This window comes from Crinia signifera, chromosome 9, assembly GCF_055691185.1.
Source record: "Crinia signifera chromosome 9, ASM5569118v1, whole genome shotgun sequence".
NCBI classification, from domain to species: domain Eukaryota; kingdom Metazoa; phylum Chordata; class Amphibia; order Anura; family Myobatrachidae; genus Crinia; species Crinia signifera.
The window spans coordinates 80437137-80509225 of record NC_139225.1 but is presented as its reverse complement, the minus strand read 5'-3'; positions in this window follow the sequence as shown (position 1 = coordinate 80509225).

Here is a 72089-nt window from a genome sequence, read left to right as displayed (position 1 = left end):
ACAAATCAGGGGGGGGGGGGGGGGGGGCGCGAAACATGGCCTTGCTCCGGGCACCATGGCACCTAGCTACACCACTGGTGCAGTGAGTCAGTCACTGCACAGTATAGTATGCTGGGCTGGCGGGGGAGGACGCCGCCGACGTGATCATCCTTCTCGCAGGTCTGCAGCAGCTGCTGCTGCTGGTATTAGCGAGCCCCAGGCCCGGCTGCTTGTCCGGCTTGTGGGAGAGAGAGTCCCTGCACGGCACGCTATGCTGCTGCTTGATCTGCTGTTAGCCCCGCCCCCGGCCGCTGATGTTTATGCGCTGATGTGCTGTGGTGTGCTGCGGAGACCCGGCAGGGTGAGTACTCTGTGGGTGCAGAGGACACACACCTTGTACACAGCGGCACATTTACTGGGTATCGGGGTGGGGGTGGGTATTAAAAGGTACACAGTGGCACCTGTAAGTAATGGGGGTAAAGTAGCAGTAATGGGGGTAAAGTAGCAGAGCCCAAACTCTCATTCCACCTGTCTTTCTGTCCCTAGTCTTAGTCTCCTCTCTCTCTCTCTCTCTCTCTCCCTCCCCTGGCACCCCCCCCCCCACCCCCCATGGGCATTGTAGTGACAATGGGGGGGGGGGGGGCCGTCCAAGATTTTGTTATGGGGCCCACATCGTTCTAGTTACGCCTCTGCACATGGAATTATACGGCACAGATGGCGGCACCCCTGGACTGTTACGGCACACATGGCGGCAGGCATGGAATTATACGGCAGACAAATTCCTGCAGTAAAAATAAAAATTTGTATTATTTTAATTATAAAAAAGAGCAGCACACCTTACTAAGCAACACCCCATGAATTATACAGCACTCTTTGCTCACCCCTGGACTACAGCGCATTTAACAGCCCTTGCAGTAAAAAAAAAAACACCTTAATTTTATTTTCATTTAAAAAAAAGGGCAGCTCCCCTGGTCTGATATGGGACACATGGGGCACCCCTGGAATTATACGGCACACATGCGGGCACCCCAGGACTAATACAGGACACATGGGGGCACCCATGGAATTATATGGCACACATGCGGGCACCCCTAGACTGATACAGCACACATGTGGGCACCCCTGGATAAATACAGCACACATGTGGGCACCCCTGGATGGATACAGCACACATGCGGGCACCCCAGGACTGATATGGGACACTGGGCAGAGCAGCTGGACTGATATGGCACACGCAACACCCCTTGCAGATTAAAAAAAAAACAAAAAACTTTTTTTATTTTAATTAAAAAATGGGGGCAGCTCCCCTGGACTGATACTGGGCAGCACAGCTGGACTAATTCGGGGCAGCCCTGTAGAAAAAAAAAAAATCAGAGATCCCTTTAGATGTCCCCCACAGTGGTCCAATATAACACAGCCCCCTTTAGTAGTAGCCTTAGTAATGCCCCTTAGTAGCTGTTACCTGAATATGTTTCCCCCTCAGTAGTTCCCCCTCAGTAGATGTACAACAGTTCCTGCACATGTAGTTCCCCCTTAGTAAATGTATCTTTTGTTGCTTCCCGATATATATTTGTCCCCCTTAAGCAGCCCCCATAAATTTATAGCTTCTATTAGTTGTCCTCCACAGTGGTATTATTGTTATGTTATTATATTATATGTCCCCCATAGCTTTTTTTGTGCGCACAGACAGCACGGACACATCCGTGCTGTCTGACTTCTACATGCCGAATGAAGATGGCGCTGGAGACGGATCTTATATAGAGATCCGAATCCGGCGCAGGGTGATGACATTTCACCCTCGTTTTGGACCCGGGAAGATGGCGGCGACCACCGAACTCCCTGGATCCGGCCTCGGATCAGGTAAGTCCGTGGGGGTTCGGATCTCTAGGATCCGAACCCGCTCATCTCTATTAGATAGTAATTATTGGTGGCCATAAAACTTATTCATGGATACAAGATTTGGTGTATATTCCACAACGTCTATTACAAAGAACCACGTGAGTGAAGGTATTGCTGTTGATATAAAATTTCCATGTTTTGCATATTTCACAAGATAAAAAGAAAGTTAATTATATAGCAGCAAGTATGCTACAAATCCCACACAATGAATCATTGTGTGTCTAAATGAAAGACCTGAAAAAAAAAAAAAAAAAGAGATGCTCCATCACAATTTTTAAATGGGGAAACAAATCTACTTTTTGACATTAATAAATATCATTTGTATTACCGAGCTGCATTATATCAACTTACACTAAACAAAATATGTCCATATTAGGGAGAGTGAGGTACACTCTTCCATTTACAATACAATGACTGACAGCTTGTCAGATTTTCCTGTAATGCAGTGTGTAGATTAGTTGAATCATACGCGGGGCACAGAATACTATATTACAGTAGTGCAGAGCCTTAAAAGATATATTTTTATGTATTTGTTAAGACCCCTTTGGTACTGTATAAGGTGTGCCCAAATGAAAAGGAGACTATTGCTGTAGCGGCGTTGTATGTAATCGCAGTGGGTTAATGTGTTTGTCGATAGATGACATTTATGCATGTGTAGTGAATGGCTTCCCCTATTTTTTCATTCCTGGAAAGTTGTTTTGCGTGGTCGGATGCATGATAGATTCCTCCAGATCAGTGCAGAGAGCTGTTATCCAATTTCGTTGTGCAGAAGGTGAGCATGCTTTAGAAATATATCGCAGGATGAAGGTGGTGTACAGAGAGCAGTCTCTTGCACGGTGCAACATATTCCGGTGGTGTCAGCGTTATGAGGCATTAAGGATTTGCCAGTAACCAACACTGCCATGATTTCGGCTTTGGAGGATCTCATTCGTCCACTACACGTGAAATTGATGCTGCACTGCTGATAAGCAAGGGAACTGTGCATCACATAATCCACAACAAGCTTGGTTATGGCAAAGCACAGTGGATGCTCAAGCATCTGTCAGAGAATCAGAAGTTGGCGAGAATGGGTGTTTGCTTGACCCATGTGTTTCTGTTTGTCGTCGCATGTGATGAGACATGGTGTCACTACTTCGACCTGGTCTCCAAATGGATGAACATTGAGTGGCGGCATTCCGGCTCACTTGTGAAAAGGAAGTGCAAGACACATTGGAAACCTGGATCCTTCAGCAACCCAGAAGTTTCTACATTGTAGCCAGCCACTCCCTTCCTATGCGCTGGGATCATTGCATCAATGTCAATTATGTGTAGTTGTATTGTAACACATGAACTCTAATGAAATATTCTTTAATTAAAATATTCTTTACATACAACCGTAGTCTCTTTCATTTGGGCACACCTTATATATAGCCAGATTAAGGGGGGGGGGGAGCACAGGTGACACTGTACCCCAGGCCCCCGTCTGAAAGACCCCCAGGCAGAGCATGACATCACTAAGTCTCCTGATTCCTGTCCCAGTGTGTAATGGTGTGTACACACGGTCGACATGCCGTGCGATGCGAGTCCCGATGCGATCTGATTGCATCGGGACTCGCATCGCACGGCATGAAGGAGAGAAGAGGAGAGGACAGTACCGATACCTGTCACTAGGTGCCGGGCAGGGGCACAGATGGCATAACTTGCTGGCTTTTTGAGTTGTTGACACCTTTTACTGTGCCAAAGAAAGATACTGTAGTGATGAATAAGCCCTTTTTAAAGTCATTTTACAGTAAATACAAAATGTTCTATACAGCAAAGACAACAATACACATTTGTATGTTTTAATTATAAAAACCATCATTTTGGGGTAATACCGTTACAAGACATTACAATTGTACAGTTGTCCCATTATTTCACCAGAAAATGCATTTCAGAATAACATGATGATCACTTAAGAGGAAAAAGTTTGTAACGAGAACATTTTGTGTGGAGGAGTAATGTTGGACAAAGAATTTAACACCTGGAGTGGCAGAGCTATCTTTTCAGGTCAGATATAGAGATGAGATTTAGAAGAAAAAGAATAAAGATATTGGATATCACTCATCAAGTCTTCATTAACAACCTGTCAAAACATTGAATCACCAGGAGCTGTGTGACCTTACTCACTGCTGCCTAACAAAAGAGATCTATTATCACCACATGAAGGATGCAGGGAAAGGAAACGGACAAATGTATTCCTAGCACCTACATTCCTGCTCTGTCATTTTTATATAAAGCAGAACAGGTATGAAAACCCAAAGGTCTGCAAGCCAGATCTGCAATAAAATGGAGTTACTAATTTTATTTCTTGGAACTGGGAAAATGAAATCTATGTGTTTGGGTAGATGGAACATACAATTATGAAATTGTGTTTCATAAGTTAGGTTGAGTAAGGTTAATATAACTTTTGGTTGATGTAACTTTAGCAGTAAGGTTTTCAATGCATCAAAGGAAGAAAAGGCAAAACTGTAGAAAATATGCTGTAATAAAAGACTTTTCATGGGGCAGATTGGAAAATTGGGAATACTGTGCTGATGCAGGATGTTTGCCCTAACCTTGACGTTTTTTAAAAAAAAAAGTGGCAATCATTTTCAAGGCATGGTTTTGCCTTGTAAATGATTGGCCAAGTTCGGCATCCCACATGGCTGCTGAATTTACGGTTTGCAATATGGTTTGCCTGTAATTACCTCTTACAATAGCCCCAGATTCTGTTTGTCTATTTGGTTTTAATTCATCATCGTGTGTTTGTTTTGTCAATTGTTTTGGTAGGGATTCAGTTTTCGGGTCGGTTTAGAACAAATGGAAATCAATAAAAATTTACAAAACAGCTTAAATGAATGTCCTTTTTACAATCTAAAAACTGAAATATGGAATTTAAAGCAGAATTCTAAACCTCAGAAAAGTTGGAACTGGGATTTGGTTTGGATCAGATCTCCTCAGGGAATCCGGGTTGATTTTCGGTTCAGCTCAGGTCCACAAAATTCAGGTGAATTTAGATTTCTGGAGACATGTAGAACAAACTATTGTGAATGGCCCTGGACTCCGTTTAAATATTTAAACTTAAATTCTCATGGATGATTTTGAAGTTGAATTCAAATCGCATAAAATTGAAAAAAACAACAATCAAAACATGAGAAAAATATTTCAGTTTCTGAGAACAGTGGCCCTTATTCTGATCTGTGCGGAAATTCCCGCATTCTTACGGAGCGGTCCGCACGCCACGGCGTTTTGCCGCATGCGGCCATCGTCCGTCGAAACGCCCACGTGTCCTCCGCATTCGGACGGACTCACTCTTTAAGAACAGGGCGTGTTTACGGACGACATACAAAGCATGCGTGTGCGGGAGAAACACTCCGATTCGGCACGGTATTACAGAGTATTACAGAGTATGCTCGGGAATACCGCATCCGAACGGGAGCCAAGCGGTGCTACCGCACGTAAGCGGAGTATTTACGCCAAACAACCCACTATGAAGTATCTTCTGCAATACATCACATGACCCACTTATTCAATTACCTATCCTCATAAAAAACTGCTTATTTGGAATTGGAATCAATTAGATTCCAATATATCCTTACAAGCATGCCTAACACATGCATTGCACACATTAACCCTTACAGCAATGTAAGTGCATGAATATAAATAAATGTGTTTACTTTACCCAAAATGTGTGGTTTCATGAGTACATGTCAAATACACATGTGTATTGCTAGTATTAATATTCTGTCATGTCCATTGTTAGCAGTTTGAAAGTGTCTGACAAGTACAGCATATGTGGGTGTTTAGTACGGGTTCCTTGAAGCAGCAATGGTTTCAATTAAAGCACTGACAAGCGTCCTATTAGTGAGTAATGAGTAAAGGAGTAGATTCTATTGGGTTCAGGTGTTAATGGTTGTAGTCATTAGGCGTACGTTCGCCTACCGCATGAACGAGTGGTGTCCGCAAAGCAATAGTACACTTGTGGACACCGCACATTTCTGCCCTTTTTGATCGCGTGCATTCGGAGTGGTTTCCGAATGTACGCCCCCCAACATAAGTGTACTCCCCCGTGTCCGCCCATGTTTCCGCCCCGTTTTGCCCACTTTGAAACTACGCCCATGTGTCATTCCGCATGACGCCCATAATACGCCCCTATTTCCCGACTGATAGCGGTGAACAGTTTTGGACGGGATTTGCCCGAACTGGTACCGAGTCAAGGCGTGGCACATGCGCGTAGCGTTCTCCACGCATGCGCAGACGCCATAAAGACGCGATCCGTAAGTACGCGGTAAAGTCCGCGTCAATCAGAATAAGGGCCAGTATGGGGTATTCAATGTGCCAGCCCTATTTCCGATGGGGCAAATAGCAGCTGCACCCTATTCAATGCTGTCTTTAGCTCGCAATCCCGGCTGCAGATCGACAATTCACGACCGGTTTTGCGGCCACGCCCCCTTTGCGACGAACAGCAGGTGGGACATTGAATCCCGCCTGTCGTTCAGCTGTCGGGCTGACCACAAATGGGCCAGGATGACGGCTGTTGGGAGGGATCAACAGCCGTGATCCTAGATTGAATACCCCCCTAAATGTAGGTTCAGGAATAAAAAGAGGGAAGGAGGAGACAAGTGCATAAAAAGGTATGGGTCACCCCGGAAGAAGGATACATGTAATTACCGAATTATACTCATCTCCATCATTGGCCCCAAGCCTCTAGTAGTACATTGATCTAGTCCTCACTATTTATATTAAAGATGTAATGTGTATTGAACTGTGGTGCTCTTTACCTGTACTCTATTTTTGTTATTTATTAAATGTAATTCTGTTGTGTCTCCCTGTACTGTTACATTGTACAGCGCTGCGAAAAACTTGTGTGGCACCCTATAAATAAAATAATAATAATAATTAAAAGGTTAGTGTACTGTACTCACACAGCAGCTCGCCGTGATCCACTCATAATAGGTATCTTTTGTTTGGTCTCTTTAACCTACTCGTGCCGATGGTAATCCTCCAACTCAGGTGGTTGGAATAAAAAATAAAAATGTATTATAGGTGTCAAGGCACTCAAAATTCAGTGATAATAAAATCAGGGTTTTGCTGGGTATAGATTGAGAGTACCCTGCTACATAGACAATAGTAGTGATAGGTCTATAAAGGGTTGCGCCTTCGGACGTTTCCAATTGTTTGTCTATTTAGACTTCAGGAGAACTCACAAGCACATCTCTAGCTGTTATGTTTCAAATATGCACATTAAAAAAAAAAGGCATACACAAGTGCGGGATGACCCCCGGAGCTCTAGCCTAGAGTAAAATAGGCCACAATTCCAGATTTGTTTAGAAGGAAGCTTAAAAAAGGTGTGCCTTCTGAATCCAGATATTGGAGATGCATATTGCACAATGAACACCATTACACAAAAGAGGTCTAAACTAAAGTAGACCTAGTGCACATATCTGTTTTTTTGTTTTGTTTTATGTAGTCGCTATGTTTTGGTAAAACCATTTTCAGTCATGTCCAGTGTGAAATTATATCATGAGGGAGTGACAGCCATGCAATTCAGAATACACGAGATTCAATTTTAGAACCTTGCAAAATTACCTGAACTGGAATTTCTTTCAATTCGGAACCCTAAAATGACCCATGCGGGGTCTTGGTTTGTCTCAGAACTCCAAAGTTGGTATGTGGTCAATTTTCAGTGAGACTAAACTGCTTATCTCTAAACAAAAGTATTGAGTCCCATCCGTTTTCTAACATTCTGGTCAATCAGAGGCAAGCCACACCGATTGGGTATTCTTTCCATGAATTTTACATGTGACTCCATGGGGTGCTGCTATGGACAACCTATCAGATTCTATTATCTTCAAGAAAGTGGTGAATAAATAAGTAGATTTTGATTGGTTGCCATTAGTACATCTGAAATAGAACTCCCATCTTAGTAAAAAAAAAAAAAAAAAAAAAAAAACAATTACGATTCTTTAACAGGTGTCAAACTTTATTTCTTTGCATATTGGTTACATCTTGGAATACTAGTAGTACAAGACAGAATATAAGGAGTTACCTATGGATTTAGGTGTAAACTTCATTTGGAAATTAGGGTTTTGGGAAGTATTACTTAAGTAATTTTTTTTGGTACTTGTGTATTATACTATATACTATATAGTATATATATATATATACTATATAGTACTATATATACTATATAGTACTATCGTCCTATATCTCAGCTCCCATGCCTCTCCAAGCTACTGGAGAGACTTGTCTACTCTCGCCTCACAAACTTTCTTAACTCTAACACCCTATTAGACCCACTTCAGTCAGGTTTTCGCTCTCAACACTCCACTGAGACAGCACTGACTAAAGTGGTGAATGATCTGGTAACGGCTAAGTCTAAAGGCCATTACTCACTACTTATTCTTCTTGATCTTTCTGCTGCATTTGACACCATCGATCACTCTCTTCTCTTACAAACACTACACTCCCTAGGTCTTAATGATACAGCCCTTTCCTGGTTCACATCTTACCTATCTGATTGCTCTTTCAGTGTTCGCTTCTCTAACTCTACTTCCTCTTCATTACCTCTGTCAGTCGGAATTCCGCAAGGTTCAGTCTTAGGTCCTCTGCTCTTCTCAATCTATACCTCCTCTCTTGGCAAACTAATCGGCTCTTTCGGATTTCAGTATCACTTTTATGCTGATGATACTCAAATCTATCTATCAACCCCAGAGTTGTCACCAGTGGTTTTGGGTCGAGTTTCTGATTGTCTCTCTGCCATCTCATCTTGGATGTCTTGTCGCCAACTCAAACTCAATATTTCCAAAACGAAATTACTTATATTCCCGCCAACTAAGAACAGTTACCATCCTGACATCTCCATCGCTGTTGACAACTTGATAATCTACCCTACCCCACAAGCTCGTTGCTCAGGGGTCATCCTCGACTCTGAACTGTCCTTTGTTCCCCACATTCAATCTGTCTCCAAATCATGTTACATGCATCTAAAAAACATATCCAAAATACGACCCTATCTCACACAAGACACTACCAAATCTCTTATCCATGCACTCATTATATCCCGCATTGATTATTGCAATAGTCTCCTAACTGGTCTTCCCAAGAACAGACTCTCACCACTACAATCAATTTTAAATGCTGCTGCTAGGCTGATCTTCCTTGCAAGACGCTCATCGTCTGCTGATCCGCTCTGCCAGTCCCTCCATTGGTTGCCTGTATATTACCGTATTCAATACAAAACACTTCTACTTGCTTATAAAGCTATTAACCATACTGCACCAGCATATATCTCTGCACTTATCACAAAATATCTCCCATCTCGACCACTACGCTCTACACAAGATCTGCGTCTCTCTTCTGCACGGATCACTAGCTCCCATTCATTATTACAGGACTTTCATCGGGCTGCTCCCATCCTATGGAATGCCCTTCCACACACATTAAGACTCTCCACAAGTCTCCAAACTTTCAAGCGTTCCCTGAAAACTCACCTCTTCAGGCAAGCCTATCATATTTAAGTTCTACATGCATAACCCTCCGAGGCACTTATGTATTATATAGCTTCCCTTCTGGATTTGTAACTGCTATGCTATTACTGGTGCCTGTCCTTATGTTTCCCCCCTATATCCCTATAGATTGTAAGCTTGCAGCAGGACCCTCCTACCTCCAAGTCTGTCTGTTGTTACCCAGTTTGTCTTATCACTGTCTACTATTGTAAAGCGCAACGGAATCTGCTGCGCTATAAAAGAAACTGTAAATAAATAAATAAATAAAATTATCTGGGCGCCCGATTTTTTAATCGCACGTTGCAGTGCATACAATCATATCACATTGGACCCGATTTTTAATCATACAGGCACCCAGATGCCTGATTCCTGTTAATTGCCCTCCTAGACCCGTTTTTTGATTGTACACCCACCCTGATGGGTGATTACTATGTTAAATGCCCCCCATTGTTAACGCCACTTGACAATCAACGCCAACCCGAAGCGTGGCGAGCGCAGCGAGGCCGCGAGGGGCGGCGGTACGCGTCCTCCGACCTTTTCATACCCCCACTATCCACGTCGGCGTGGAGTTGATTCTATATAGTGTGGCGAGCGCAGCGAGCCCGAAAGCCGGCGAGCGCAGCGAGCCACGCGGAATACATGTGAAATAATAGGCGTCCGCTTGCCACGCTGCACTCGCCACACTATGTAACAAACTCCACGCCGATGTGGATAGTGGGGGGTATGAAAAGGTCGGACAATGCGTACCGCTGTGCTCGCCACGCTTCGGGTTGGCGTTGATACTGGGGTGGCGTTAACAATGGAGGGGGGGGGGGGCATTTCACATAGTAATCACCCATCAGGGTGGGTGTACAATTAAAAATCGGGTCTGGGGGTGCATTTAACATTGTAATCAGGCATCAGGGTGCCTGTACAATGTAATATTGGGTATAATCGCATCGCATGCCACTAGTTAAAGGCATGAAATGCGATATTAAAATTGTACACGCCACCCGGGAACGGCTCAAAATAGGGTCCAATCGCATCGCATGCCTTAACTAGTGGCATGCGATATATCGGGCGCCCAGATAATACACAAGTACCTTTTTTTTTTTACAATACTTTGCTTTCCTGTCTTTTTTCTATTACATAGGGTTTTCTCGTGCATGCCTCGGCTACTTGGGCACACTGACAGTTACAGTTTTATAAGCACTAGCATGCTCTGGCAGGAACTTAACAGTACCATTACATATAGCGGATTAAAATTAAACTTTCTTCAGCACCTTATTCTGTCCCCCAAGACCTTTATGTGTGTCGCTGGGAAGGCCAGGTTCTCCTAAGTATTTCCAAGTAAATCAATACCCCCTTATGCAGATAGAAAAGTTAAAAGGGACCATATTGTATATTGAAAGTAGAGTTCTGTAGAAGCAAAATTTGTATTTCTAAGCGTGGTATTGGGTCGGCTCGGGAGAGCTCTTTAAAATACTATAATAATTGTTCCAATGAAAGAAATGGATTCTGCTAACGTATGTGGCTCTGCAGATAGGAGTTCTTTATTTGCTTTGCCAGAACCCAAGGATTTGCACATTCAAAAATTGGGTCACCTAATTTTAGCAACCATGTTTGAGGTTTATGTAATGTCTTTCTTTTCAAATAATACATATCTAAGAGATGGCAAGAACATATTGTTGTAACAAAATAATCCCACGTAACATCTATTCTACTTCACTTACATATTCTGCTAGTAGCACAAACAAATGAACTTTTCTAACAGTCACACTGACAATGGCAGGTATTCAATGCCAGTGCGAGTGGCCGGCGAGGGGGTTAAACTGTGAGGATCACATAAAACCAGTGATCCTCGCAGTTTAACCCCCGCGCCGGCCGCTCGCAATATGCAACGTTCCGGGGGAAACCTCGCCGTCACAGAACTGCGAGGATTCCCCTAAACTGCGAGAGCCGAGGCTAGTGCAGCAAACTCGCTGTAATTAGCCTCGATTCTCGCAGCTTTTGGAGGCACATTCGCAAATTCCCCCTCGCTCAAAAAACGGAGCGAGGGGGAATTTGCGTATGAGGGGGGTCAGTTGAAAACTGACAGGGTGAGCGGTGACTGCGAGCAAAAAATCCTGCTCGCAGTCACGGCTCGCCAACGGCATTGAATATATGCCAATGAGACAACAAACCCCGCTAATATGAAACAACCATGTGAATCGACAATTCTAAAATGTTTCTTTCAGATATATTGTACTTTGTATTAGTGTAGTAGTAACAAATTACCATCTCAAACAACCTAAATATCCAGAAATATTAGGGCAGATGCACGAAGCCTGGTGAAGAGATAAACTAGAAGTTTATAACGCACCAACCAATTAGCTTAATATATCTGCCCCAACTGTAAGTAATCATTATAGGATTGTACTTCCAAAGAATGTTAAAATGCTGATGTTAATCAAATTAACTGCAACTTATACAAGTAATATCTATGCTCACTGTTACAAACAATCTGTGAAGCTGAATTTGTAATAAACTCTTGGCACCGGTTACCCTTCTTCATGTCACTCATATTGCTGTACTCTAATTCAAAGTTAATGAAATACATAGACATAAATAGAATTATTCAAATAATTATGTTTCGGAGATTTGCATTGACAGCTTGTTGGGTCTCTTATTTTATATTCACATGAGCACTCTTACGGAAAGTTGTATCAAGCTTCCGAAAGTAATATAATGGAGAGTAATGAAAAATGACAGGTAGGAGTTGATTGGTTTTTGAAGCTCGATTTATCTGGCCCATACTCTGCGCCTACACTTATTCTGGGGTACTGGTGGTCAGTTCGACTTAATTAGGTCAGCAGTCAATAGGTTAATCTCATATAGTTGACATGAATTTTGTCGACCAGCACAAAAGGGTGACCTTGTATAAAAGGTAGAGAGTTCTTTAGGTCAAAGTAGAGTATTCTGATTTCTCATTCTTTAAATCTTTTTCAACACTTACCATTTCATACGGGCTATGATTGGGAATAGTAACTTGCTGAGTGAGGCACTTGAAAGTGGTTCCTAGTCCAAAAAATAGGGGACCTCATGCCATTTGTCTATATCAATGGCTAAACCCTTTGTTACTGAGCAGAGGCTCATTGGTTGACAAAGTAACAGCTGCATCAGCTCAGAAAACTACAGATTACGGTAAAAACTGCTTCCCCACCCACAATAGCCGGTCCTGCAATAATAGGTAACTTGTAATACCCACTCTAGTGAGAGCACAGTGAGCAGGTATTGTGAGAGTAACATCTATGTCAGGAACTTGCTGCACACATACAAACCCACTACATAAGGTGTCCATTACTTTATTGTGACAAACTTTTAGGATATAACTTAGTATAGCTTAACTTAAACAACAACACAGACACCACAGCAATGGATTAAAAGGTCATAGAATTTATTATGTTGATGACCCGATTTAGATTCTAGGGGATAGCAAGAAAAGACGCTACCAACACCAGCAAAACTTAGGAGGGGGCAGACAGTGTTTTGCAGGAATGACAAGCTCGGCATCTTACCCTCATTGCAACTCTGGAGGTAGCTGACCTTTAACATTACTTTTTTGGTTGTTCTTTGATAAAATCCTTTTGGCAGGAAATATGCAATAGTGCATCTGGTAAATTGTCTTTCATTTGGTAATTATTGGGCAATAAGTGGTGTGTGGACAGAAGCTGCAAAAAGGATTGATTTTAATAATTAGCGCTGTAGCACGGAAGGCAATACTATAGATATGGATTGACAAGATATATAACAGATCAACGCTTCCGAGATAAATTGCACCATCTCTTCCCCATGGATTGGTTGGAATGTCTGCTGGAGAAGGAGACACTGAATAACACTTTTCAGTGTATGGGAAAGCTATATTTCTACATTACCTGTATCATTGAGACAAAAAAAATACACAACTCTACAAAACAAACTCAATGGCATGCATTTCGCGTAATTTCAGGCGATCCTCCTGTGGACATTCATGCTTGAGTCCTTTATTAGTTAGGAATGGTCACAAAATTAATAAAGGTACTTATGTAGTAACTGGGCTGCCGATTTTGAAATCGGGTCCATCGCATCGCATCGCACCCGACCAAATCGCATGCGATGCGATGCGATGCGATGCGATGCGATGGACCCGATTTTTCCATAGGATTCAATGTTAAAATGGACTGAGTCCATTTTAACATGGAATTCAATGGGAAAAAGGGGTCCTTTTCATACCCCTACTATCCAAGTGGGCATGGAGTTGGATATAAACCTGTGGCGAGCGTAGCGAGCCACCGAGCCCGAAGCGTGGCGAGCGTAGCGAGCCCCGCGAGGGGACACAGAATACCGTCCCCTCGCGGGGCTCGCTTCGCTCGCCACGCTTCGGGCTCGGTGGCTCGCTACGCTCGCCACAGGTTTATATCCAACTCCATGCCCACTTGGATAGTAGGGGTATGAAAAGGACCCCTTTTTCCCATTGAATTCCATGTTAAAATGGACTCAGTCCATTTTAACATTGAATCCTATGGAAAAATCGGGTCATCGCATCGCATCGCATCTGATTGTATGCCTTAACTTAAGGCATACAATCAAAAAATCGGCAGCCCAGATACTACATAAGTACCTTAATAAAATATATTCCTCATTGTCTTTTCTTTTGTATGAGAGGTGTATGATATTTGAAACGGCTTTTATTTAATTATTTTTTAAATTCGATAACTTATTTATTGTGTTTTTTTTTAAATAAACAAACATACAAAACTCCCGACATAGACATAAAGCATAATAGACCAGACAGCAAATTCCACATATATCAAAATGAAGGCACAGGGTATTATATGCAGCAGATGGTACATAGGATGTCAATAATGATAGATTAGTGTTTAGAAATAGCAATAGATCCAGGGGAATATGTGAAGAGATATCAGGTAGGGCTCCAGTAATAAGGAGTATGTGATACACGTACAATCAAAATAAGCTACCACACCGGAATATAACCGAATAACACCATTGCAAATAAAGTATTCTAATTTGACAATATATTACCCAGTAGAAACAAAATAAAATTGATCACTGCACTAAATAGTAAAAATTTAACATCACATAATCAATTCTATCTGGTCAAACCAAGGAAGTAGGAAAAATAAAATTAACAATGCCCACCCCCCAAAAAAACCCCAAAGCAACCCAATCCCAACTAGGTGTACCTGGATCCCTTAATCCCTATATCTCCACCTAACATACACTAACAGAAAAGAAAGAATGACTTCCTCTATAATAGAGCATGGTGGAGTATTTACCATATATATCCATTCCAGAACCCAAAGAACCATTGTAAGTACATTGTAAGAAAATTTTGATGTACGTAAATTGCTAATCTGGCCAGTGTTCAGTCTCATTATAGAGCAGAAGGAGAGTCCCATAAGAAGAATCAGTTGCATGGTGACCGCCGGGGTAGTATCCAGAGTACATATAGTGCCATGTAAGGAAGGATCTGGAGGCATACTGTATCATCTTTAAAGCATACAGGTACAGTATACCAAACCATCTTGTGTAGGTCAGCAAAATAGTATGAGTCCATTGAGGTATTCAGACCCACGTCCGGACAGACCAAAGGAGCTGTAGATACATAAACATCCCATGCATTGGTCAGATCACGTCCACTGGAGTTAGAGAAAAAGGGTGAGTCTCGCTTCGGGACGTCACACCGGATTGTACAGTTCAGGATTACAGCAGGAGGCACCAGAGGCTCGATATTTATAGGGATATCTCCCACCGCAGCTATGTCCCGATTTTCAAGTGGACACAGGATGGGTGAATCACCTCCCCGCAAATCCTCCAGCTGCCTTCATAATCTAATTGAGGAGGCTTGAATCTCTCACAGGATATATTGTAAAGAGGAGTCCATATTTATCACACCAGTAGTTTACTAAGATGTGACACACGAACAGTGGTAAAAATAGACTGGTAATGTAGTTGCTAGACGTAGATCCCTACTCCCAGTGCCGCAGCAAATCTTCTAGACAGGAGAGATGGCGTCCGCACGCCAAAGAAAACCACCATCACCACTCAACACCACTTGAATCACTAAGTATACGTTGCTGTAGGACAGAGGGCGGATATTGGGTCACTCCTGTAGTGGCAGGGTTTACAGCAGTCCCCACACTGTTGCGCCGCCCAATGGATCCGTGAGCCAGGCAAGATGGCGCTGGCCCTCCCTGTGCGGACCGCAGCAGTGAGTCTCAGCAAAGACCGCTAGCCACTTCCCCCGCTAACGCACTCCGGGGACAGCACCAGCGCGTACCCGCCAGCCAACTTCACCAACTGGAAGCAGGATGTTACACTCCGTGTAGAGCAGCTGACAAGAGTGACCGGGAGCCAGGGCAGCAGTAGGCCGCAGCAGATGCCGTCTCTGGAGCGGCAGACAAAGACCGCACCAGCATTCCGGGAGGGGCACCAGGTGGTCAGGCAGATGTCCTGTCTTTAAATACCGGGTGCAGAGCCGTCTGGTAGTTTAAAAAGGATATTAAACAGGATGGGGTACAGGAGCTCCAGAAAACTGCTACCGGCACCTAGCTCGTCCAAGCCACGCCCCTGAAACGGCTTGTATTTAGGATGAGCCAAGTACTCAGTGCTGCCCGGCATTAACACTGCGCATGTGCCATCCAATTCTGAAATTACGCCGATTTGGTACTAAAATCCTGGGATCCCGCTGATCCAGATCCAGGGATTGACCACACTAGTCACATCTAAAATTAGATATATGCAGTTTCGGATTTACTCGGATTTATCCGGATCCCGTTATTGGCCATCAACTGTCACATGTTTTGGATAGCCAATAAGATGATCCGGATAAATCCGAGTAAATTCGAACCTGCACATCTCTATCTAAAATACAGTCAGATGTGAATCGGACCTAACACCATTAAGGCAGATATACTGTAAAAAAAATCATTTGTAATATACTTATGGGTATCAGAAACAAAGTAACAACAAAGAGTAAAGAAAGGAGCCACAATTGTTCATAAGAAGGAAAAAACAGACCGTTTAAAAGACATTGCAAATTACACCTCAAGACCTACAAGAATCTCTATGAAAACTGGGTTAAGACAAACTTTAGACTTTTAAAACCACTTTGCACTTAAGAAGTCTAACTAAAGTTGTGAACTAAAAATACAGATGCTACGATTGTGAAAGTAAATTCTCTCCATCCCCATATACTTTAGGAAACATTACAGCAACTGCATAGTATTACCAAGCAATTCAGAAAACAAGGCAAAAGTGCACCAACTGTTCGTCCTTAAATTAGAACTAATCAGCGGACCTGTGCTACCATCTTTTACAGGGCCCTGAGGTTTATGCAACTGTATTGTCTCATATGAAGCTGTTAAAGCCAAGTAGGGTCATACAGTAGTCTGACCAACTGGATTAATTGTATAACACATCTTTGTTGACTTGTGTTGCATTATACAACAGACTAAACTGTATAACTGACTGTGCCAACTAACGAGTTATTTCAGCTGAAGGTGAGCCAACAACCAAGTTCCAGTTACGTAAACTATATGATACTTTCACATAAGCCCTTATTCAGATGTGATCGAAGTACAAATTTCTCAAAATGGACAAAACCATGTGCACTGCAGGTCGGGCAGATGTAACATGTGCAGAGAGTGTTAGATTTGGGTGAGTTATTTTGTTTCTGTGCAGGGTAAATACTGCCTGCATTATTTTTACACTGCAATTTAGATGTCATTTTCAACACACCCCACCAAAATGTAACTCTCTCTGCAAATATCCCAGATTTTCTGGTTAAATCCGGTTTACTGTATCACCTGAAACTGTGGAACTGAATGGTGTCTTCTGGGTAGATCATTTCGTGCCTCTGGGTGGCTTCACCTTCCCACCCATCAGTCTGACTTACCTTCAATAGAAGCATTTGAGTCTTTGAAAAAGGTTTACTTATTGGGAGTAGGGGTTTGGCCACTTTCATGCCTTGTGTTGTTCTAAAAGACTAATTTAAACAAACCACCTCTCATACCTTTATAATGATACTTGGGTATTACTGTCAAGCCCCCTCCACAATAAGTGATATTACAAACAAGATCACTAATTTTGGCCCTCCTGAGCTACAGTATATTGTTTGTATTATCGACCAGTGTGTGCGCTCAGTATAGCGAATGATGCACATTCCCACAGGTCGCTAACGATGTCCTCGGTTATATGTACATGCCACTCAATTTGACTAAATCATCAATGGCTGCATGTACATAGTGGGGTCCTGATGGAGTCACTTAATGATATTGTTAAGGATATAATTCAGTATGTATGCAATATATAATTTGCCTGGGAGTTCAATGGAAATAGTTACTATCGTTCGTAAGCTATATGGTCTAGTGTGTATGGGGCATCAGAGCTTCAGTACTGCAGTTTTTCTGTTGCATGGTAAAATGATCTGAATTTTATGCTCAGAGAAACAGTGGGGCTTATTTGCTAATGCTGCTAAAACAGACAAATGGCAGTGTTGCCGATAGAAGCCAATCAGATTGTAGTTAAAAATTTTCTATTCAGTTTAGAAAACTATAGACTAAATCTGATTGTTGACAGGTGGTGTGATTTCTCCTCAGGTATGCCATCCCATATTTGGTGGATTTGCCAGTAATATGGTTGTACAAGGCAATATCGCTGGAAGTCTTGATTTTTCAATGCCATGAAAATTTAAATTCTTGTTAAACATTTTAGAAATACAGAAGTGATAGCCTGTGAACCACACTGAACAAAAGGACACTTGGACACACTTGAAATAATTATAATAAAGTTTTATGTATAAAAAACACAATCATAAAATTACATATAGATATAAGAGACATCTTGAAAAAGAACCACTAGAGTTCGAAACGCGTCAGTGGAGTTCCCTTTGTTTACACTAGAGACGGAAAACAGCTGGTGGAGCGCAAAAGGACGTGGACTGGAGGTGGACAAGGAACAGGGGGCCCCGGTAAGACTTGTTCCACTTACTCATAACAATATTCCGTCCAGCCCTAACCGGCTCCACACAGCCCAGTAGCCTTACTCTATAGAGTTCTGTTTTTAATTGTACATATTACAATAAAGGATACTTGTTTGATTACACAAGAATCCAGAATCCTTATTCCTTAAAGTTCCGGAGAAAGAACCTGTTTCATGCGATTTGACATCAACCATACTGTGAGTATATGGCTTAGGGGGGACCCCCCGATACATATCAGCTGATGACCCTGGAAATACTGTTTTTGACATGCGATATTGATCTACTCTTTCTGTGAGTGTGATTGTGAGGGGGAGATACCCCGGTATAATAATAAATTGCATAACGCATAAAATATATTGTCCATAACATAGCACGAAGTGATTGTGATTTGGAAACAGGATTACACGAGGGGTGCGGCCCTCTTTTTCTCTTCTTGTCATTTCATATATCTCTATAAGAAAAACATAACGGAGGACCAGATCTGAATCGACTGGGACTTACAGGGGAGTACTAGCCTCTCTTTTTTCTAATAATTCATTGTCATCAATAGCGCCCATACTCCTATTTCAAAACACCTTTCCATTTCCACAGATATAAGAGTATGTTTAAAAAGCAGATGCAATCCATATATGATTTTCTATGTATTTGGTTTAAATATGACAGAATATATTAGAAATAGAGTAAGTATCAATAGCCCACTCCAATGGGGTCACGGACTGAAGGTTTAGAAAAAGTATTTCCAAGAGCGAAATAAGCTCAATAATACAACAGCCAGTCTGTTAGTAGCAGGGGTCAGGTGGTTAGATGGTTAGGGGTATGGGGGAGACACAGGCCAGAGCAATCAGATATAGGTAATGGATAAGCTGCATGAAGCCTGTTAGCGCATGCAACGCCAGAAAGAGACAGTCAGGTAACGCACTCAATCCTTTGTATTATGCTCACCCTCCTTGTTGGTAGATGTTGGAGGGGTCGGGGAGCCCGATGGCAGGGAGGCTTAACCCGATGCACGTGGTGATATAGCGTCCGCAGACGGGTGCTCTGGTCCAGTGAGGGTGTCAGGGAGCCCGATGGTGCTGCGGCTCGACACGTGAAAGTGTGACGTCCGTGGATAGGGGCTCAGGTAGGCTGCGGCAGATGGATTAGCCGTAAGATAGAGTCCGGGTGACGCTGGCTGAAAAGGCTGTAGATAGCTGCTGGTGGCTCAGCTGAGTTTGGACCATGAGCCAGTTCTAAGTATGGAAGTCGTGACTTTAGGAGTGGGAGGGCTCCAAAGCGGAAGTGATGTCAACGCGTTTCTTTCCCTAGGAAACCCGGAACTTTCTCAAGACCATTTTAGAAATGCAACAAAATTCATAATATTAGCAGTGATCGCGCCAAGCTAAAAAAATAAATAAAAAAAGTGGGGCCCTTGGACCCCTGACTTACAAAAATGAGTGTCCTTCCGGACCATTGCTGGGTCCCAAAGAATTGAGTTTTCTTATTAATCTAACAATTTAAGGTGCCCACACACAGACACACACACAGACACACAGACACAGTAAGATTTTTTACTTTGTTAAACAATATGGTCGATGTTTCCAACCGATCGAAATAACCAATCGTTTAAATAATTACTGTTTGGGGGCTTGATAACTATACGCGGGTAGTTCATTGAGTCTGTTGATCCCTTACTGCTTTACAGCGCTGAGGTCATAGGTTCGATTCCCACCATGGCCCTAACTGTGCGGAGTTTGTATAATCTCCCCATGCTTGTGTGGGTTTACACCGGGTACTCCAGTTACCTCCCACAATTCAAAAATATACTGGTAGGTTACTTTGCTCCCAACAAAAATGAACCCTAGAATGTCTGTGTGTGCGTGTACATGTGGTAGGGAATATAGATTGTAAGCTCCACTGGGGCAGGGACTTATGCGAGTGTTCAAATATTCTCTGTAAATGCTGTAGAATATGTGTGCACTATATAAATAACTTAATAATCTGCTTTCAATTCTAGGCATGTGAAGATTTTTTGAAGCATACAAGGTTAACATAACATATAGATGTTCTTTCCTTGTCTTTTTTTTGTGCTTATTGTCATTTTTTTTTCTGCCTTGGTCTATTAAAAAGATCTATGGGAGCCAGTGTTCAATTGGTCCACTGAGTGGTTTCTAAACCGTGGTCAAAATGACAGACCGTAATCACCAGACAGCACCACAGAGTGTCCAGACCACAACATGTAAAACATAGATTAGCGTTTTTTCCAGATGTAGCAAGTAGAAGGATTCTAAACACATTTTTGCAGCAGTAGAATTAGTATAAAGTAATAGATTATTATTACTGCTGCTGCCTTTGAGCAGCATGATCAAGATGGCGCCGCTAATGGCTGCCTAGGAGCTGTGCAGCTCAGCCAAATACTGTATGTTCCCTGTGCAATAAATGTACAGTCTCTGCTTGTATTGTTACCTACCTGGCTGTTTCGGTGACCAGTGGCGCCGCTGATGGCTGCCTAGGCACTGTTCAGCTAGGTGGGTATGTGTTCCCTGTGTGATAACTGTACTGTCTCTGCTTAATGTTACCTACCTGGCTGTAGCAGTGACCAGTGGCGCCGCTGATGGCTGCCTAGGCGCTGTGCAACTCGGTGGGCATGTGTTCCCCACATGTAATGTCTTAATGTAATGTATGTAATGCCCCCCCCCTCATCCCTGCTTGATGCTGCACTGTAAATCCACAAAAAATTCCTAGTGTGCGCAAGCATACATGGCCAATAAAGTTGATTCTATTCTATATTAGAGAAGCTAATTTTTAGAAGACTCCAAGGTGTTCCAAATTGTGCCATACCGTACATGGCACAATAAAACCAAGATGTATGTGGACACATCTGTATGTGTGAAATAAGTACAGTAAGACTCACCACTTGTCCTTGCATATGATCAGTGTTGGTAGTTGCATGAAGTATTGCAACAGTCATATGTTTGTTTGAATCTGCATCAGCCCCACAGCGGATAAAACTACAAATGTGTGGTACCTACAGGTACAGCTCTCCCTAACAGCAACTGACTGCTTGGGCATGCCACACTTCTACATCTATAAGCACCACATTGCCATGGTAGACTCGGCCAGTGGGTAATGCTGTACCACAAACATGTCCAATAGCAATAACAGCAGATCCAGAACATTGGAAGATTTATTATTGTAATACTCACTGAAATCCCTTGTTTTTCACTTTACTAATCAGCTGAATCCATAAGGAATCTTCTTTTCTTCTATCGCGAAGCAACTTATTTGGAAAAAGATATAAAAAAAAAAATCTTAGTGGGTGACATGAACTTGCAAGAGTGAGTTATGTTTAACTTAGAATTCATTCTACTTTATTTCACAGTGAGTGCATTCACTTTATATTCCAGTTCATTCATTAGAGAACAACAGATGAGTCCATTTGGTTTCCACTGTTGCCGATAATGCAGTGACTCTCCTGGATGTCCGCTTGCCTGTGAAATCTTGTGTTCAATTTTGGAAATTCCCGGATAACCTTTATTAATATATGCTGTAACCATCGCCCATCCCAATTCATAATTAAATCTAAACTGCCAGCATCAGAAGTTCACTCTCCCTCAGGCATTGTCCTTTGCTGTGAAAATGAATATGAAAGACACCTTAATTGATTTAATCTCTATGATTGTCAAGCCCGGCTTGTGTCACATTAGGAACAGACCTGACATTTGTCAGCTGTCACCGTAAACACGAATGAGCCAATAAGATCATGAAGCTGAAGGTGACCTTATTATACATTTGGGTTTTGTAAAGTCCATTAAATGAAGTGTGAATGAGGACCTCGCTGTCTTTCATGCATATATATTAGGTGAATTATTTCATTAAATTTGTATTAAATCATAAAAGATCAAATATTTATTTATTTCAAAGGATGCAAGATTCTGGTCTATGTGGGTCCAAAAGTTTTAAGTCATTGAAACGTAAGGTCTGTTCCATGACACTTCAGTTTGTATTAATATCTAACTAGTGCTGCTTTCACACCACAAAAACGGCATTGACCCGGTAATTTAAAACGTTTTTAAAAATGGGTCAGACAGCCTTAACCCCTTTCACACTCCGTTTAACTGTGGTCTGAAAGGGGTATTACCATTTCAATGCCGTTTTGTCCCATCACATTACACAGGGACACTGAAACGGGTAGGACCCTGCTTTTTAACCGTTTTGAATTACCGGTTTTCTTGAACCGGTAAATTCACACCGCACATATTACCGCTTTGAAACCCAGTAATAAGTGCGGTCTGAAAGGGGTATTATTAAGATGCAGGTAGTTGTTGAAAAGAGTGACATGTTACTGCTGATCTGGGGTTCATGCAAACTGTGCTGATCCGCAAAACCTTAGCAATTGAGAGTAACATAATATAGCTTGGTACTAGATTAATCTAGCCTAAACTCATTACTAGGCTGACAGTTGATAAGAATCTATTATATAATTATATAGTAAATTGGGATATTCAGCAAAAACAAAAAAATTAGCCAAAATTATTGTTTTATTACAATGCAAAACCATACACGCTCACTTTTCTCATTGTGAGTACCGTGAAGAAAGACTGGGTGATGCTGAGAGAGAATGGCCACATCCTCTTGGATAAACTAACAGGCCCTACACAAGGAGCAATATTCAGGCATTTTCTGAGCGATTTTAAATAATTTCACTTAATTGCTCAGAAAAAGCCTGAATATCGCTGCGTGTGTAGTGTACACAGCATTGTAAATGCATGGCCCCGCAGGTTTGTATCTGGGGCCGATTAACAATCCGCATGCAGGTTATTAAATCAGTCGGGCCAGTAATCTTATCGGAGAACACTGTGTACTGAATGACCTGAGCATTCCGAGCGATGTAGCATCGCTCAGAACGCGCATACCCTCCAGTTGCCCTGTGTAGGGCCCACTAGTGGAAAATACTATGTGCACTACAAGGTGCATTGAGCACGGTGGCCAGGGACGGACTGATCCACCGAATTGGCCCTGGCATTTGTGAAGTCGCTCGAATGCACACGCCAGGATGCATGTGCTGCTGATCCTGGAGTGCAGCAGTGAGGGGAATAGCTGTAGGTGATGCGCCTGGCCCCTCTCCCCCCTGGAACCGATCGGCGCACAGAGAGCCGCCGGACCAGCCGCTCTCTCTCTGATCAGCGATTGGAAGGCAGTGTTTCCTCCCTGGATTATCAAATCGTCTCACCTGGCCATCAGCCTCTCTGGCATTTACATTGGTTTCCTCCGGGTACTCCGGTTTCCTCCCACAATCCAAAAGTATACTGGTAGGCTATGTGGCTCCCAGCAAATTAACCCTAAAATGTGTGTGTGCGTGTACATGTGGTAGGGAATATAGACTGTAAGCTCCACTGGGGCAGGGACTGATGTGAATGGTCAAATATTCTCTGTAAAGCGCTGCGTAATGTGTGTGCACTATATAAGAAACTGTTAATAAATAAATAACTGAAATGAATTAGCTTTGATTATTATTGGTAGGAACTACAGGCGGCTACATACCTTTCTCTGCAACAGAACATCTTGTGAAGCTCAGTCCCTACAATCTTCTCTTCTGTTTCCAGTCACAAAAGTTGGGGGCAAATGGAAATGTATCTCCAGAAGTCTCTGTCACAATATAAATAACCCATCCTCTTTCTTCTCCGAACACTGTAGGAATACACAACCAGTCTTGTTCCAATAAAATAGGTGTCTGTGAATGTAAGCAAACTCCCACCCTGAAACTGTCCATCTCTCCTTTGATGGCTAGGGAACTAGGTCAGTTGGATAGGATTGATGTCCCCATGAATACAACCAGAATGAGTAAGGAAGTGCTGAGAATTTTCTCTGCATGGAGTAGGCCCTGTAAAGGCAGCATATTGTCAGAACCAGCCTAGGCTTAACCAGATTTATATTAAATAACTAATGATTAATAAAGATTATTTTCATCTTGCACAAGTACCTTTATCACTGGCTTGCCTTGAATAACAGGAGATGTAGTTAACACCTTCTCATTAGTACAACTCATTCGTGGGCTTAACTGTATCATTGCCCTTCCCAGGCTGAGGCAATTGGGAGCAGAAGCTCTGTACTGTTCAGTGACTGGGCAGATCCTTTCCTTTTATGCAGAGATTAGCTGAATGTGGCTGTAGATATAAGCAAATTAGCTGCGACCCTCCTGCCTTCATCGCTATTTCCATTGGTAAAATGGTTCTGAAGCCAATGAGGACAGTTCTTAGCAGCCAGAAATTGCAAGTGCCATCTCTAAATAGCATAAGCAAGCTTCAGTCTATTTTGCCATTTGCTCTGTGATTGCTGGAAATCACCTTCCACATTAAATATTCCATGTTGACACCAATAAGAGTTTACTATGTGAAAAAAAAAACCACAGCCTGGCACGCCACAGAACAGTGGGGTAGTCAATCCCCGCCTCTAATTCCGACAGGGAAATAAGCGGTGGGCGCCTATACAATGCAGTTGTTCCAGAGATCGACTTTTAAAGCAGCCGGGACCATTTTGCCAAAGTCGCCATGGATTGTCAAGATCACGGCCGGATCTCGACAATCCACGTCTGTTTTTGCAGATACAGTCCCTAAGGCTGCCTGCATTAGCCGCGAACCTCACTGTACTTTAGAGGAATCCTTGCCGTTATCTGACAGGGAGGGTTTCCCCGGAACATTGAATATGGTGAACGTCTGGCGTAGGGGTTAAACAGTGAGGGACCCTAGTTTTCGTTGATCCCCACCATTTAACCCCCTTGCCGGCCACATTGAATACTTCCCAGAATTTAATTTAGGAACCCAGCTGCCAAATTCTAAAGCTGGGTACACACCATAAGATATATTCTGCTATATATTGGGTACTTGTGAGTTATCCGGGCGTCCGATTTTTAAATCGGGTCGGATCGGGACATCGCATCGCATCGCATGCGACCATCGGATGCGATGCGATGCGATGCGATGACCCGATTTTTCCATAGGAATCAATGTTAAAATGGACTGAGTCCATTTTAACATGGAATTCAATGGGAAAAAGGGTCCTTTTCATACCCCTACTATCCAAGTGGGCATGGAGTTGGATATAAACCTGTGGCGAGCGTAGCGAGCCACCGAGCCCGAAGCGTGGCGAGCGTAGCGAGCCCCGCGAGGGGACACAGAATACCGTCCCCTCGCGGGGCTCGCTTCGCTCGCCACGCTTCGCTCGCCACGCTTCGCTCGCCACGCTTCGGGCTCGGTGGCTCGCTACGCTCGCCACAGGTTTATATCCAACTCCATGCCCACTTGGATAGTAGGGGTATGAAAAGGACCCCTTTTTCCATAGGAATCATTTTAACATTGATTCCTATGGAAAAATCGGGTCATCGCATCCGATGGTCGCATGCGATGCGATGCGATGCGATGCGATATCGCATCGCATCGCATCTGATTGTATGCCTTAACTTAAGGCATACAATCAAAAAATCGGACGCCCGGATAACTCACAAGTACCATATATTGTTTTGACACGGAATGTAATGGTACACATGCTGTAGTGTCCATAAAACTTTGCCAAATATAAAAAAAAAAAAGAAAAAAAAAAACCACACATTTCGGTCATATTGATTCTTTATACTTGATCACCTCTGACCAATACATTCTGCCATTCTTATATTTACACACAAAAGGGGATTACTATTCGCACAGGACCCTCATAATTATCGAGGATTATGGGTGGACCCCCAATGCATCATGTACACTGAAAAATTGTAACGTGTACTGTGGGGGGTGTGCTACCCCTGGACATCAAAATTAACACATTTAGCAAGAGAGAGAAAAGTATGTCCTGATGTGGTGCACCTACTGGGACTCGCACGAATAAAAATTAACTTTTATTAGACAATCTTTAAGATAGCGAAGTATAAAAACACACAAACAAAAAACATGTACGTGTTTAAAAAACGGCGGCTCCCTAATCCCACACTACGTTTTGGCTGTTAAATGGTATTGATACAGGTATTTAGTAGCCGACACCTCTTGTAGTATTTTACAATTTTATTTAAATATCTTGGTGTCTATCGGCTGTGATCCCCTGTGTAAAGGCGCATAGCTATAGTATAGGTGTGATTATAATGTGACCGTAAGGTGACACAGTATTATGGTGCAAGCCACAATTATAGAAGTAGTATCCCTGTGTGTCTGCCTGGGCTGCTGCTTGTACTGTGGATGCAAGTATGACTCTATATTCTCTATTAAATGAGTTGACACTGGTGTCGACCAATATGCCGGTCCACAATAATGTGTTAGTCTGGGTTATGGCTGGTCGTGGTCAGTGATAAAGTCAGATATATAAAGCTCCTCAGTTCTCCACAAACACATGCGGAAGAGAAGTCCTCTATTGAAATATGTTGACACTGGTGTCGACCAAATAACAGCCAGCAATTCGTGTCAATTTATTTGGCTATAATAAATATTGAGCCAGAGTCAATTTAATGCATCAGTTAAATATGTCAGTCCCTTTGGGTAAAGCCCCAGGGATAGGAAAAAACTTCTAAAGATGTTCACCGTGTTATGTGTCCATTATAAGGACTACTAATAACATACAGTGTTATAGGGGGGTTGAGATAAGCGTTATAAACACTGAGCAGTAGGTAACTGCTAGGTATGCCAGTCTCTGTGTAATCTACACATGCAGTGCATAGACTGTGTTAATTACGCTTCTCTGAGCTGTTTGTATAGGCATGAGAAGTTGCAACAGTAATGAGTAGAAGCTGCAACAGTGTAGCCAGGTTAGAGTGATAACACTTAGTGTCCCCCCTGAGACTGTGGCTTGAGAATATCACCAATAGCGCCCAATCACACCAGTGAGGTTCTCCTCACTCAATCAGCTTCTGCGTCTAATACACATTAGCGGGGCTTCCTGTAAATAAAAGGTTACAGATCAAAATGCATCCTATCAATTAGTGTGGGAGAGAGAGCGTCACCGCTAGCCGGCGCGCGCTTCGCTGTAGCTTTTTCAAGGCCAACCCGACTGGCCGGACCTAAGCTGTTTAAATACCCTTCCTGCGGTGGGCGCGGTAATAGGAAGCGTGATTGACAGTTGCCGCGTCCAACCGCCTTTCTGTTCCGTGAGCCGTGCATTGCTGGTCAGTCAGTAGGCGTGGCTAGCTCTCACTGTTGATTGACGGCTACCGCATCCCATGGTGTAGTCGCCCTAGGTGTGCCGTGATGCTCATTGGTTCTCTTCATTTATCAATGGAATATTTCCATTATTGACATCTTGAGCGGCTGCTCCCGTTCTATGGTATTTGCTCTGATGGTGAGAACTGTAAACACTAAGGGCAGCTAGTTCTGTGTTCCCCATACATCCTGTTGTGTCAGTTGCTGTATATGGACGGGGAAGTCTTACACAGGTAAGTGCAGTGGTGCGGCTGTACCCCTGTCATTTTTATCGGAGGAGAGTTAGAAATGTAACTCCTTCCTGATTGGTTCTAATAGTTTCAATATGCAGCCTGAATTTTAACAGGATGGTGCTGGGAATCATCAATGTCGATAACGTATGAGAAAGGGGAAAAAAAAAGGGATAAGTAATAGAGGTATTATATTATTTTCAATTATTAGTTTTAAAAGATGAAGAGAAAGCTCTGGATTATTGTAATATAATAATCAACATTAAATCCAAAACATGTCAATATAATAATGTATCATATAAAAAGATATCGTTTGTAAAGTGATACCCAAGTGTTATATTGTGCCCTAAGTGACAAAATGCTAATGTATTTTCCGTGGAAAATATTAAGACAAGGTTGTGACTGGCTGATGTGAATCTCTGAGAGTGTCAGATATCACATTTAGTAAATAAATGAATGAATAAATAAATAAGTGATACGAATATGAGGTGGACAATTGCTGATGCTCCACACTAACATGATGGTGAATGTGTTCAAAACAGGCAAACAAAATTACGTGAAAAAACTAGTGATGTAAAAGAAATTTAGTGTGACCACATGAAGTGAAGTGTATATGTTGTTGTTTATAAAGAAGAAAGACATAATATATGTGAATATTAACGATAAGCAGTAAAAATATATGAATAAAGGATAAGGTATGACATGAATCAAGGTTATTGATATATAGTATATATAACTCAGAGATACGCTGTGTACTTATTCTCTTCGTTCAATCCCTTTGGAAACATGGCATCAAGTAGGAATATTAGCCTAGTTTCCTGTCTTAATAGTTCACTATCTAAATCACCTCTTCTGATACCAAGATTGACTTTGAGCAGGCCATACGCTTTAAGCCCTGAGGGGTCTTGTTGGTGGTATCGGTAGAAGTGGCGAGCTACTGGAGTCAGGGTTTTCATGGCTTTCTTGTCTTTAGAGGCATTTTTTATACTGTTGACATGTTCCATTATCCGTTTCTTGAGAGGCCTGATGGTCTTACCTATATATATTTTATCACAAGGACACTGAAGACTATACACCACCCCTGCCGTGTCGCAGGTGATGTGGTCCTTAATTTTCCAAGTAGAGTTGAATTTATCTTGGTAGGAATTTTTAGTGATCATATAGGTACAGGCCTTGCAGGTGCCGCATTTGTGGAGCCAGCTTTCGTTTTGTCTGGACCCTTGATCTTGTCCAGGTGACTATGGACTAGTATGTCACGTAAATTCTTACTCCTGCGCCAGCTGACTTCAATTCTATTGCCTAGAATTGGGGACAGGTCAGGATCTGTCTTGAGAATATCTCTTCTCCGATAGTGTCACACACTCCAAACCTCCTTCAGCTATCTTTATACTTTCCAACACTCGTTTATGAACTCGCTACTATGAGGATTGGTGGTACTAACCCCAGCACCTCTTACATAGTCTTATATCATGGTTTTTTTCAAACGTATTTTTTGTCTAATTAAGCAGTGTTAACGAGGGGGGCGGCACCTCAGACCCTATCCCTGTTATAAATACAGCCTCAGTCATTCTGTCCCTTACCCCTGACGAAGTCCTGTTGGACGAAACATGTTGGGATACTTCTGACTCCTGCTCCTCACTACACTGCTAACAAGTTAAGCTAACCTATATTTCTAACTACAAATATTTCGTGGTAGCAGCTTCTAACAGCAGTTCATTATATATATATAATTTTTTTCTTTTCTTTCCTCCTTTTTTTTTTTTTTTATTATTATTATTATATTTTTTTTTTTTGTGTATTTTGTTTTACTTGGCTTTACATACTTACCAGGTGGCACATTGACACTTTTTTTAATACAGTTTTTTAATACACTTGCTGTGTTCTCATAGTACAGTCAGTTTATTAAATTGACACCATCGCCATCCCATTCTTTTATTAATACATATTGTCATTTTAGTATCCATTTTTTATCCTCCCCCCTTTTTTTATTCGGTCTCTTTGGTTTAAATCTGATACATTTTATATTGCGGTTTTACAACATTGTGTGAATATATATATGTATTTTTATACTTTTCTCTTCTGTGTTTAAATAAATTACTTTTCTTCATACATTGTCCCATGTGAAATACGTGCACAGTAGTCACTATCCAAAGTCCAAAACAAAAACTTTTTCTACTAATCACCCCCGGAGTGGCACACCACCGCTCCTGGACTTAGCTGACGCCCCAACCATAATATTAGGGGAGTGCACTATATGGGATCACGCTCCTGGACAACTACCTGTTTATATCCTCCTGGCGCACATCTCACCAAATTCTAACCTTTCCACATATATATATATATATATATATATATATATATATATATATATATATAGCCAATATGCCCAGCACTCTCCCAAACTCTGTCCAACTTGTATGGTGCCCGCAATCTCAAGCAGGGAAGCACATATAACACAACGGTTTGCGGCACTCATCAATGTAGCAACTGGGTAAATCAAATAAAACAGCTGAAGGCAATGCAGTGAGTCAACGTTTCGGGTACTGAGGCATGTCTTGATAAAGGGTCTCAGTACCCGAAACGTTGACTCTCTGCATTGCCTTCGGCTGTTTTATTTGATTTACCCAGTTGCTACATTGATGAGTGCTGCAAACCATTGTGTTATATATATATATATATATATATATATATATATATATATATATATATATATATATACAGGGCTATTTTTCAGCAGGCTCCAGCAGGAACTGAGGCCAAAATATTTCTTAGATGGACAAAGCCATGTGCACTGCAGGTGAGGGAGGTGTAAAACTCCACCCAAATCTAATTATCTCTGCACAAGTAACACCTGCCTCACCTGCAGTGCACATGGTTTTGTCCATCTAAAGGAGCCCATACACGGTCCGTTGTGTAGGGCTCCGTTCTGTACTATGCGATGCGCGCTCCCGCGCATCACATAGTACGGTACAAAAAGTATGTGCTGCACATACTTTTTGTACTAGGTACACATTGGAACGGATCGCAGTGCATGCACACTGCATGCACTAGGGATGCGATCTGATCTGATGTGTACTGAAAAAACGGACCGTGTATGGGGGGCATAAGAAATATTTTGTCAGAAGAGTGAACTAGAATAAGGGCCTCAGTTCCTGCTGGAGCCTGCTGAAAAATAGCCCTGTATATATATATATATATATATATATATATATATATATATATATATATATATATATATATGAAACAGGCGTGAACCTCTGCGCCAAATGTGTGTCAACCAAATAACCAGTAAGAATCCCCCAATAGTTCAACTGAGGGAAGGTTAGCACCAAAGTCAGTTTTTCAACCTGCTGCCGCTTCTCTCTAAGGTGTAGTCTCTGGAATCCACAGAGAGATGGAGATCTAGGAAGAGGCAGAGAGAAGGCGCTTCATGGTGCAATATTAGGAGTATTTAATGGATAATAAAAAATCCTGGTACAGGCGAATAAAGACTCGTACCATAGGTAAAAACACTGTGGACTGGGTACCACAAGGTATAAAAGTAGCCAGAGGCTAGACTGCTCACGCTTAGGTGCTGGAACAAGGATCCACTGGAAACACCGCTATGCTGGCTTGCAGGGAGGCGTGTAAGGGTCACCAAGGTCCAGACATCAGCTGTGAGGAGGGTAGGAGCGTCGTAGGCCACGCCCTGACGCGTTTCGTCGTGTAGACTTCGTCAGAGGGCGTGGCTACTACGTACGCTCTATGGGTTTAAATGGGCCAAGAAGTGTCAATCAATTCTAAGCTGTTTAACGGCAATTGGCTGCCGAATATAAGTGGGCGTGATAAGAGAGAGCCTAAAGGACAACACTCCCCTAGGTGACGGAGGTAACCTGGCCGTAGACCAATGATAAGCCCCCAGCGTCAAATGACGCGGCCGACATGATAGCAATAGGCGGACAAGATTGGACATAGTGTATAAAGCGTCATATGACGCAGCGCGCCTAGATGTAGCGTCGGGTAACGTAACTGGCGTGTCCGCAATAAGCGGACACGATTGGGTGAAAGGTGTTAAGCGTCAGATGACGCGGCATACCTGTATGTGGCGTACAGCCACGTGAAGTTAGTGCGGCGTCGCATATACGCCGTCATATGACGCGGCAAACGTCACGCCCAACCAGGAGTGAGCACCGCGTCAGATGACAGAGCTGGCATCACATGACACAATACTTGTCGATGACAGCAATAAGGGGCGTATGTACAGCGTCAAATGACGCGATTGGTGTCATATGACACAATATTCGTACGGGGCAGCACTAAGATGGAAAAAGGAGGAGCGTGGGTCTGATGTAAACAGAGCGCCTGTGGGATAAACCACCCAGAGGTGCAATCAGCCAATATATGCTGACACAAATGGCCTCATAAAAAACCACTATGGGGGATATATAACTATATAAGACTAATGTGGGCCACTATTTAGACCATGGGTCTTCAACCTGTGGCCCTCCAGATGTTGTGAAACTACATGTCCCAGCATGCATTGCCACATTTGTTCCTATAAGAGCATGCCAAAACTGTCACGGCATGCTGGGACATGTAGTTCCACAACATCTGGAGGGCCACAGGTTGAAGACCTGTGATTTAGACAATGTGGAAAATATATAGAGAGCACTATAAGGGGTGGTTTTTGACTAAACAACCCCAGATTTTAGTGGTCTAATGTTAATGTCGACTAATAGTGTCGACTACAACTATAAGGGCATATTTTATATATAAAAAGAATATATAAAAAAAAAAGTGTCTATGCCTACCAGCCACATAAAACAATTAATTTAAATTTAAAAAAACGCACCATATATGAGCAATTTAGCCCCGGCTTTACAATATGTGCAAAAAAGACAAAAAGACATAAATACACAAGTATATCAGATGTACATCATATATGAAAAAAGGTATATAGGTATGTGTCTCAATAACCCTTATATACACAAAATATATATTATCAGAAGTGGATTGTATTCCACAATTATACTATATGTATATAAGCAGCCCATAAGGGCAGTACAATATTGAAACAATAAAAATAAGAAAAAATAAATAAGAAAAAACGTACAAAAAGATTATATATATACATATACATATAGAACAAAATGTATATACACACATATACACAGGCAGAAGAATTACAGCACAATATAAGGTCCCCTCATTGGTTGATGAATGGGGTTATCTCGTAACCCTCATTCAAACCTCCTGGGGCCAGTGTATTCAGTCGAAGGATCCATGTGGTTTCGCGTTTGAGTAAAAACTTATCATGGTCACCACCCCTTTTACTGTTGTGGACCAATTCAATGCCCTTAAAGGTAAAAGATTTTGGATCACAGTTGTGGACTTCTTTAAAGTGCCTAGGCACGCTGTGGTTTAGCACCCCATGTTTAATGTTACGGAGGTGCTCAAGAATTCTAATCTTGAGACACCTCTTGGTCTTGCCCACATATTTTAACCCACAACCACAGGTTAAAAGGTATATCACAGAGCTGGAATTACAATTGATAAACTCATTCACTTTTAGGTCAGTTCCATCAATATGTGGTCCCTTTTTCACATACTGACATACCTTACAATGTGTACAAGGGAAACAACCCTTAATAGCGAGAAAGGTTTCAGACGGGCCCCTTATGTCAATATTCTCTAATTGGCTTTTAGAGACTTGTTGTTTAATGGTTCTGGCCCTACGGAAGACCATCTTGGGTACCTCCGAAATATGCCCCTTCAATATGGGATCAAGTTGGAGTACTCCCCAATGTTTTTTAAAAATACCCCTAAGTTCTTTTTCATGGGTATTAAATTGGGTGATGAACAACGCCTCATTGCTAGAAGTCTGATGGAGGGATTGTTCAGCCCTTTTCGATTGAAAAAGCTGGCTTCTATCAAGAGCACGTGCCCATTGAAGTGCACGATGGATGATACCCAAGGGATACCCCTTCTCAGTAAACCTTCTGACGTACACCAAGGCTTGTTCCTCAAAGACCGCGGAGCACGAACAGTTCCTTCGGAGCCGTAAGAATTGTGAATAAGGAATATTATCCTTCCACGCCCCTAGATGGCAGCTGGAATATTCTAGGTAACTGTTCGCGTCCACGGCCTTGAAGAAGGTAGAGGTCTGTATCTTTCTCTCGGATGGAAAATTCTTCACATCCAAGACAATGTCCAGAAATTCAATTTTACTCTGGTTGAAAGATGAGGTGATGTCACAATATGTAGTATTCAGTGTTACCTGCGTGCAAAATCCTGCTGGCTCTGTCTATTGCTGCTGACAGCTCTGTGTGGTTAAAGTCTGCATGCTGATTTCAGCTTCTGATCCACTCCATGCTGCAGGAAAGTCTGTGTGATCTGAGCTCTGCTGATTAGTTGCAACACCTGGTAACTCTCTCCTGCAGGAGAGTTCAGTGTGAACTGACCATGCTCAGCCTTCATTGATTAGGGCACCTGTGAGTAATTAGCTCCCTGTGCTTCCTATAAAAAGGCAGTCTCTGGCAGACAGAAGCTGCCAGAGTATAGGCTCACAACCTGCTCCAGCGTCCCTTGTACGTCACTGTATTCCTGATCACCAGATACTGACTTCGGCTTGCTTCCTGACTATCCTTCGGCTTAATCCCTGTGTACCGTGAATCGTGGGTTACCTGTGTATGACCTCAGCCTGCCTCCTGACCACTCTCCTGCCTGATCCTCGTGTACTATACCCAGTGATTACCAGTGGACGACCTCGGCTTGCCTTCTGACTATTCTCCTGTCTGACCCTTGTGTACTGTGCTCCGTGACATACCAGTGTACGACCCGGCTAAGATGACTACGCATAATCCTGAATCCACGCTACCTGTTTCCAAGGGGTTACCAGTGCCACATGGGGAACCTGCTCAGGGGACCGCGACCGGCATGTCCATAGCAGCAAAGCCCAAATCCCAACTGGAGGGGTCACTGGTGAACACCTATGGCGTGGTAAGACTCCGCACCCCTGTGTCAGGTCTAGCCAATCCCCGGCCTGGTGACCAGCGTGATGTACCTGAGACCGTGACAGAATACTCTGGCCCAAAAAAGGAGCTATGGGAGCAACTGTCTGCTAGGGTCTGTAAGCAAGAGCAGAACCAAGCTCTGATCTTACAAAGCATACAGACTCTGTTACAGCGGATGGACTTCGCTTCATCTCCTCCAATATCCGTGAAACCAGTGTCAGAGGCAGAACCAGTGTCAGAGGCATTAAAGATTCTTCACCTTTTAATGCAGCAGTTGCAGGAGCTACTGACTAAGGTGTTTTCAGTTATTACCGTCTTACTAGGCAGTCCTTCTAGTGGCACGGTACCTTCCACTCTAGGTTCAGTGCCTGTGAAACCCTCTGATGACATTCCGGGCACTCCAGTGGCATCTACATCTGTGCCCTGCAAGGACAGGTACCTGAGTCATCCTCGTCCCCAGTTGTCTGATGAGGAGCGCCAGCGGCGTAGATCCCTCAGCCTATGCTTTTATTGTGGAGCCCAGGATCATTTCATCGGGGATTGTTCCCTACGTGGGACCCGAAATAGAGCAGTAGATTCTGTTCTAACCCAGAGGGAATCCTATGGTTACAACTGGGGTCCTAGGACCAAAATTTCTTTGAAGAACTGTATAGCCCAGATCCAGTCCCAGGAGGGGGTTCATGGTTACAAGCCCCAGGAGGGGAGTATCAAACCCAAAGATGGGGTCCTGTCAGTCCAGCCCAAGAAGGGGCTTCCTAGTGTTAAGTCCCAGGAAGGGCACCAAAGTGCTATACTCCAAAAGGAATTCCCCAGTGTTGAGTTCCGAGAGGGGTCTCAGAGTGACAAGCCCCAAGAAGGGTTTCAGAGTACTTCACCTCAGAAGAGGTCTCAGAGGGTAATTTCCCAGGAGGGTTCTCAAAGCTTCAAGCCACAGAAAGGGGTTCAGAGTGTCGTGCACCAGGAGGGGTCTCACACTGTCAGGCTCCAAGCAGGGTCTCAGAGTACCACACCCCAAACAGGGTCTCTGAGCATTGCGCCCCAGGTGGGTTTCCTGAGCACTGCATCCCAAGAGGTGTCTCTGAAGGTGGTACCCCGAAAAGGGCTTCTGAATTCATTACCCAAAGAGGAATCTCCGAGTGTTGCACCCCAAAAGGACCCTCTGGACGTCACACCCAAAGAGGAGTCTCTAAGTGTGGCTTCCCAAGTAGGGCCACCGAGCACTTTGCCTCAAGAAGGGGCTCTGTATGTCACCCCAAGTGGGGGTTCCGAGTTTATCACCCCAAGTGGGGGTTCCGAGTTTATCACCCCAGGTGGGGGTTCCGAGTTTATCACCCCAGGTGGGGGTTCCGAGTTTATCACCCCAGGTGGGGGTTCCGAGTCTGTCACCCCAGGAGGGGGTTCCGAGTTAAGCACCCAAGAAGGGTGTCCCCAGTTAATCACCCCAGATGGGGATTCCGAGTTAATCACCCCAGATGGGGGTTCCAAGCCAATCACCCCAGATGGGGGTTCCGAGTCCTTCACTCCAGACGGGAGTTCCGAGTGTGTCACTCCCAGTAGAGATCCATCTGCCCTTGCCTCCGGGCATGAGGACCTATCTGCCCTTGCCTCCGGGCATGAGGACCTATCTGCCCTTGCCTCCGGGCATGAGGACCTATCTGCCCTTGCCTCCGGGCATGAGGATTTATTGGCCCTTGCCTCTGGGCATGAGGATTTGTGTGCCTCCGGGCCAGTCTCCGTGGCCTCTGGGCCAGTCTCCGTGGCCTCTGGGCCAGTCTCCGTGGCCTCCGGGCCAGTCTCCGTGGCCTCCGGGCCTGTATCCAGTGCCTCCATGGTCTCTAAAGTTCCAATGCCTGCCATTCAAGAAGATTTGCCTGTGTTGCTGGGAGTCCCTGCTCTACCCAAACTGTCCTCCAAGTCCATTTTCCAGGAGGATCCAGTTCAATTGGATTCATTTAAAGAGCCTCAGTTTGTCCAATTTGATGGAGATCTCACCCATTTCCAAGCCCTAGCAGACTATTATTTAGATGCTATGAACTCTGATCCATTCTCCGGGGTTAATTTGGCAAACATTGTCAAATACTTAGTGTTGTCATTCAGGGGAGAAGCCATGGAGTGGGTTAGTACACTCATTGAGACTCATGACCCCCGACTAAAAGACCTAATTTCTTTTTCCAGGGCTGTGGTTGAAAGATTTGGACCCAAGACTCCTGGTGAGAGGTCTATCCTTGCCGCACCTGAGGTCAGTCAGAGTGGTGAGTCAGCTAGACTACATTCTAAAATTCCCAGAGCATCTCCAAAAAATGTTTTGAGACCCGATTCCTTGAATTTAAGAGGTGGAGTTATATGTGTAGGTTCTTCCAGGTTGATGGTGGATCCTCATGAACTCCCTACACGGACCATGGACCAGGATTCAAGTTCAGAGTGCGGCTCGGATCATGATGTCACTCCTTTTCTGGGACGTCCAATATTATCTACTGCCCGTTTTGTAGAGCCAGAGGTCACACATCAGTCAACAAAATCCAAACAGTCTTCCAAAAAGAAGAAGCACCGCAGACGACCTTGAAAATTTCCTTGTGGGGTGTTCGGAGCCCACCCCTAGAGGGGGGGGTAATGTCACAATATGTAGTATTCAGTGTTACCTGCGTGCAAAATCCTGCTGGCTCTGTCTATTGCTGCTGACAGCTCTGTGTGGTTAAAGTCTGCATGCTGATTTCAGCTTCTGATCCACTCCATGCTGCAGGAAAGTCTGTGTGATCTGAGCTCTGCTGATTAGTTGCAACACCTGGTAACTCTCTCCTGCAGGAGAGTTCAGTGTGAACTGACCATGCTCAGCCTTCATTGATTAGGGCACCTGTGAGTAATTAGCTCCCTGTGCTTCCTATAAAAAGGCAGTCTCTGGCAGACAGAAGCTGCCAGAGTATAGGCTCACAACCTGCTCCAGCGTCCCTTGTACGTCACTGTATTCCTGATCACCAGATACTGACTTCGGCTTGCTTCCTGACTATCCTTCGGCTTAATCCCTGTGTACCGTGAATCGTGGGTTACCTGTGTATGACCTCAGCCTGCCTCCTGACCACTCTCCTGCCTGATCCTCGTGTACTATACCCAGTGATAACCAGTGGACGACCTCGGCTTGCCTTCTGACTATTCTCCTGTCTGACCCTTGTGTACTGTGCTCCGTGACATACCAGTGTACGACCCGGCTAAGATGACTACGCATAATCCTGAATCCACGCTACCTGTTTCCAAGGGGTTACCAGTGCCACATGGGGAACCTGCTCAGGGGACCGCGACCGGCATGTCCATAGCAGCAAAGCCCAAATCCCAACTGGAGGGGTCACTGGTGAACACCTATGGCGTGGTAAGACTCCGCACCCCTGTGTCAGGTCTAGCCAATCCCCGGCCTGGTGACCAGCGTGATGTACCTGAGACCGTGACAGGTGAACTTTAGATTATAACAATTGTCGTTCAACCTTTCAACAAACCTCTCAAACAAGGTTTGGTCACCATTCCAAACAATGATAATGTCATCAATATATCTCTTTATTAGGACGACATTATCAATAAGGGCACCTGTAAGGGTATTAGTTTCCCATTCCGCCATGTACAAATTGGCCAGGCTGGGTGCACAAATAGTGCCCATAGCGGTGCCACATATCTGTAGGAACCAATCCCCCAAGAACTCAAAGTAATTAAATTGCAAAACAAACCTAAGGCAATCGCAGATAAAGACCCTTCTAGCATTAGAAATATTTGGATCCAGATTAAGACGCTTTTCAACTGCTGCGATGCCCTTATCATGTGGTATGCTTGTATATAGGGCTTGCACGTCAATGGTAGCCAAACCAAAGCCCTCCTTCCATTCTATATTATCAAGCATTTGCAGTAAGTGAGATGAGTCACGAACATAGGTTTCGATATCTGGCACATACCTTTTAATAAATGTGTCCACATATTCCGAGATACGGCATGTGAGTGAGCCTACCCCCGCGACAATCGGTCGCCCAGGGGGAGGCAACACCCCCTTGTGTATCTTGGGCAGGTGGTAAAAAGTTGCAAGATTAGGGGTGGTATTGAATAGGTATTTATACTCATTATTACAGATGATTTTTTCATTTAGCCCCCTCCTCAGGATAACATCTAGTTGGACCAGGTACTCTTTAGTTGGATCACCATTTAGTTTCGTGTAAGATTTGTCGTCCAATAATAATTTGTATGCCTCTGTTACATAAGCATCCCTATCCAACAGCACCACCCCTCCACCCTTATCCGCGCTTTTAATTACGATGGATTTATCAAGCTGTAGATTTTTAAGCGCCACGATCTCATTATGGCTCAAGTTAGATTTCTTGATGTCTTTTTCATTTAGCCTAGAAAAATCTTTCTTTACTAGTTCCGTGAATAAATCAATATACGGGCCACTACCTTTTACCCACTTGAATCCCGTGGCCCGTATATTGATTTATTCACGGAACTAGTAAAGAAAGATTTTTCTAGTGCTCTCTATATATTTTCCACATTGTCTAAATAGTGGCCCACATTAGTCTTATATAGTTATATATCCCCCATAGTGGTTTTTTATGAGGCCATTTGTGTCAGCATATATTGGCTGATTGCACCTCTGGGTGGTTTATCCCACAGGCGCTCTGTTTACATCAGACCCACGCTCCTCCTTTTTCCATCTTAGTGCTGCCCCGTACGAATATTGTGTCATATGACACCAATCGCGTCATTTGACGCTGTACATACGCCCCTTATTGCTGTCCTCGACAAGTATTGTGTCATGTGACGCCAGCTCTGTCATCTGACGCGGTGCTCACTCCTGGTTGGGCGTGACGTTTGCCGCGTCATATGACGGCGTATATGCGACGCCGCACTAACTTCACGTGGCTGTACGCCACATACAGGTATGCCGCGTCATCTGACGCTTAACACCTTTCACCCAATCGTGTCCGCTTATTGCGGACACGCCAGTTACGTTACCCGACGCTACATCTAGGCGCGCTGCGTCATATGACGCTTTATACACTATGTCCAATCTTGTCCGCCTATTGCTATCATGTCGGCCGCGTCATTTGACGCTGGGGGCTTATCATTGGTCTACGGCCAGGTTACCTCCGTCACCTAGGGGAGTGTTGTCCTTTAGGCTCTCTCTTATCACGCCCACTTATATTCGGCAGCCAATTGCCGTTAAACAGCTTAGAATTGATTGACACTTCTTGGCCCATTTAAACCCATAGAGCGTACGTAGTAGCCACGCCCTCTGACGAAGTCTACACGACGAAACGCGTCAGGGCGTGGCCTACGACGCTCCTACCCTCCTCACAGCTGATGTCTGGACCTTGGTGACCCTTACACGCCTCCCTGCAAGCCAGCATAGCGGTGTTTCCAGTGGATCCTTGTTCCAGCACCTAAGCGTGAGCAGTCTAGCCTCTGGCTACTTTTATACCTTGTGGTACCCAGTCCACAGTGTTTTTACCTATGGTACGAGTCTTTATTTGCCTGTACCAGGATTTTTTATTATCCATTAAATACTCCTAATATTGCACCATGAAGCGCCTTCTCTCTGCCTCTTCCTAGATATATATATATATATATATATATTTCAGTCTGAGATTTGTACACCTCTTTGTGTGTTTTAAACAACAAAACTTCAATTTGATTTTCTACAAGAAGATCTATGTTATGTCTATAACAGTTAGTTACCTTTATGTTTTTATAGAAGAATCCATTACTACTACCGCTTTGTAAAATCTGCCATTCTGGTAGCGAAGGTGTTAATAACAGCTTTCTGTAGACACTTGCAAGGCTTTCACAGAGCTGTCTTTCTGCGGTACATTCATTTCACCCCCTGATTGCCTGAAAATAATTGGCTATAGAGGGAATCAGATGCAGACATTTCTCAGACAGAGCAGGTCTTATAGACTTATGTCTTGTCAACCGAAGCAAGGTGTTGCTCAAATCCTAGTTACATGAATCTTTATGTGGAGCTATGGGGGTTGTTCTGATAACTTTGGTCCGTCGTGCGTTTGCACGGGAGACCAATGTTTTGCGTCTGTGCAGGCGCAGGCTCATTTCTATGCAGGGTGCAGGTAGGCACAGCAAACTACATGTTCGCCATCCCACTCGCACCTAGCAATGTGGCAGGTGGGGGGCATAGCTCATGTCAATGCCCAGCGTTTCCCGGCATTCCCATGAAAGTGCTGGGCATTCCCATGGTGATTGCCCGGTGATTGCCCGGTGATGCGGGTGTGAGGGGGCAGGCAGCTGACATCACTGGATGTCAGCTGCCCCCCTGCTTCCTGCACAGGGTGCTTGGAGATCAGAGACACCATAGACGTGTCTCAGGTCTGCGAGCGCTGGAGAAACCATTCGATGGTCGCCGAGCATCAAATGATTACTCCCTGGCTGCAAATGGATGAATATGCAAATCATCCATTCGCAGCTGTACGGGGGATCATGGCGTGCAAAGTGGGCGGGTGGCTGCCACGGGTGGCTGCCACGGGTGGCATTTGGTCCACATGTGTGGACCGGAATAAGGCCCTACAGTATGTCATCATCCCTACTGAATAAATATTTTATACTTTTAGCTCACCATGATACTAAGTTGAGACCATGAAGGTTGACCTGTCGACCTAACAAAATTTCTCGACCTAAAACCATGTCAACCTTGTCCCATGTCCACCTAGACACCTGTTGACCTTCACCCATGTTGACCTAGAACCCTGTCGACCTTGCTGCCTGTTGACCCAATGGTGTCGACCTAGAACCCTGTCGACCTAAGTCAGGTCGACAATACGATCCACACCCACCTGTTGACTGGATTGGGAACGGTGTATATCAAAAGGTATCTTTAGAACATGTTAATTTACTGCTGTGGAAGTGTAACCAGAGTAGTATCATAAAATCTTACAGGAAAAAGGATTTTTATTCACAATGACAAGTAAAACAGATTTAAAAAAAGGGTATACATAGAACTCTTCACATGGATGGATCAAAGGCGACTTGTCTCTTTTTCATCCTGAATGAGTCAAAAGCAGCCCCAACCAGATGAAATTGGTAGGTACACATTCACAGAGCATTGCTTTTCATCACCAACACCTTTCAGACTCCACATCCTTCTTCAGAATGTGAAGGGAATCACTCCAAACAGGAAATATATACAGTATATACCCATTCTCAAAATCACATGTCCTGAAGTGGGCAGTAAATTCAGAAGTGGAACACAGTAAAAACATAAAAGGTGCAACATCAAAACAGCGTAATCAAAGCCATATATCCATTACAATAAAAGTTTCCTATGATTAATGTCCCCCCTTATTTACATAAGATCACAAATACATTAAATATTTTCCTTTTATGCGTTAAACTATTTGGGGCAAGCTAAATTCAGTCCGTATTATATCAATGTCCTTCAGTGTTGTAAAAGTTAGGTGAAATTTGCATAGGTGGCTTTTGTATAATTGTTTGGTACTTGTGAGTTATCCGGGCTGCCGATTTCTAAATCGGGTCGGATCGGGCACATCGCATCGCATCGCATGCGACCATCGGATGCGATGCGATGCGATGACCCGATTTTTCCATAGGAATCAATGTTAAAATGGACTGAGTCCATTTTAACATGGAATTCAATGGGAAAAAGGGGTCCTTTTCATACCCCTACAATCCAAGTGGGCATGGAGTTGGATATAAACCTGTGGCGAGCGTAGCGAGCCACCGAGCCCGAAGCGTGGCGAGCGTAGCGAGCCCCGCGAGGGGACACAGAATACCGTCCCCTCGCGGGGCTCGCTTCGCTCGCCACGCTTCGGGCTCGGTGGCTCGCTACGCTCGCCACAGGTTTATATCCAACTCCATGCCCACTTGGATAGTAGGGGTATGAAAAGGACCCCTTTTTCCCATTGAATTCCATGTTAAATGGACTCAGTCCATTTTAACATTGATTCCTATGGAAAAATCGGGTCATCGCATCCGATGGTCGCATGCGATGCGATGCGATGCGATGCGATATCGCATCGCATCTGATTGTATGCCTTAACTTAAGGCATACAATCAAAAAATCGGCAGCCCGGATAACTCACAAGTACCAATTGTTTTATATTGTTGTATACACCTTTTTTTGTTGCCACCTTCTCACTTTCACCTGGAAAGTGGGTATTGGTGGCAGTGTGGGATTTGGAAGTTGCAGTAGATTAAAGAGTTTGTCTAGGGCGCTAAAGGCCCATACACACTTGATGATTTTCAGCTGAAAATCAGTCAAAACAGCCGCTCAGTGTGTATGCCCCAGAGATTGCTGACTAGCGATGATGCGCGCTCCCACATCATCGCTAGGAAAGTGGTTCATCTGCTGGTTTTACTAGCAGATGTGGCGATGATGGATGGTTTTTTCATCCATCATCGCCATGTGTGTACGCCTGCCGGGCTGAAAGATTAACCACTTTCAGCTCGACGGACCGCCGTCTAAGCCACGCTCAACGCGTTTCGTAACGCTAAAGGACTTTGTGAGGGGGTGTGTCCAGTCTTATATTCCTCGAACTTGTATAGGGCATTTCATTCCCTTTTAGCTGATACCATTGATTACCATCAATGTGATTTAAAACATGCTAATATATTTGCTACAACACATTACAAAAGTTTCCAATAGTACAAATTGTATACAACATATATTTAACATTGAATAAATACATATAAAAATACATTTTAATATCTCATAAATAAAACACAGTTGGCACTCAAAGGGTTAAAAATTAGAGAACATCTGCAAGGGGGATATATTGAGATTCTGGGCCAGATGCACTAAGCTTCAAAAGTGATAAAATGGAGAGTGATAAGATTAAGCGAGGGCTGCCTAAGCCAGAGCGTACTTAAGAGGCTTACATTTTTTGGGTTGGCAGGAAAGAGTTAATGACTGCTAGTTGGGCTAAAGTTAGTTTCAGTTTTGTGGTTAGCCTATGGGAGAGCTTAGGGGCGTGAGCTTAGGAGAGGGGTATATAGGCAGGTCCTTACAGGAAGTACTTCCTCTTGCAGAAGTATTTCAGTCCCACCCACCCTCCCTTGCCTTCGGCATCTCAATTTATAGTCCATTCTTTGGTACATTTACCATTTTCAGAACTGGGGCGGTAGGGCGTTACGGTCCAGCGGTCACTTGTGGCATGAGAGGGCGCTGGGAGGCACTACCCCCTGGAAAGAAGGCGGGGGGGGGCGGCGCTGTGGGCACTTCGTCAGCGGAGTGTCCACACCGGCCAGAGAGGGGGCGGTGAGACTTCCCAGCGTTAGGTTGTGCCTTGGTTTTGATGGGGCGTCTCAGTCGTCCCCATGTTAATATCAGTCAGTTGGGCCGTTTAAGTCGCCGCCATTTTTGATGTGACTAGAGCTGGTCATCCGTGGCGCCTTATTGCCAGCCCTTTACGAAGAAAGGTCATACCACTTAATAAATACCATATGACCTTTAAATCTAATTGTTATGGTGTCCGTATCTTTATTGTGTCAGCATGAGTTATTTTTTAGTTAAGCTAGCTTAACCCCTTCCTGACACAGCCAGTTTTTGCCTTCCTGACAGAGCCCTTTTTTTCAAATCTGACATGTATCACTTAAGTGGGGATAACTTTTTTTTGCTTTTACTTATCCCAGTGATTTTGAGATTGTTTTCTCATGACACATTGTACTTCAAATTAGTGGTAAATTTGGGTCGATACAGTCTCTGTTTTTTTGTGAAAAATACCAAAATGTCGTAAAAAAATGGAAAATTTAGCAATTTGCAAAATGTTAAATTTTCTGCTTGTGAGACAAATAATCATACCACTCAAAATAGTTAATAACTAACATAGACTATATGTCTACTTTATGTTTCCATCATTATTTCAACTTCCTTTTAATTTTTTTGGACACTAGGAGGCTTACAATATGAATAGCAAATTCTCAGATTTTCAAGAAAATTTCAAACACTGATTTTTTTAGGGACCAGTTCAGTTCTGATGTGACTTTGAGGGACTTGTATGTGAGACACCCCCATAAATGATGCCATTTCAAAAACTGCACCCCTCACAGTATTCAAAACAGCATTTTGGAAGTTTGTTAACCCTTTAGGTGTTTCACAGGAATTAAAGCAATGTGTAGGTGAAATTTCAAAATTTCATTTTTTTTTGCAGATTTGCAATTTTAATACATTTTTCTAAGGAACACAGTAGATTTTACTAGAGAAATGTGACTAAAAATTGATTCCCCCAATTCTTTTGTTTTCATAAATATCCTATATGTGGCCCTAGTGTGCAGGTTGACCAAACCACAGGCTTCATAATAGAAGGAGCACCTACTTGATTTTGGAGCCTCCTTTTTATGAGATTATTTTTTAGGCACCATGTAGGTTTCTAGGCACCATAAGATGCTAAAATTTAGGAACCCCCCCACAAGTGACCCCATTTTGCAAACTACACCCCTCAGGGAATTCATCTAGGGGTATAGTGTACATTTCAAACCCCCAGGGGTTTCACCAATTTTGATACAACTGGGCTGTGCAAATGAAAAATTACATTTTTTACACAAAAATGCAGTTCTGGCTCAAAATTTTTCCTTTTCACAAGGAATGAAGGAGAAAAAGCACCCCAAAATCTGTGCCCCAATTTCTCCCGAGTACGGCAATGTCTCACATGTGACCAAAAAATACCATTTGGGTGCATGGCAGGACTCAGAAGGGAAGGAGTGATTTTTGGATTTTGCAGCACAGATTCTGGTGGAATGTTGGTGGGTGCTATGTCGCATTAGCAAGACCCCCCAAGCACCAATACAGTGGAACCCCCCCACAAGTGACCCCATTTTGCAAACTACACCCCTCAGGGAATTCATCTAGGGGTATAGTGTACATTTCAAACCCCCAGGGGTTTCACCAATTTTGATACACCTGGGCTGTGCAAATGAAAAATTACATTTTTTACACAAAAATGCAGTTCTGGCTCAAAAATTTTAATTTTCACAAGGAATGAAGGAGAAAAAGCACCCCAAAATCTGTGCCCCAATTTCTCCCGAGTACGGCAATGTCTCACATGTGACCAAAAAATACCATTTGGGTGCATGGCAGGACTCAGAAGGGAAGGAGTGATTTTTGGATTTTGCAGCTCAGATTCTGGTGGAATGTTGGTGGGTGCTATGTCGCATTAGCAAGACCCCCGAAGCACCAATACAGTGGAACACCCCCACAAGTGACCCCATTTAGCAAACTACACCCCTCAGGAAATTCATCTAGGGGTATAGTGTACATTTCAAACCCCCAGGGGTTTCACCAATTTTGATACAACTGGGCAGTGAAAATGAAAAATTACATTTTTTTTACACAAAAATGCAGTTCTGGCTCAAAATTTTTCATTTTCAGAAGGTATGAAGGAGAAAAAGCACCCCAAAATCTGTGCCCCAATTTCTCCCGAGTACGGCAATGCCTCATGTGTGACCAAAAAGTGGCAGGACTCAGAAGGGAAGGAGTGATATTTGGATTTTGCAGCACAGATTCTGGTGGAATGTTGGTGGGTGCAATGTCGCATTAGCAAGACCCCCAAAGCACCAATACAGTGGAACCCCCCCACAAGTGACCCCATTTTGCAAACTACACCCCTCAGGGAATTCATCTAGGGGTATAGTGTACATTTCAAACCCCCAGGGGTTTCACCAATTTTGATACAACTGGGCAGTGAAAATGAAAAATTAAATTTTTTTACACAAAAATGCAGTTCTGGCTCAAAATTTTTCATTTTCAGAAGGTATGAATTAGAAAAAGCACCCCAAAATCTGTGCCCCAATTTCTCCCGAGTATGGCAATGCCTCATATGTGACCAAAAAATACCAGTTGGGTGCATGGCAGGACTCAGAAGGGAAGGAGTGATTTTTGGATTTTGCAGCTCAGATTCTGGTGGAATGAATGGTGGGTGCTATGTGGCATTAGCAAGACCCCCGAAGCACGGTGAAATGATGAACCTAATAATCCATAGATGTGTGGTATATTTTAAAACACTCCTTTATACATAGGCCGGGTTTGTCGGGGCAAGTTTCACAGTGGAAAATAGTTTCCTTTCTTATTCCCTTTTTATAGCAAACTTTGCACCTTTTTTGTGTCCTGCCCTTTCTTGCAGTGGAGGGGATTTCGTTAGGAAAATGCTGCCCTGGTACAATACGGGGGCCAGTACTAGAAGTACTGGGGCCCTCTGCCTGCTGGTTCCCAAATATTAGGCCCTTTATGACTTCCTCTTGAAAGTGCATAAATGTCCCCCTCTGGCTGGTAGAACGGAATAGCACGTAAGCGTTATACAGTGCCATCTGGATGATATACACGGCCATCTTCTTGTACCAGATTTTTGTTTTCCGCAGGGCACTGTACGGCTTCAGTACCTGATCTGAAAGATCCACTCCGCCCATGTACCTATTGTAATCTAGGATACAATTAGGTTTTGAGGTGTGGGTACTGGTACCTCGTACAGGGATGGAGGTGGTACTGTCTCCATGAATTGTTGTCAGTATAAGGACATCCCTCTTGTCCTTATATTTGACCAACAACATATTTTCGGTGCATATTCCCCTGCTTTCACCCCTTCTCATTACTTGGGCAATGTGCGTTTTTGGGAGGCCTCTTTGGTTCTTACGCACAGTACCGCAAGCTGCTGTACCTCTTGAACCAAGGGCCTTAAACAGGGGGATGCTAGTGTAAAAGTTATCCACATAGAGGTGATAACCTTTATCCAGGAAGGGGTGCACTAAATCCCAGACAATTTTTCCACTAACACCTACGAGGGAGGGGGGGCATTCTGGCGGTTCAATTCTTGAATCCTTCCCTTCATATACCCTAAACCTGTGGGTGTACCCTGAGGTGCTTTCACACAGCTTATACATTTTTATGCCATACCTTGCCCTCTTACTGGGAAGGTACTGGCTGAATTTAACCCTTCCTTTAAAATGTATAAGGGACTCGTCAATACAAATAAATTTTTCAGGGATGTACATCTCTGCAAATTTGGCACTGAAATGATCAATGACCGGCCTGACTTTGAATAGCCGGTCAAAGGTGGGATCATCTCTGGGTGGGCACAGTGTATTATCGGTGTAATGTAAAAATTTAAGGATTATCTCAAAACGAGCCCGAGTCATGGCCATACGGTAAAATGGGGTGCTGTACAGAACATCTGTACTCCAATATTGCCTAATTTCTGGCTTTTTTACTATGCCCATATGTAACACCAGACCCCAAAACGTCATCATCTCTACTGCATCTACAGGGGTCCACCTAGCAAATGATGACGTGGGGTTTGGAGCAATAAACTGCTGGGCATATAAATTAGTTTGGTCCACCATTAAATGTATAAAATCATCAGAGAAAAATAATTTGAAAAAGTCAATTTCTCTGAGACCTGCTGAATCAAATTGGATTCCTGGGATGGCCAAAAACTCAGGAACCTGGGGCTCAAAATTGTCTGGTGGTGGGGTCCATACGGGATCAATCATTTGGGGGGGGGGTCTCAGCTGCTCTACGGGGGCGTCTTTGAGGGGGTCCCTCATCAGCAGAGGAGGAAGAGGAGCTTAAGGCGAATCCTTCAAATTCCCCGCTTGCATCACTGGCTGTGTCAGAGTCAGAGGCAAGCATGGCATATGCCTCCTCCACTGAATACATTCTTCTGGATGACTGGGATGACATTTGGGATGACATTTGGGATGACATTTGGGATGCCATTTTTATTTTTGTGTTTCTGTAAGTGTAATGTTTCAACACGTGTATAGTGTAGGGGGGGTACAAACTTTATTTCAACACGGGGGGTATGTAGTGTGTAGTGTGTATGTAGTGCAGAAAAAAAAAATACTTTATACAGGAATTTGATCCCAATAAAAAAAATAAAAATTGAAGGGGTTAAAAAAAAAAAAAAAAAGGTCCTGCGCCAAAAATTGAGCACAGATGTTGGTCAGTAACGTCCGTCACTGAACAGCGCTCAAAGGCAACAGGACACCCACAAAAACAACGTGGGTGCAAAAACAAAAAAAAAAACAATTTAAAAAAAACTGCAGAAAAAAAATGATATCAACCTGTGCCAAAAATGCTGTTCAGTGATTGTACGTCACTGATCAGCGGCCACAGGACACCCACAAAAGCAACGTGGGTGTAAAAACAATTTAAAAAAAATTTCCACAGCACTCTCCAAAAAAAAAAAAAAATTTTTAAAAAACTGCAGATCAGTGATGCAGTGATGCACCACTGATTAGCAGTGAGGGGCAGCAGACACACAACCTGACAGGGTATATATATATAAAAAAAATCCTGGACCCCCAAAAAGTTGCTGATTAATTAATTAAAACTGACCAGCACAAAAGGGGGGGCAGCAGGGGGGGCAGCAGTCAGTTGCACACGCAGCACAACCTTTGGTGCAACTGACAGGTATATATATATAAAAAAAAAAACCTGGACCCCCAAAAAGTTGCTGATCAGTTAATTAATCAGCACAATCAGCACAAAAGGGGGGGCAGCAGGGGGGGGGGGGCAGCAGTCAGTTGCACAGGCAGCACAACCTTTGCTGCAACTGACAGGTATATATATAAAAAAAAACCTCTGCACCCCCAAAAAGTTGCTGATCACCTCAGATATAGTGATCAGCACAAAAGGGGGTGCAGCAGACACAAAATATAGCACTCTCTATCACTCTCTATCACTCTCTATCACGCTCTATCACTCTCTATCACTCTCTATCACTCTCTATCACTCTCTGTCACTATCTGTCCCTATCTCTCACGATCTGTGACTCTATGACACTGCTGCAGCAGCACACACAGAAGTCACAAGATCCAGGAAGTGATCAGCGGTGATCAGCGGTGATCAGCGGTGATCAGGTAAGTTTCAGGCAAGGATCAGGTATGTATCACGACAGATTGGCACGGTGAACGCTCTGCACGCAATTCCAGACCGGAATGGCGTCTGCAGCGCAGTCACCGTTAGTTTAAATCACGCGCCTTGGCTGTGATTGGTCCGTGGGTCCCACGGACCAATCACAGCCTTGGGGGCAGGTGGGGTGAGGTGTCGTCGTCACCGATGACCCCCTCCTGCCCCCTGACGCCCGGCGGTGATTGACACCTGTGTTACCGAGCGTCTGATTCGCCGGTAACACAGGAAAACGCTGTGAATGGCTGTTCACACTGAACAGCCAATCACAGCGATCGCCGACGGGGGGGCGGCATCGCAGCCCCCCCTGGGCATGCAGGGACATGTCTGCTGTCAGGGACAGCAGACATCGTCCCTCTGACACTGCGTCTTGAGACGCAGTGGCACTTTGAAGTCATGACGTATATATACGTCATGTGTCGGGAAGTACATCCCGGCCATGACGTATATATACGTCAAATGTCGGGAAGGGGTTAAAGTGTTTGTTCAGTTTCAAGCCAAATAAATGTATAGACGGCTTAACAGCCAGCCACTCAGCTCCTGTCTGCCATGTCACAAGCTTTGTTTGAAAAATGTCAGGCAGGAGCTGATTGGCTGGATGTTTATCACTATCCATTTTATCACATTTGAAGCTCAGTACATCTGGCCCTCTGACTGCCTTAGGGCTTCTCTGGAATGGGCCCGAATTTGGACTTGTGTGAACAGGTCTGAATCAGCCCCATAGTGTAGCCAGTAGTATTAATGATAAAATGTATTAAATATTATCATCATTAATACTCCTGGAGACACTATGGGGCTGAAGCTTGCAGCTTAAAGAGTCCTTGTGATGCCACCCTGGCGAATACATGCCTCCCCCACTGCCATTTCCCCTCGCAACTATGCGAGGGGATGTGTTACGATGACACATCCCCTCGTATGTTCCCACAGCAGGAGAAATTATGCGATGGTCGCCGACTATTGAATGATTTCTCGTGCCATTGCAAATATGTCAATGGAGACTGACTTATACAGGTATTTGCGGGTCCCGGGATGAAGATATGGTGGACGGCTGACATCACGTGATGCCAGCTGCCCGCCCCTGGCAGACTTCGACCCGCCCTAATTCCCATGGAACACCCAGAGTTTTCATGGGGGATGCCCATGAAACACTGGGCGTTCCCATGGCCCAGCGCCGCCACCGCCCTCGACTGCCCCCGTCCCTCTCTCCCCACTGTGAATGGTTCCGTGACATTGTATATGCCAACGCCACTCGCAAACCCCGACCATCGGGCAGGGGCCGAATTCAGTTCATTACGAGTGAACCAGAATCGGCTCATCAGTGTGTACAAGCCTTTATAGTGCAAATGAGGGGAGGTTGGGGAGTTGGAATGAACTGGGGAAATCTAGAGTATTTGTATTGTGCCACTGGACTTGTTTTGTGGATACAGCTGTATCCGATGCACATAACATTGCCAAACTGGCCCTAGAGTTTTGTGTTCTCTTCCATCACACCAATAGAAGAGAACACAAATAACAGCTCTAGAGCCAGTTCATAGTTGCTAAGATTTTTAGTTACATGCAAACAGATGGGGTTTGCAGGTGCACTATGCACTCATTACCGCTAACATACTGTATATTCCTTTTTATTTATGAGGTTGTTGGCATACATTTGGCTAAAGATATTAACCTGCCTACCGCGTTAAGGTTACCTCTTTTGAGCAGGTCCCTACCACTATGGGATTCACATCTGCCCTGCACCCCCCAACCAGTCCAGCAAGACCACTCCAGGGCATCACATACATAAAATATAGTAAATATAAAAATCTCAGCAAGGTAGCACCTCTCAGTGGGTGTGCAGTCTAGGGCCCTCCTCTTCCTATACACACTACAAACACTTTCAGTTTCTGGAGCTTGCTGAATATTATGAGACCATTACCGGTTCCTACCTCATTTAAAGAGGGGGCTGCTGCAATTCTGCCTCTCTCTGCTGCCACTGATCCCCACCACTGTTGGTCGCCTACGCCGTTCCACACTGGTCCCCACCGGCACCGCCGCGGTTGTGGGATTGGTGCATGTGCCATAGCTTCTTTGGTACTGCACATGCACTATGGGCTTCTATGGGCTTCTTCAGCAGCAGCCCATAGAAGCTAAAATACGGTCCCGGTGCCTGTACACTTCAGATGGCATTCACCTTGACCAATGCATGCGCAGTAACGGCCTTGGTGTAGCACATGTACAAACCCCTAATTCTATGGGCTGCAGCCATAGCAGCCCATAGAGGCATCCCAGAGGAAACGAACCCCTCCCAATGGGACTGCCTTGGGTGACTGGCAGGTCAGACTTCCAATAGAAAGTCACTGCCAGTCACAATGAAGCCAGTGCTGTCTCTGCATCTGGCTTCACACAGTGGTGGATTTTATCTGGGGAGTCTGCAGCCCATAGGTAAAAACCGCCACTGTATGGGACACAGTTTTATGCCTGAAAGAATTAAATTTAACTGCCAATTGTGTGTTTTTTTTTTAGTAGCAAATTTTTTGCTACTTGTGTATTGGAGGGCGCCAACTAAGCTATTTGCTTAGTGGGCTATTCTTCCTAGTGAAATCGCATCGTACGGCACATTTCCGTGCCGTGCCAGGAGATGCGATCTCACTAGTTAATTTATTCACTGCACCCTGGCCGCGGATCGTATTGCATGCGATTTTTCATGCGATGCGATTAACACCCCCAGTAAACATGTCCGTACTTGTGTATTAGCACGGCGCCCACGATTTCCATCTTATGGCATCTTATACAATTTAAAATTGTATACCATTGTATATGGCATACAATGGCATACAATGAGATGAGATGAGATACGATTTTTAATTTTATAAGCATACTAATGGGTGCTTTCAATGTTAATTGGCCCCCCTATAAGATTTTTAATTGTATAAGCACCCTAATGGGTGCTTACAATGTTAAATGCACCCCCACGCCACCCCCACTATCAAAGCCATCCTGAAGCGTGGCGAGCGGCGGCGGTACGCGTCCTCGGACCTTTTCATACCCCCACTATCCATGTCGGCGTGGAGTTGTATTTATATAGTGTGGTGAGCGCAGCGAGCCACCGAGCCCGAAGCGTGGCGAGCGCAGCGAGCCCCGCGTGGGGCCATGTTTCACTTTACATGTATTACGCGTCCCCTTGTGGGCTCGCTGCGCTCGCCACGCTTCGGGTTGGCGTTGATAGTGGGGGTGGCGTGGGGGTGCATTTAACATTGTAAGCACCCATTAGGGTGCTTATACAATTAAAAATCTTATGTGGGGGCCAATTAACATTGAAAGAAACCATTAGTGTGCTTATACAATTTAAAATCTCATCTCATCTCATTGTATGCCATCAGTGGCGCCGGAACGGGGGGGGGGGGGGCGAGGGGGCAGCTTGCCCCCCCCAAAATTACTGAGGCGCTAAAGCAGCTGTGTGGGCGGGCGGCTGATTAATCTTGATCCAGCCTCCCGCCCGTCCGCCTATGTAAGCCCCAGGAGAGAAGGCAGAGGCGTAGGGAGGGCGGAGCCACCGGAGCACACGCTCCGGGCGCAGTGTGGGCGCAGGGCGCCGCCCCCCCTCCGCAGATAAGGTGGAGTCCTGCTGCCCTGTAATAATTAATTTCGCACACGCAGGGCAGCGTGCGCCGGCGGCTGCCCTGCCCGGCACCTGCTCACCTGGTCCCTGCCTGCCGCCGCGACGTGATGGGGTCACGTCACGTGACTCACTGCTCAAGTCTGCACTGCTCAAGCTGCTGCTGCTGCTGCTCGGGCCGGCTCCCGGGCAGCGCTGAGCAGCAAAAATAAGAATAACGAAGACTCCTCCCAGTCCCCTGCCTCTACAGAGAATGTCTCCTCAAGGTAGATTTTTTTTTTTTTTTTAAATAAAGATAAAGAATTAAGGGAATAATCATGGGGTCTGGGGGGTTTGGTGGGGTCCGGGGGGGGGGGGGGGGGGGGGGATCTCTCTGGTTTATGCTGCCACCCTGCTCTTCTCAGGGTGAATTTTAGTTTTTACTAAAGATAAATAATTATTGGAATAATCATGGGGTTTGGGGGATTTGTGGGGGAGGGGGGTGAATCTCTCTTATATGTGTCTTATATAGCGCAGCAGATTCCATTACAGGGTCTTATATAGCGCAGCAGATTCCGTTACAGTGTCTTATATAGCGCAGCAGATTCCGTTACAGCGTCTTATATAGCGCAGCAGATTCCGTTACAGTGTCTTATATAGCGCAGCAGATTCCGTTACAGTGTCTTATATAGCGCAGCAGATTCCGTTACAGTGTCTTATATAGAGCAGCAGATTCCGTTACAGGTTCTTATATAGCGCAGCAGATTCCGTTACAGTGTCTTATATAGCGCAGCAGATTCCCTTACATTATCTTATATAGCGCAGCAGATTCCGTTACAGTGTCTTATATAGCGCAGCAGATTCCATTACAGGGTCTTATATAGCGCAGCAGATTCTGTTACAGTGTCTTATATAGCGCAGCAGATTCCGTTACAGGGTCTTATATAGCGCAGCAGATTCCGTTACAGCGTCTTATATAGCGCAGCAGATTCCCTTACAGTGTCTTGTATAGCGCAGCAGATTCCGTTAAAGTGTTTTATATAGCGCAGCAGATTCCGTTACAGTGTCTTATATAGCGCAGCAGATTCCGTTACAGCGTCTTATATAGCGTAGCAGATTCCGTTACAGCGTCTTATATAGCGCAGCAGATTCCGTTACAGTGTCTTATATAGCACAGCAGATTCTGTTACAGTGTCTTATATAGCGCAGCAGAATCCGTTACAGTGTGTTATATAGCGCAGCAGATTCCGTTACAGTGTCTTATATAGCGCAGTAGATTCCGCTACAGCCTCTTATATAGCGCAGCAGATTCCGTTACAGTGTCTTATATAGCGCAGCAGATTCCGTTACAGTGTCTTATATAGCGCAGCAGATTCCGTTACAGTGTCTTATATAGCGCAGCAGATTCCGTTACAGTGTCTTATATAGCTCAGCAGATTACGTTACAGTGTCTTATATAGTGCAGCAGATTCCGTTACAGTGTCTTATATAGCGCAGCAGATTCTGCCACAGCGTCATATATTTCAAATGTAACATGCCAACATATGTTAGCCACGCCCCCAATTCATTACCGGGGGGGTCGAAATATGACCTTGCTCCGGGCACCATGGCACCTAGCTACACCGCTGAGAGAAGGGGTTAATGGCAGAGCGGGGACGGAGAGAGGGAGGCTGAGCGGCAGAGCGGGGACGTTAGCGTGACCCCCGCCGACCTCCAGCAGCGTGACCCCCGCCGACCTCCAGCAGCGTGAGGAGACGCGGCGCCGGGGACTGCCGCAGCCAGGTGACAGAGGGAGCGCGGAGAGGTCTGTGACCCCCGCTGACCTCCCCGAGTATTAGCACCGCCGGCCATGCACTGAGAGGCGGCTAGGCTAGGCTGCCTTGTGTATAATGCCCACGCATATATGCCGCTGCCCTGTGTATAATGCCCATGCGTAAATGCCGCTGCCCTGTGTATAATGCCCATGCGTAAATGCCGCTGCCCTGTGTATAATGCCCATGCGTAAATGCCGCTGCCCTGTGTATAATGCCCATGCGTAAATGCCGCTGCCTTGTGTATAATGCCCACGCATATATGCCGCTGCCCTGTGTATAATGCCCATGCATATATGCCACTGCCTTGTGTATAATGCCCATGCATATATGCCGCTGCCCTGTGTATAATGCCCATGCATATATGCCGCTGCCTGGTGTATAATGCCCACGTGTATATGCCGCTGCCCTGTGTATAATGCCCATGCGTAAATGCCGCTGCCCTGTGTATAATGCCCATGCGTAAATGCCGCTGCCTTGTGTATAATGCCCACGCATATATGCCGCTGCCTTGTGTATAATGCCCACGCATATTTGCCGCTGCCCTGTGTATAATGCCCATGCATATATGCCGCTGCCCGGTGTATAATGCCCACGTGTATATGCCGCTGCCAGTGTGTATAGTGCCCGGGGGTAACATATAGCAATTTAGGGGGCGCCAAAATGAGATTATATCTTGCCCCCCCCAACCTAAAAACGTTCCAGCGCCCCTGTATGCCATATACAATGGTATACTATTTTAAATTGTATAAGATCGGGTCCTATTGCATCGCATCTCATCTCATTGCATACCGTATTAAGCCTTATGGTATGCAATGCGATTGGCGCCGTGATAATACACAAATACCAACATGTCTATGCGATGCAATGGGATTTAGCACACCCCCCCTCCCGACCTTTTGATACCCCCACTATCCACGTCGGCGTGGAGTTGACTTTATAAAGTGTGGCGAGCGCAGCGAGCCACCGAGCTCGAAGTGAGGCAAGCGCAGTGAGCCCCGCAAGGGGACGCGGATCACTTTACATGTATTCTGCATCCCCTCCTGGGGCTCGCTGCGCTCACCACACTTTATAAAATCAACTCCAGACTGACGTGGATAGTGGGGGTATGAAAAGGTCGGGAGGACGTGTAACCATGTCCCCTCGCTGCGCTCACCACACTTCGGGGTGACGTGGATAGTGGTGGTGTGCAAAATAGCACGCGATAAAATCGCATGGGTGCGTTTAAAATGAAGTACCATCTCATCGCATGGGTGCTTATACAATGAAAAATCGCATCGCACCGCAAATAGCATGCGATGCGAACCACGGGCAGGGGTGCACTAAAAATCAACTATGGAAAATCGCATCGCATGTGATTTTCCTAAAGTGTCGTACGTATGCAAGTTGGGCACCTTGCAAATACACAAGTACCGATTTTTCTGCTAACACGTTTTGAAATCTTGAATGAACATTTCTTTACTTCATGGCTTCCTCATAAGCCAGTGACATTCACCCCATGCCAGGAGTAGTTTTATCATCCATCAATCTACTGCTTATGTTCTAAACCTTTATTGACCTAGTATGTCCTGAATGTGCTTGTCCTCTATACTAGCACATTGATTCGCTAACACATTACCTTTCATACTTCCTCACACAACCAGACAAGCACCTCTCGCTTTCTCTATGTGCATACCTCGCTGACTACTGTATTTAATTAAGATGAAGTAATGGCTGACAGTCTAATTAGTTTGAAATGTAAGTTCTAGCTGAATATTTTGTACCCCCTGTGAATATTGCGCTATATACGGAATATGTGATTTAACTCATTGTTAATATGGAAAAAAAATGTTAATTACCCATCTCTAACAATGGCTTTCTGTACCTACTGCTGTGCTACCTGATGTTAAAAAGAAACACAAATATTTTTTTATCTTGAGTTGTTTTTGCAAGCTTCAGGAGGCTAATGAAATGTAAGCAGTACTCAGCGCTGAATCCCAGGTCTGTATGCTGTTATATAATGCAGTTCTTGGTATATCTTGTCACAGCAATCTCATAAAATGGACATACAATTATGGATTACTGTTGTGTTATTGTTGTAAGATCCTGATTAGAATGTCGAAAAAATGTTCCAGGTGGTCTAGTGGTGACTTTCCTGGCTTGGTTGGTTCACCGGCTCAAGTGGTGATATGATTATATCCAGCGATCCCGTATGGGCCCCTACCACTGCATATCCCCAGTGGGCCTTTCATGCCCCAGTCTGACACTGATGGTGTCACTAGCGGAATTGTCATCTGTGCAGCACATCAAAAATGTGCACACAATTAGAAACATTCAAATACATTGAAGAAATATTTGAAGACTCAGACGATTGGCACTATATGGAGTGTGTAAACTGTACAGCCAGCCTGCCTGTAATACACATGCTTTAAGTCACAAGTTATCTTTAAAAAAACAAACCATAAAATGATTCAGGTTCCTGCAGCAAAATCCATATTCATCCCCATTGATAGAACTGAAAACTGACTGACCAACATAAAACCTTTGCTGAATATTAAACATGAAAAATACATATCCAATGCTTTCCCAGTAGTAATCTTACATAGTGTTGTTCTGAGCACACTGTTACTTTTTTACTGCAAAGTAGCCATAGTGAGTTAAGTGCACATCTATAATACTCTCATTTGTTCCAATGGTTTTTGGCCAGAAGCTCCCACTGCAGCTGCAGAACAAGATGAATTAACATTGCGGCAAAAATAGAAGCAGAATGCCAAGTGATCTGTATAGCATATATGCAATATCCAGGGAAAACAGTTTGAAGAATTCTTATTTTACATGTACAGCACCTAAACGCGTAATTTCCACACTAGATTTCTGTTGAATCGACTTATTGTGTCCTTTCATAAATTATATAAATATGGAATTTTAAGTTTCCTTTTTGGTGTTGTCACATAAATTAAAGTATATGATGATTATTTCTAGGCATCATTATCAAAGTCACAACGTGGAAGTTATCTTACTAAAAAATAAAGGAAAAAATACAGGTTAAGCAGATGAAGTGGAGAAAATGACATCACACCTGTCGGCGCTGGTAACCAAGCCAACCTCATGATGAAGTCCTTCAGAGACACGTTGCATTTCAGTTAATATGGCGTTTTGCTTTGGAATAATCCATGAAAGTATGGAGCAAACAATTTTTGTCAGACACATGTATCTCTCATATAGAGTTCTCTGATATTATATTCTTGTTAATCTTGTTATGCTGACAAGTTTAGAAACTCACTCATCGCGCCACTAATAAATAAACCATTTGCTGCCCAGCCTCTCTCTTTAACTTTTTCTTCTCCTAAATACTCCATGGCTTGTATACAACTGTATATATTACTTTCTCAATTATTGTATAGCTACGTACAACTGAGATGGAACCAATCAGATCTCTCTCAGCAGGAAATAGCAGATGGGCAATTATATAGTGCTGCTCACTGCACATAGGGAGACATCCATCTATTGTGGCCAAACAGAGGAACTCGTCCAGAATGCCAATCACAAAGAATTCTGAGGCACATGATGTCAGCAATCACAGACTGTTGACATTACAGCTGATTTTTTTTATGTGCCAGGGAGAAATGGGCAGGTTACATGGGTTGTTGTCATGTAAGGGAATGGCTATCTAACTGTGGTGGCATACCATGCTTCTCTAACTTTGACACTTTGGACCTTATTCTGAGTGTGGATTAAATGCTGCCAGCAAGAACACCGGCCATCCCCTCGCACGCCGAGTTGACCCATACGCAGATGAATGGGTGTTTTGCATACACATCCATTCACAGCTTGCATGCAGGGAGGAAATCATTCAATGGTCGCCAACCATCGAATGATTTCTAGAAGGCTCGAAGATGTGAGACATCTCTCTGGTGTCTCACATCTATGAGTGCCTTGTGTGGGAAGCAGGCAGGCAGCTGACATCCGCTGATGTCAGCTACCCGTGAGCATGCAGGGGAGCGAGGCAATTAGAATAACCCCCTTTGTCCAGAATGTAATGGGAGTTGGACATTCGCATAGAGGGCTAACCTAGTAGCCTTTGAGTTCATTAAAAGTCAGAGGTTTTTGTCCCTGAATAACAACGTTTGGTGGAGAGATAAAAAGTTTTGCCCATGGTAAACATACAACTTGGCCGCAGAGTAAGAAATTTGGATACTTGTGTAGTTTCACAGCGGCAGTTACGTAGTTTACGTAGTGGTGTATTGAGAATACCAATACAGCACTATGCTGGCTACGTAAACTACCTAAGTTGCTCTGGAGCCCTGAAAATACACAATGCTTAATATCCCCACTATCCATGTCATACCCCCAGTATCCTCCGTCGATCCCCGCTGACTCCAGGCTGTAATCCACAGGCACCGCATCCCCGCTGAATCCTACTGTGATCCATGGTCACTCCCCGGCGGCAGCGTTCAGTCCCCCTCTTCCGGCATTCATGGCAGATGCTGTACACAATTAGCGTAGTGCCGCTGGGGGAGCAGTAAAACCATGTGATGCGCCGCCAGCGGCACTACGTACAGCGTCCGCTGCAAATGCCAGAGGAGGGGGACTGAACGCTGCCGCTGGGGAGTGACTGTCGCTGCCACCAGGGAGTGATCGGGGATCGCCACCAGGAGGAGGGTAAGTATAAACCACAACACCCACCACCCTGCTCCCTGTGCTGCCTGTAGTTTCATGGTACCGGCTACGCTGACAACAAAGTACATGTTTTGCAGGTCTCCTCACAGAATCAAGTGAGAAAATTAGCTCCACCTGTGGATCTTTTAAATGTGTCAGTCAGTAATGAGTGTACATGCCGGGAGACCTGGAAAATGTCACGTGAACTGTGTGGCGTCCTGAGGCGAGTTTAAGAACCACTGATCTAGTACATTATCATGTATGTACTATCGGTATTATTTACAGTATATATATATATATATATATATATATATATATATATATATATATATATATATATATATATAGGAGGGGATAGCAGCGGCACTCAGGGCTTATACAAACAAACGACTCGTAGCCAAGACCAGACTGGTCTTGGCTACGAGTCGTTTGTTTGTATAAGCCCTGAGTGCCGCTGCTATCCCCTCCTGTATATGGGTTTTCGCTGTGGCGTCACCTTTGCTGAAGGCACCAGGCCCTGAGTCAGCCATTTGGAGATTGGAGTGCCAGCCTACTATGCTATATATATATATATATATATATATATATATATATATATATATATATATGTGTGTAGAAAAGAGAAAAATGAAGCGCACCAATCAGCAATAAATTTGACAAATTTTACTTATATAACTGCTGACATACATAGGGTTAAAAGTAGAAAGCTTGCCGTGTGGACAGGGCTATACAGCCGGACCAGCGTCGATGAAGAACCGTGAGCAGTGATCAGTTGCAGACGGGGCGCATCAGGACCAGGACAGACAGCCAGGAACTTCCACAGGTACAGCACGGACCAGACCAGGACGTCACCACGTCGGGAACAGGTAACCACGCCCAACGCGTTTCGTCACAGCTACGGACTTCGTTCCTGACGAAGTCCGTAGCTGTGACGAAACGCGTTGGGCGTGGTTACCTGTTCCCGACGTGGTGACGTCCTGGTCTGGTCCGTGCTGTACCTGTGGAAGTTCCTGGCTGTCTGTCCTGGTCCTGATGCGCCCCGTCTGCAACTGATCACTGCTCACGGTTCTTCATCGACGCTGGGTCCGGCTGTATAGCCCTGTCCACACGGCAAGCTTTCTACTTTTAACCCTATGTATGTCAGCAGTTATATAAGTAAAATTTGTCAAATTTATTGCTGATTGGTGCGCTTCATTTTTCTCTTTTCTACAAGCATACCCCATTTTGGATTCGTGGTTGGATCCTTGTATTGGAGCTGCACACATTTATGGGACATTCGGACCATTCCTGATATAGACTGTTGGACTTTTTGCGCTGGGAATTTTCTCTCATATATATATATATATATATATATATATATATATATATATATATATATATATTTACACATATGCACTGGTGCGGCACTCGTGGCAACTTGAAATGAACACTCAGACACCTCTTGGTGGAGACTTCAACGTTTCAATCGTGTTGATTTTCGTCAGGAAGTACAGACGAAAATCAACTGTATTTGCGTCTACCACCTCTGATGGTAGGCTATTCCACTTATCTACTACTCTTTCTGTGAAAAAATTCTTCCTCACATTTCCCCTGAATCTTCCTCCCTCTAGTTTCAGTGCATGTCCTCGTGTTCTGTTGCTCCTCTTCCTGTGAATAATGTCTTCCACCTGTACCTTGTTAAAACTCTTGATATATTTGAAAGTTTCTATCATGTCCCCCCTTTCCCTTCTCTGCTCTAAAGTATACATATTAAGATCTTTTAGTCTTTCCTGGTACGTTTTGTGATGTAGGTCATGCACCATTTTAGTTGCTCTTCTTTGTACAGTCTCTAATGTATTTATATCCTTCTGGAGATATGGCCTCCAGAACTGAACACAATACTCTAGGTGAGGTCGTACCAATGACCTATACAGTGGCATTATTACTTCTTTCTTCCTACTGCTGATACCTCTCCCTATGCAACCAAGCATCTGACTTGCCTTCTTCATTGCTTTGTTACATTGCCTACCTGCTTTTAAGTCCCCTGAAATAGTGACACCTAGATCCCTCTCTTCCTCAGTAGTTTCCATTATAGTGCCATTTATACTATATTGAGTCTTTAGGTTTCTGAGGCCCAAGTGCATGATTTTGCATTTTTTGGCATTAAAATGTAGTTGCCATTCTCTTGACCATTTCTCTAATCTACCTAGATCCTCAATCATTTGTTTTACCCCTCCTGGTGTGTCTACCCTGTTGCATACCTTTTACGTCATCTGCAAAAAGGCACATTTTACCCTCAATTCCATTTGCAATATCACCAATAAAGATATTAAAAAGCACCGGTGTTTTCCTTTTTTTTTTCTCTCTATGAGAGTCTCTGATTAGTTATCTGTAGGCCATACTTCGGTCACTGGCACCTCTAAGCTCAGTGTAGAGCTGGGATATTACAGTAGTGAACTCCCAGATATAGCATGACACTGATTTATTATCTATTTACTATCAGAGCCAGATATCTGATAAATACAAATGCCTGTGTAAACCGCAGCTTAGAGATACCAATAATGCTTTGGTTAACTTTTGTTTAATACCAATTATTATATTTGGATATATGTGTACTGTGTATTTTAGAAATGCATATGAAAATTATAAATAAAATACATTTAAAAAAAAAAGCACCGGTCCAAGTACAGATCCCTGGGGTACTCCACTTGTAACCTTTCCCTCCTTTGACTGTACTCCGTTTACTACAACTCTCTGTTTTCTGTCCTGCAACCACGCTCTTATCCATTCAACTATCTTAGAATCCAATCCCAAGCTTTCAAGTTTATTTAACAGTCTGCGATGTGGGACAGTGTCAAAAGCTTTACTAAAGTCTAGATAAGCTACATCTACAGCCCCACCTTGATCTATTACTTTAGCATGGTGGCTCCCCGGGTAAATAAAGACTTGCATGAGTGGTAAAGAAGAGCTGTGCTGGAAAGCATGCTGATGGGACTTCTGCTGGATGGTTGAGAATGGGGTGCACGCATGCCCCATTCCTGGAGGATGTCGGACCTGGCAAATGGCGATAGTCGCACCAGGTCTAAAGAGAGCGGCTCTATCTGTGAGGCTGAGGTCCCGAAGACGAGAACAGTCGTTTTGAACATCAGCTGCAAAGTCAGGCAATACAGAAATCTTGATACCATTCCTAGTAAGGGGGCCTCATGTATGCCCCATACGAATGACAGTCATGATCTTTGTAGTGTAGGAATTTGGCGAAGTGCGGAGGGGCTCCAGGAGGTAAAGGCCTGAATGGTACTCTTTGTGTCCATTCCACCGCAAAATGAGGGGTAAATGAGTCAGCCCCAAACAATTCCTTGAGCCAAGACTCCAAGAACTCCTCTGTATGTTAGCTCTACTCTCTCTCTCTGGCAAGCCTACAAACCGAACATTATTTCTGCGTAAGCGTCCTTCCATATCAAGGCGTTTGGAGTGGAGACATTTTGTTTCAGGGGACCACTGGTGTCCTCCAGAGTAGAAACCTGGGTCTCAACCTCCCCAAATCGTTCACGGAAATGTTGCACATCCTGTCGTAGGAGCGAGAGGTCACTTTGTACTTTTTCAATTTTGTCGGACAGACGCTTTTTACTGCCCGCAATGGCTTCTAAAATCTGCTGGAAAGAGGGGGCCAGGGCTGCAATGGAAGCACCAGAGTCCACTCAAGAAGAAGGGTCAGATGAGGTAGGCTGGAAAGGTGCAAGAGGTGAACCAGAGGCCTGGCTATTAGAGTGTGGGTTGGGATCATTTGGTCTATTGCATTATGGTCGAAAGTCATTAGGTCAAATCCATTAGGTCGACATGCTAAAAGGTCGACATGACTCTAGGTCGACATGGGAAAAGGTCGACATGATTCTAGGTCGAAAGGTCATTAGTTCGACAGGTCATTAGTTCGACAAGGTCATTAGTTCGACATTGTCTATGTCGACATTCACAAGGTCGACATGGGGTTTTTCACTGGTTTTTTACCTGAATGTCAACACAGTCGACATGGACACAGTTTAAAGTGCACTGCATCCCCTCGCATCGCTCGCTGCGCTCGCGATGCGTCGGGCAAGGTGCCTCGCTACGCTCGGCACACTATTTTATTCTCCCACCACGCCCTAGTGGATGGTAGGGCATGAAATACCGCCTGTCGGCACATGTTGGCTCAAAAAACAGTGAAAAACTCCATGTCGACCTTGTGAATGTCGACATAGACAATGTCGAACTAATGACCTTGTCGAACTAATGACCTGTCGAACTAATGACCTTTCGAACTAGAATCATGTCGACCTTTTCCCATGTCGACCTAGAGTCATGTCGACCTTTTAGCATGTCGACCTAATGGATTCGACCTAATGACTGTCGACCATAATGCAGTAGACCAAATGACCGCATCCCTAGAGTGTGTGGCATACTTGGCAGCGGCCGCACGGTGATAATAAATAAACATGAAAATGATATAAAGGGAGCACAGTAAATAAAGTTCTCCAATATGACCCTCATTCTGATTGATTCGTTCGGAAACACGTATTCACAGGTAAAACCGGCGAACCCGTTCATTTGCATCTAAAGGAAAAGGGGAGTGTCATGCTACCGCACGTACTTTAACGTGTTCACATGGAGCTCAGCCTGTCCGCTTGGACATCCAGCATGCAGCTGAAATAGCAGGCTCTGCGGGTGTTTCACACGCCACAGCCTAAATTTGCTCACAAATAATATCCAACCCATTAACCAATTACCCTCATTTTATAGTGTTTATTGAATTCCATTTAATAATTTCCTTCCCCAATTTCGCTACTAATTAACCCTTATTACATGTGTCTTTCTTGTGTTCTGAATGTATGACTTTCCTAAGTAACTCTCAATCTGTTGTCCCAACATGACAGGCACACTTGTGTGTTAAGGTTGCCAATTTTGAAATGGCACATAATAGCAGTTAAGAATGCTGGTGCAATTGTGTGTAAAAACAATAAAATATATAAGAGATATGAATGCAGAGAAGTGTAAATGGTTAAAGTTGAAAAGTGTGTTTCCTGTGTGGCTGCCATGTAGTTAGTTAATTGATTAATGAGAGAAACTTGTATAATGCATGGGGTGTATTGCATGCAGGTGCATGTAGTTTATCAATTGTGTTTGTTGAGCGCTCCCGTGCAAATGCGGGGCCGAGAAGCGGCTGGCCTGTGGGGCGTCAGATTTACTTTTACGGAGCTGATGATTTTGAGCTTGATCAGTCCGAGCACTCGGACAGTGAAGAGAAGCCACCGTCCAGCACATGTAGCCACCACCCCAGTATACGCCCTGGTTACCACCCAGTTTTGTGGCCACGCCCACCCATACGCCCAAATTATGCCTACTCTGCATGAGTTCGTTCGCTAGGGTATTTCTACTTGTAAGGTCACGAGTGTGCACGGTTGCCCAAACCTGCACATGCCCCTTGCAAATGGGATGCATGCGCAGTGAGCAAAGAAAGACTCTGTAAAGGAATACGTGCCCGAGCGAGGTGATCAAAATAAAGGCCTATAAGTATAGAGGGCAATTCCCTCAATAGGAAATAGCAGGATACACTGTGTATAAGGTCTTCAGGGTAACCATCACATGCTGAGAGAAGCTGTGCAGTATGGAAGACAGAGATTAGATCCTCCAAGATGGCCACAGAGCAGGTAGACCACACCCCAAACAAGAACCTCACTCAGGTAGCAATGGGAGAGCCTGTCATGAAGTCAGTGCTGGGCTGGGATCCCGCGAGTGGGCGCCACAGGTCACCAGAGAGGTCAGGCAGTGGGAGAGAGGAGGCAGCAGGGTCTCAGGGGCAGATATATTAAGCTTGGAGAAGAGATAAACTGGTGAAAAAGTGAAAGGAGATAAATCACCAGCCAATGAACAGTTTTTGAAAATGACAGTTGGGAGTTGGGGACTACTGCGGACCGAAGCGGACCGATCTTCGCCGGAGGACCTTGGTTAGTAGGATTTACTTCCACAGGTCCCTCAAAGGATTTCTATGGACCCAGGATTGCCAGACCCTGGACCCAGGATCGCCGGACCCAGGATCAGCAGACCCCCGGACCCAGGATCAGCAGACCCCCGGACCCAGGGCTACCTATGGGCTCATGAAAGGTAAGTATCAGTATGTGTGGGCTATGTATGTATTAAAGTTTTATTTTTCATGTGTGTCAGTGTGTGTTTTTTTAAACTATTTCTATTACTGTGGAACTACAAGTGCCAGTGGGCCCTTTAATGCCCCACATGCTGGTTCTCAAAGTCCCAGCATGCAGGGGAGGCTTGCTGGGACTCATAGTTCCACAATTTTAGACAATGGTGTTTGATTATATTTTTTACATAGAGATCAGCCCGGTACCCAATGCTGAGGGGTACCCAGTGACGTGCGGTGAGGTTAGTGGTTGGTGAGGCACTAGCTTGGTGGTGTCAGTGCCGACGAGCTCTGTAAGGAGCCCTGGGTCCACAATGCTTCTGTGCTGACAGGCAAGTGCAAGAGCTGCCGCCTACATTAGCTGCAGAGATCAGCAGAGCAGCTCCTACCCGGACCAAGCGCTCCCTGCAGACCCTGTCAGTGCTGGCTCTACCAAGCCACCATGGGGTCTGCCCACTGTTCTACCACCCCTGCTGATGTTTTTGTGAGGGATGTTTAGATGGGTGGCTGGGGACAGGGATGGCTGGTTAGATAGGGGGGCACTGGGCTAGGGGATGGCTGATTAGATAGGGCGGTACTATGCTGGGGACAGGGATGGCTGGATAGATAGGGGGACACTGTGCTGGGGACAGGGATGGCTGGTTAGATAGGGGGCACTGATATAGGGGATGGCTGGTTAGATATGGGGGCACTGGGCTGGGGATAGGGATAACTGGTTAGATAGGGGGGCACTGGTATAGGGTATGGCTGGTTAGAAATGGGGGCACTGGGCTGGGGACAGGGATGGCTGGTTGGGGGGCACTGGGCTAGGGGATGGCTGACTAGATAGGGTGATACTGGGCTAGGGACAAGAATGGCTGAATAAAAAGGGGGCACTGTGCTGTGGACAGGGATGGCTGGATAGATAAGGGGACACTGTGCTGGGGACAGGGATAGCTGGATAGATAGGGGGACACTGTGCTGAGGACAGGGATGGCTGGATAGATAAGGGGACACTGTGCTGGGGACAGGGATGGCTGGTTAGATAGGGGGCACTAGGCTGGGGACAGGGATGGCTGGTTAGATAGTAGGGCACTAGGCAGGGGACAGGGATGGCTGGATAAATAGGGGGACACTGTGCTGGGGACAGGGATGGCTGGTTAGATAGTAGGGCACTAGGCTGGGGACAGGGATGGCTGGTTAGATAGGGGGACACTGTGCTGGGGACAGGGATGGCTGGTTAGATAGTAGGGCACTAGGCTGGGGACAGGGGTGGCTGGTTAGATAGGGGGACACTGTGCTGGGGACAGGGATGGCTGGTTAGATAGTAGGGCACTAGACTGGGGACAGGGATGGCTGGTTAGATAGGGGGCACTAGGCTGGGGACAGGGATGGATGGTTAGATAGGGGGACACTGTGCTGGGGACAGGGATGGCTGGTTAGATAGGGGGGGCACTAGGCTGGGGACAGGGATGGCTGGTTAGATAGGGGGACACTGTGCTGGGGACAGGGATGGCTGGTTAGATAGTAGGGCACTAGGCAGGGGACAGGGATGGCTGGATAGATAGGGGGACACTGTGGGTGTGTGGGGGGGATGTGGTTGGAGGGTTTCCTGCAGCAAATAAATAAATGATGAAGTGCAGGAATAAGTCACAGTGCAGGAGGGTGGTGTGGAGGGCAGGCGGGACGTCCACCCTGCAGTGCACCTGTGCCTACATTACCTTAGGCCGGGTCTGCCGACAGACCACACTGCTGTTACTGACAGATCCCATGGAGAAGCGTCCATCCCTCGGCGGTGTTCAACCGCCCAGCTGATGGTGCACACCCGCCAGCTGATGTCCCCACGGTCCTCGACACTGCCCGGAGCAACTTCCGGGTATGTGCAGGCACGAGACTTTGCTACCCGTAGTCTCGCTGGCTGTGGAGCCTTACCAAGTCATTCCCCCGCTGGTCTGTTCATTAGCGCCGGGGCTGGGGCCGGCTTACGACACCTATATAAGCTTCTAGTGACTTGGTTCAGGGACGTGCTTCCTCTTTCTGGCTATATATGAAAGCATGCCCCTGTCACTGAGGCAGCGCCACTGTGCCCAATCACATCTGCCACAGTGACAGGGGCGTGCTTTCATATAGCCAGAAGCAGAAAGCACGTCCCTGGCTGTCACTGAGGCACCGCTATAAGTGCCGCCTATGCTGCTTTTTCTAATGGGCATTCACAGCCTGCTACTTGGCCTCGCCCCCTACTCACCCCCTATTTCAGAAATGCTAACATTGACACCCGGAGGCACCGCTCTTGGTGCCTCCATAACCAATTATAAAAAAAAAATGGGGTAAAAGTGATTATTATTATAAAATAAAGCATATACTTATGACACATAATATGTGTCATAAGTATTTTCTTTGTATTATTTAATTAATCATTGATGACAGGGGAGGCACTGCCTCCCCTGACTGCACGTCCCTGGGGGTACCGGGGACAGCATCAGGCTTCAGCCTGGCCAGCTAAGTTCTGGAGGGGGACCCCTATATTGGGGGGCTCCCCACTTCCCCAGGACCCCTGGCCAGGCTGACTGGTTGGTAGGGTTAATGCTTTGGCTGGGGGAACTTGTATAAAAAGTCTCCCCCCAGCTGTGGCATTACCCTCCCTGCTGGCTGGTTGGGCCTGGGGCTGGTTCTTAAAATACGGGGGACCCCTATTCCTATTTTGGGAACCAGACCCCGCCCTGGAGCCTGGGGCTGGTTTTAAAAAGTCAGCAAAGCCCTATCTGGATGGTTTCCTGATTTTTTAGAACCAGCCCCAGCTCTTTCAGCTTGGTGCTGGTTACAAAAGGCTATAAAAGGGCCCCCTTCTTCAGGCACGTGAAAGGGCGTTATCTACCTCAAGGGAGTGTCTGCTTAAAAATACCAACAAAAAGGATAGGGGTAAAAAATACCCCTGGGTAAACCGTTTTAATACCTACAGTAATAAAATAAGGAAAAGAATGCTAGCAGCGCTAAAAATTATTTCTTAAAAGTGAATCAAGTTCTAAAAATAACAATTTAATGACACAATAAATGAATATATAAAAATAACAATTAATCCAGATCCGGTCAGCTCCCCAACAGGAAAAAACAGGAAAAGAATGCTAGCAGCGCTACAAATTATTTCTTACAAGTGAATCAAGTTCTAAAAATAACAATTTATTGACACAATAAATGAATATATAAAAATAACAATGATAGCTGATGTGGATTTGGACTTTATCAAATGATATAACTTGCACTGGACTGGGCGTATGTCCCTTGTGAAAAGTCCAGGGGTCAGCGAAATGCGTAGGTGCTTTATGTGGATCCCCCCTTTGCTACATCGTTTTGGACTTACCTGCTACACTTTCTAGACCTGAGCCCTAAATCCTAGGAGAACTTTTGCCAGCTTTGGACCTACACCGCATACATCGTTGAGGCCAATTCCAAGTGCTGGGTAATCTTTGCCCTAATTCTGCAGGATCTTCGTACCTCCAGCGGTCTTCCAACCAAGTGGTCCCCCCAAGGACTTTTCACAAGGGACATACGCCCGGTCCAGTGCAGGTTATATCATTTGACAAAAGTCCAAATCCACATCAGCTATCATTGTATTTACCTTTTAATTATATCCGGATTAATTGTTATTTTTATATATTCATTTATTGTGTCATTAAATTGTTATTTTTAGAACTTGATTCACTTGTGAGAAATTATTTTTAGCGCTGCTAGCATTCTTTTCCTGTTTTTTCCTGTTAGGGAGCTGACTACTCCCCTTATACCAGCTGCTTACACTATATTGAGATAACAGCTCAGAACCAGTGCTCCTAATCAACCAAGGTTGATTTTGTCTTTTCTAGTAATACAAATAATGCTATTACTGATGGCCCATGGCCCATAATTAAAACCGACCCTCAGCTTAATTTGAATGATGTAGATATTATGCCCTCCTATAGCAGGGGCAGGAACATGCGAAGCTGTTTTTTTTTTTATTAATTTATTTTTCTATTTATTTTTTACACACTGCAGCCTGCACGGATCTGACTGATCCGTGCAGACTGCCTACACTAACTCGTATTAGCAGCCGTATATACGGCCGCTAATACAAATGGATGCAACATCGGGTTTACAAAGCAGTCGTATTTGACTGCTTTGTAAATTACCCTCCGGAACATGACTTTGCAACCGGCTGAAACAGCCATATGCAGTCGTATTTATTCGTATTAAGAATTCTTAGTAAATTTCCCCCTATGTGTTTTGGCATGAAATGAAAAACAAATTGTAATTGTAAATGACCAGATTGTAAAACGCTTAAGGGATTTTTCTTTATTGAAGCATAAGAAATTTTACACACAATGGGGTACTTGTTTCCTATCTGGGCGCCCGTCGCGGGCATCGCGGGTACATTTATGTCTGGCCGCGACGCGACCGACGCGATGCCCGCGATTTCCCATTGAAACCCATGTTAAACATGGAAATCGTGTCGGTCGCGTCGCGGCCGGCCATAAATGTACCCGCGATGCCCGCGACGCGATGCTCCCGATTTCCCATAGGAATCAATGTTAAAAGGCCCGATGGCCACGATTTTACTGTTAAATGCCTCAATGGACCCGATTTGCCCATAGGAATCAATGTTAAATGGGCCACAGAGCCCAAATAGCCCCAATTAACCCTTAAATGTCCCCCCCAATTTTTGACGCCACCCCACGATCGACGCCAACCCGAAGCGTGGCGAGCGCAGCAAGCCCGCGAGGGGCGGCGGTACGCGTCCTCCGACCTTTTCATGCCCTACTATCCACTAGGGCGTGGTGTGAGAATATAATAGTGTGGCGAGCGCAGCGAGCCACCGAGCCCGAAGCGCGGCGAGCGCAGCGAGCCCCGCGAGGGGACGCGGATACCTTCACAGTTATCCGCGTCCCCTCGCGGGGCTCGCTGCGCTCGCCACGCTTCGGGCTCGGTGGCTCGCTGCGCTCGCCACACTATTATATTCTCACACCACGCCCTAGTGGATAGTAGGGCATGAAAAGGTCGGAGGACGCGTACCGCCGCCCCTCGCGGGCTCGCTGCGCTCGCCACGCTTCGGGTTGGCGTCGATCGTGGGGTGGCGTCAAAAATTGGGGGGGACATTTAAGGGTTAATTTGGCCTATTTGGCCCCAAATCGGGTCCATTGAGGCATTTAACAGTAAAATCGCGGTCAATCAGGATTTTTAACATTGTTCCCTATGGGAAAATCGCGGTCATCGCGGTCATCGCGGGCATCGCGGCCATCCAAATTTACCCGCGATGCCCGCGATTACCGCGATGACCGCGATTTTTACCCCCGATGACCGCGATTATGATCGTGGGCGCCCAGATAGGAAACAAGTACCCACAATGGTTATTTTAAATGTGAAAAGAGTCAGGAGCAAAACAACCAATTAATCTGGGAACACATTAATAAAACTTTTTCTTCACAGAATTATCTCCAATGTTTGACAGGCAGGTCTTAGTTATAAGCCTAGAACAGGTACAGTATCTGCAATTGCATCCAGCTGGTAAAAGCCATTGCCAGAGTGATAATCTAATCACTCTAATGAGGCAACATTTGAACTTTTGAAACGTGACATTGTCATATTCCCGGCTTCTGCGGACCTTCCAGAGAAATACCACTTTAGTCTTCAATCTGTGGGTTGGCTGTGTGGGAAGTAGAATATATCTCATATTCTGTACCATCAATGTGGGCGTTTGCAAATCACACCACCATGAGGACTGCAACCAGACGCTATCTACCTTAACCCCTTCTCTGCCAAGCAAGCTTGCAACCATAGTACAGTGCTTACAAGGCTTTAAAGGAGATTTTTTGTTTAATATTCAGTAAGAATGACAAACACTACTAAATAAAGTGTCACAATTTATTATGTACATACTGTATATGGATTTTCTGCATTAAAGTTCTTAATTACTATACAGTTAGGTGCATTTGTCTAGAATTAAAAGCACCCTTCTTCCACATATTTGGTGCCAAAACTGTCAGGGCATGCTGGGAAATGTAGTTCCACAACATCTGGAGGGCCACAGGTTGAAGACCTGTGCTCTACAGTATGTAAAAGGGAGAATGCAAAGAAACCAACATAAAACAGACAACAAGACAGCACTCCAATGGTAAGATATATTTCGGAGCAGGCTTCATAATGAACAATAATAGCACAGTTACCTGTTCATGCTGTCGAAGAAATCAGGATCGGTAGTCTAGTAAGGAAGCCTTTTAATTCATAGCACACAATAAAGACACAGCAGATACCTGGCAG